The sequence below is a fragment of the Arachis hypogaea genome, chromosome 18 (genome assembly GCF_003086295.3).
Source record: "Arachis hypogaea cultivar Tifrunner chromosome 18, arahy.Tifrunner.gnm2.J5K5, whole genome shotgun sequence".
In the NCBI taxonomy this organism is placed as follows: Eukaryota; Viridiplantae; Streptophyta; class Magnoliopsida; order Fabales; family Fabaceae; genus Arachis; species Arachis hypogaea.
The window spans coordinates 111,035,717-111,107,805 of NC_092053.1; the positions used below are offsets into that span (position 1 = coordinate 111,035,717).

At 34.8% G+C, this 72,089-nt stretch overlaps 2 protein-coding genes, 2 long non-coding RNA genes and 2 other non-coding genes across 6 annotated transcripts; 3 read left to right on the plus strand and 3 right to left on the minus strand.

Annotated features, from left to right (window-relative positions):
* Positions 1–1,032: 1,032 nt before the first annotated feature.
* Positions 1,033–3,790, minus strand: LOC112771714 (probable UDP-arabinose 4-epimerase 2). The gene is made up of 6 exons (XM_025816527.3): positions 3,665–3,790; positions 3,089–3,202; positions 2,881–2,988; positions 2,674–2,765; positions 1,202–1,291; positions 1,033–1,084 (listed from the first exon to the last, which is right to left on the minus strand). The coding sequence occupies exons 1-6, from the start codon at positions 3,701–3,703 to the stop codon at positions 1,033–1,035; spliced, it is 495 nt and encodes a 164-aa protein (XP_025672312.2). The 5' UTR covers positions 3,704–3,790.
* A 6,872-nt stretch (positions 3,791–10,662) lies between these two features.
* On the minus strand, positions 10,663–10,770 carry LOC112774747 (small nucleolar RNA R71). The gene has a single exon (XR_003189210.1). It is a non-coding gene; the product is annotated as a small nucleolar RNA R71 (small nucleolar RNA).
* Positions 10,771–31,032: 20,262 nt separating this feature from the next.
* Positions 31,033–31,140, minus strand: LOC112774643 (small nucleolar RNA R71). Its single transcript, XR_003189118.1, has one exon. It is a non-coding gene; the product is annotated as a small nucleolar RNA R71 (small nucleolar RNA).
* A 15,936-nt stretch (positions 31,141–47,076) lies between these two features.
* On the plus strand, positions 47,077–56,085 carry LOC112769095 (1-aminocyclopropane-1-carboxylate oxidase homolog 12). The gene is made up of 3 exons (XM_025813511.3): positions 47,077–47,655; positions 49,045–49,366; positions 55,834–56,085. The coding sequence occupies exons 1-3, from the start codon at positions 47,117–47,119 to the stop codon at positions 56,083–56,085; spliced, it is 1,113 nt and encodes a 370-aa protein (XP_025669296.1). The 5' UTR covers positions 47,077–47,116.
* Positions 56,086–57,050: 965 nt separating this feature from the next.
* On the plus strand, positions 57,051–60,270 carry LOC112771525 (uncharacterized). Its single transcript, XR_003187103.3, has 3 exons — positions 57,051–58,119; positions 58,202–58,339; positions 60,066–60,270. It is a non-coding gene; the product is annotated as an uncharacterized lncRNA (long non-coding RNA).
* Positions 60,271–62,311: 2,041 nt separating this feature from the next.
* Positions 62,312–63,300, plus strand: LOC140181732 (uncharacterized). The gene is made up of 2 exons (XR_011876853.1): positions 62,312–62,672; positions 63,022–63,300. It is a non-coding gene; the product is annotated as an uncharacterized lncRNA (long non-coding RNA).
* Positions 63,301–72,089: the final 8,789 nt, after the last annotated feature.

Here is a 72,089-nt window from a genome sequence, read left to right on the forward strand (position 1 = left end):
GATTATGTATATAATCCTATTTTTTAATTAAATTAGTTAAAAATTATAAAATAAAAATAAATACATAATAATACCATACAATATTCTTTAAATAATAAAAATTATCCTTTAACAAAATATATTTATAATGAACTAAAAATATTGGGATGATCATAAATGAGTATTCATACATCTCACACTAAATTAAACATACCTATATCAAAATATACATTAGACCACTTAGAATTTACTACTAATAAACTATAAAAAACTAAAATATTGTATCCTACATAAGTATCTTCTAATAAAAGTTATTGACCTTCTGATAGAAGAGAAAAAAATCTTGTTCTTTAAATATCTTGTTCGACGGAAGATCGTATTTGGGAGATTTCTGGTTCTTCATCTGCCTCAAATCTTGTTCTGTAGGTTCTGGCAACTACAAAAGAAAAAAATCAAAATTATATAACACTTACTAAACCCCTTAAAGCTTAAATTTGAAAGCATACATAGCACAAAAATGGAAAAAAATGAAATTCACAAACAAAATCAGAAACAAGGTAAAGAAGTGTATATCATACCAATTCAATGTGACCATGAGGGAAATAGAAAACTCTGTCTTGAACACAAGGAACATCCATTAATGGCCCTGCACAGCCTCCATAGCTCTTTAAACAAATCATCACCAGCCCCACCTGCCACAAAACAAAACACAAACATGTTGGAAACTTTGCATGGTTTTTTTCAGACCAAAAGTTGGAAACTTTTTTCTCTCATTTTTGCATTAAGCTCTTCCTTAGTAACCTCCATGTTCACAAGGCAAAAAGGGTCATTCACTTCATATTGAAAAATTAAAGGAAAACATTAAAAATGAAGGGTCCCAACAACATTAGTCAATTGCTGAAAGAACACAGACATTACTCTTTTTCAGCTCAACACTCACATTAACCAAACATGGTAATAACAAAACCACATGAAAATAAATAAATAAGTGGGAGATATTGAGCAGAGGAAGAGATATTATTAGATCCATTAAGACTTAAAAGAGTCAACTATCTAACGTAAAGAGTCAACCATAGTCTCTTGAAACTCAGCTCCAAGATAGCCACTAGAAACATGGAACCAGTTATCCAATAACAAGTAGTTTGCCACAGTACCAGAAATATATAGATAATAATAAGAGACAATCAAGAAGACATGAAAGGAGAGAATGAAGGGCACAGACCTCATTTTGGATCCTGTTGCATAAAGATTCAACCAATTGATTTCTGTCAAATCCCATATTAACCACTTCCTGAAGAAGCTCTTCGTCAATCTGCAAAACCATGATATTGGTGGATTTTGTAAATGAATAAGTGTGAGTATCAAAATTGTTTAAGGTGGAGTTAATGTCAAAAATAAAAACCAGGCAAATTGATAAACATAAGGACACTATTCTATTCTTTATCAGAAGGTAAGATAAAGAACAAATATGTTCCTTTTGCTTCACTCAAATTTTAACTCCAGTTGGCACAGTCTCAGAGAAAGAACAAACTTTGAAATGCTGAATTCAATGATAGGAATATTTAGGAACATGAAGCTTAATAGTTGACAATAGTTGATAAATTGCCATGAGCCACGAAAATACTGCAGCACATATAATCCACATGCAACAAAAATAATTAACATGAAATCAGTAAACTACTCTAGACAAATGAATAATAGGCCCCATTAGTACTTGATTTTTTTTTATTAGAACATTACCATTTACCAATACAAAGTAAACTGCTGATTAAGAAAGCAACAATCATTCACATACAGATCCAAGAATCAAGCAGCTGACTGGTCAATAAATATATTATGTAGCCTAACTTATTTGAGAATAAGCATACTCAATGAAAAGGTTTCTGCCATTTAATCACTAAATACAGCTAAAATCAATATCTAACTATTCTAACCCTTACCTCTTTGTTGATCAAATACACAAGACTTGTCCCTGTTTTTCTCTTGAGCCCAAAACCTTAACCGTTCCAAGAACTAGAATTTTGGTTACATTTCACAAGGCCATTCGACCAAATTAAACACAGAGGAGAGAAAATCACTCACCTCTCTTTGCTTGTGGTGGTAGTTGTGTTAAAAGAAATTGAATAAACTGGAAAAAATGGAGCAAGAGAATTATCAGAATTTTGAATTAGAGGAGAAAAGAAAGAAGATGAAGTCGCTGTTCTCACCTAGCAAAGAAAGTCGAAGAACAGTTGGGTGAGTGGAACGCAGCTCCCTCTTAAGCTTCAGTCAGCTCCCTCCTTGGCCATCATTCTCTTTCTCTTGGTGCTATGATTGATGAAGAGCCAAAAACTTGAAGAACGCTCCTGTTTTTGCTCCCTGGTGCTTTGGCTATTCCTCTGTTCCTTGCCCTCTCTCTACTGTCTGTGAATTCATGAGGGAGACAGACAGAGACACAATGTTATATTATGATTATGGGTATTTTTCTTGTAGTGAGTTCTCCTATGTTATGTTAGATAGATTGAAGAGGAGGTACCTGTCACAAATTTGAACCTATTCCATCAAGGGTGATTTGTTTAATATGCCACTAAACAAGTCAATCGGTATCTAAATAGACATGTTACTTGTGCAACTTGGAAGGAGAAGCAAATTACAAGCAGAATGCAAACATTCAACTGAGATTGAAGTGCTTGAATAAACTCCAGAAGTACTTACTTGAGAGGATCCTCAGTGCTTTCCCCAACATATGCAATAGCAGCAAAGTGCATCACAGCATCAAACTTATTCTCCAAAAATATTTTATTAACCTGGTAACCAGTTAAGTAGAAAATCTTTCTTGGGTATTCTCCACATACGTTTCAATCAAAGTTAAAAATATGACAACAAAATATTTCTAGTGATGAGGAAAGTGGGTAAGGATACAGATGTCTGATCTCCCAAGTCAACATATATAAATTGAAGCCTTCCTGGTTCTGGAAATAAATTTTGAAGAACTCTGACGGCACCCATATTTCCTCGTGACAGATTGTCCTGCCAAAAAGGAAAAAACAATGTTATGCTTGTCGCAACCACACTGATAAGTGCATTTGATTTTGTCAGAGAAATATTTCATTTTTATTAATAGACATACTACTATAGTGACACGATAATTTTCCTTCAGAAGCCGAAGCGTAGCATGTGAACCAATGTAGCCTGCACCACCTGTTACTAAAACATGAGTTACCCCAGGTTCGCGAATGGCAAACTGGAAAAGGGGGAAAACAGAAACGAAAATGATAAATTAGCTTAAATAAATAAAGAAAATTAGCTTTAGAGAAGGCAAACTCTTATATCAGGATAGTTCAAAGAAAGAAGAAATCTATAACTGAAAAATATATATATCTTGTCTTTATAATTTTTCCCTTACAAACTATCCCCTTTTCTCCTTCTTTCAACTATCTGGCTGACAAAAGTTGTGAACGGTAATTAAACATAACCAAGCTTCACTCTTTATGGACAAAAAATTAAAATAGTTCATATCATTCATCAATTCATCTCTATCAACAATCTACCACTTTTATGATATTTTTCAAAGGGTAATAATCAAACAGCTATGAAACTATAATGAATATGCACATCTCTGGTGTGGAGGGGACAAAAAAAGGGAAAAGAAGCAAAGACATAAAAAGCTCTCAAAGAAAACATGTGTAAGATGACTAGCGATTACCGGACTAGTGGAACTCAAAGATGGAGATTGCTTGATCATGATAATGCATAATGCTGTTAATCCAGCAGCAAGAAAAACTTTTCCAAGAAAATTGCCTTTCCTTTTTGGGTCAGCATAATCCAAGCCTAAAAGACAGAAAAACAGGAGAAATTAAATTGAAGAGGCCACATCTATGATAAGCTTAACAAATCCAATGGCATGAAATAAATTACAGAACTAGACAATGATTCGTCGTAAGCAAAAAGTGAAATTTAAACAAGAAAAAATCAACAAGAATAATAACAAAAATAAGAATAATAATTCAGTTGACACATGGTGAAATTTAATACATGTACTATTTTAATACACAGGAGAAGTCATGACTTGTTAATACATGTACTATTTTAATTTCATGATGGACTCATGCATGTGAATGAATTCAATTTAATTGATGGCTCAAAATCATGATGGATTCATGTGTGAAGGCATTCAATTCAATTAATGACTTGTTAATATGTGTACAAATTCAATTTCATGATGAGTTAGATAAGCATGCAAATATTAGGAATTTTTAAATCTACCCACACCTTTCTCAAATTATGATCAATGTATATTTAGTGGTATAATACAATTGAAGTCATTGTTTTTATGCCCCAAATTAATGTCTTTATAATTTTTTGATTTTGGAAATTAACTATTTCGGTATTTTCCTTTAAAGATACATTAATTTAATTTATTGTCCTTAAACATACCTTATTAAATTATTAATATGTTACTACTTTATACTTGATTGGTAATTAAGAATAAATGTTAAATAATGATTATTAATAATTATGATGACAATTAGTAATTAATATGATACTAATCAAGTTCAATTCAAATTTTAAAACATAAATTATTAATTCGTTTCTAGAATACTTTTTCAAAAGAATGATTTCAAAAAAGTAATACTGGTGAGATTATGTGATAATTTCTTTTATTAAATATAAATACATAAAAATTATTTGTTAGTAATTACACGTATGTTAAAAATATTTGTTGATTATTAGTATCATTATTCAAGTAAATAATATACAATTTAACTTTCCAACCTTGCTTGAAAAAATTCTTAAATGAGACAATATTTTGCTTTATCATTGTGCTTAATAATAATGATGATAATAAATGAATAATACGTTACTAATTAGTTTTAAAAGTGAATAACTTCAAATACTTGCTCATTTAAATACGTTACAAAAAAAATAATTGATCTCCAACCTCTTCTCTTTTCCCAAATCTAAGTCGTAGCCCACAATACTCCGTCTGTCTTACATATATGCTAATTCACAAAAATGAAGCAATTTTGGTCAAGTGAAAGTGAATACAATACCAAAAAAAAAGTCAATTTTATTGACTCTCTCTCCTTTTTATTTGGGTGTGATTTGTAGATTGGCAATGGTGATGTGATGGATTGAAACCAATAACATCTCTGCACAACTCATGATAATCAGAGAAGAGATACCATGATTTGTCAAGTTCCGAAACTCCAAACAAAAATGAAAAAAAAAGCTTAACCGAGCTTCATGATAGGTCAAACTCCAAAACTTCAAACATAACTCAGCTGCATTCAAGAGAAAATTAAATATTAAATTCTCTCTTTAAACTTTTCTTTTCTTCCTTTCCTTCATTCTTTTCTTCCTAAAACTTTAATCTACTAAAGTAGTCAGCAACATGTTTGACTAATGCAAATACTTTTCATGGAATTGGTATACACACAACTAATCATTTATTGTTTCTTCTGTAATTTGGAGTGATAATTAAAGAAGAATCCAAATAGCAATTTTAGGATTAAACAGCGAATTTATACTGGCTTAACAACTAAAAAGATAATTCCAATTAGGCGAGTGATTACTTTAGATTCCAGAGTCAATCATAATATATAGTGCAATTATTCTAAAAGATCAATCTATATAGTAGATATACAGCTCAATAAATTGTATTCATGGCAGCAAGTTTGATCCATAAAGAAATCAACAAAATAAAACTCACGGTTTGAACATGCAAGCATCGAAAAAAGCCCAGATAACAAAAAAAATGAAATTCATTGTTTGAACATAGGGTAAACACCTAACCTAATGTCAGGGGTGTGGACGTCAGAGACGATGATGGAGAACGCGGCTATGTTGTTGGATTGGAGGCGGCGAACACAGGGGTCACGGAGGCTCATGACTTGAGAGACGGCGGCGACACTACTGTTGGAGGCGGAAATAGGGGCGTTGTAATCAAGGTCACGAAGGCTAACGACGGCATAGACGGAGATAGAGAATACGGCTACGCTGGCGGATCGGAGGCGGTGAACACAGGGGTCACGGAGGCTCAGGACGTGAGAGACGGCAGCGACACTGCTGTTGGAGGCAGAAACAGGGGCGCTATAATCGGGGTCACGGAGGCTAACGACAGCATAGACAGTGATGGAGATGGAGATAGACGAAAGCATGAGAGATAGAAGGGATCTGGCAGTGTCGGTGAGCAGTGATGAACAGCGGCAGTGAACGGCGATGGTAGGAGAGGTTCAGATTTGAGGGGTTGGATATTCAGGAGTCTGACTTAGAACAAAAGACAATCACTAGTGTTTTGGGAAGAGAACACTGATGGAAAAGGGAAGAGGTTTTTTATTTTAATTTTGTATTAATTTTAATAAACAAAAATACTTAACCATAGTTAATCATATATGATTAAAGTATATGCGTATTCGTATTTGTATACAAATAATATTTAATATACTTTTGAAATATATTAAATTTTAAGTTTTTTAAATTATTTAATTATTAATTGCTAGAATTAATGATGCCACATGTCTATATTGTATTGGTCCACATATACAAGGTATGAGTTTTATCACAAATGTTGGAGTATGAGAGCTGATGAGCGGATAATTTATACGCTTTTTGACATTGTTTTTAGTATATTTTTAGTAGGATCTAGTTACTTTTAGGGATGTTTTCATTAGTTTTTATGTTAAATTCATATTTCTGGACTTTACTATGAGTTTGTGTGTTTTTCTGTGATTTTAGGTATTTTCTGGCTGAAATTGAGGGACTTGAGCAAAAATCAGATTCAGAGGTTGAAGAAGGACTGCTGATGCTGTTGGATTCTGACCTCCCTGCACTCAAAGTGGATTTTCTGGAGCTACAGAACTCGAAATGGTGCGCTTCCAATTGCGTTGGAAAGTAGACATTCAGGGATTTCCAACAATATATAATAGTTCATACTTTGGCCAAGGATAGATGACGTAAAGTGGCATTCAACGCCAGCTCTCTACCCAATTCAGGAGTTCAGCGCCAGAAATGGATCAAAAACCAGAGTTGAACGCCAGAAATGGATCAAAACCTGGCGTTCAACTCCACAAATGGCCTCTGCACGTGGAAAGTTAAAAGCTCAGCCCAAGCACACACCAAGTGGGCCCCGGAAGTGGATTTATGCATCAATTACTTAATTCTGTAAACCCTAGTAGCTAGTTTATTATAAATAGGACATTTTACTATTGTATTAGACATCTTTGGATTATATTTTGATCTATTGATCACGTTTTGGGGGCTGGCCTCTCGGCCATGCCTGGACCTTTCACTTATGTAATTTTAACGGTAGAGTTTCTACACTCCATAGCTTAAGGTGTAGAGCTCTGCTGTTCCTCAAAGATTAATGCAAAGTACTACTGTTTTCTATTCAATTCATCTTGTTTCGCTTCTAAGATATTCATTCGTACTTCAATCTGAATGTGATGAACGTGACAATCATCATCATTCCCTATGAACGCGTGCCTGACAACCACTTCCGTTCTACCTTCGACTGAATGAGTATCTCTTAGATCTCTTAATCAGAATCTTCGTGGTGTAAGCTAGAATGATGGCAGCATTCAAGAGAATCCGGAAGGTCTAAACCTTGTCTGTGGTATTCCGAGTAGGATTCAATGAATGAATGACTGTGACGAGCTCCAAACTCGCGATTGCTGGGCGTAGTGACAGACGCAAAAGGATAGTAAATCCTATTCCAGCATGATCGAGAACCGACAGATGAATAGCCGTGCCGTGACAGGGTGCGTTGACCATTTTCACTGAGAGGATAAGATGAAACCATTGACAAGGGTGATGCCTCCAGACGATTAGCCGTGCCGTGACAGGGCATTTGGATCATTTTCCCGAGAGAAGACCGAAAGTAGCCATTGACAATAGTGATGTATCACATAAAGCCAGCCATGGAAAGGAGTAAGACTGATTGGATGAAGATAGCAGGAAAGCAGAGGTTCAGAGGAACGAAAGCATCTCTATTCGCTTATCTGAAATTCTCACCAATGATTTACATAAGTATTTCTATCCCTCTTTTATTATATTAATTTCGAAAACTCCATTACTATGTTATATCCACCTGACTGAGATTTACAAGGTGACCATAGCTTGCTTCATACCAACAATCTCCGTGGGATTCGACCCTTACTCATGTAAGGTATTACTTGGACGACCCAGTGCACTTGCTGGTTAGTTGTGCGAAGTTGTGAACCATGGTATTGGCATCATGTTTTTGGCGCCATTACCAGGGAAAGAAAGAGCGATGAATTTTACATAATCAAAGTGTAATCACAATTTCTGCGCACCAAGTTTTTGGCGCCGTTGCCGGGGATTGTTCGAGTTTGGACAACTGACAGTTCATCCTGTTGCTCAGATTAGGTAATTTTCTTTTTGTTTTCTTTTCAAAAACTTTTTAAAAAAATATTTCAAAATTTTCTAACCTGTTTTCGAAAAAAAAAATTTTTAGATTCAAAATTTTTAAGAATGAATTCTAGTGTTTCATGAAGCATGTGAAGCCTAGCTGGCTGCAAAGCCATATCTAAATTCTTTTGGACTGAGGCTTCCAAACCATCAGCACAGAGGCAAGTTACATATTTGATAAGTAATGAGCAGTATATTCTGATATCTTGCTGAAGCTTGGCTGGCCATTGGCCATGTCTAGTGTTTTGGACCGGAGCTTTCATTGAAAGCTTGGCTGGCTAGTGAGCCATGTCTAATTCCTGGACTGAAGCTTTAGACTAACATGGCAAGATTCCTGGAATTCATATTAAAAATTTTGGAATCCTTATTTTTTCTTTTACGAATAATTTTTGAAAAAAAAATCCAAAAAAATTTAGAAAATCATAAAAATCAAAAATATTTTTCTGTTTCCTGTTTGAGTCTTGAGTCATGTTATAAGTTTGGTGTCAATTGCATGTGCATCTTGCATTTTTCGAAAATTCATGCATTCATAGTGTTCTTCATGATCTTCAAGTTGTTCTTGGTAAGTCTCCTTGTTTGATCTTTGCATTTGCATGTTTTGTGTCTTTTCTTGTTTTTCATATGCATTCTTGAATTCTTAGTGTCTAAGCATTAAAGAATTCTAAGTTTGGTGTCTTGCATGTTTTCCTTGCATTAAAAATTTTTTCAAAAATATGTTCTTGATGTTCATCATGATCTTCATAGTGTTCTTGGTGTTCATCTTGACATTCATAGCATTCTTGCATGCATTCATTGTTTTGATTCACAACTTTCATGCATTGCATCATTTTTCTTGTTTTTCTCTCTCATCATAAAAATTCAAAAATCAAATATATATCTTTCCCTTTTTCTCTCATCAAATTCGAAAATTTGGATTGACTTTTTCAAAATTTTTTAAAATCAAGTTGTTTCTTATGAGTCAAATCAAATTTTCAATTTGAAAATCTTATCTTTTTCAAAATCTTTTTCAAAAAATCAAATCTTTTTCAAATTTCTTAGTTATTTTCGAAAATTCCAAAAATATTTTTCAAAAATCTTTTTCTTATTTTTATTCCAAATTTTCGAAAATAACAATAGCAATTAATGTTTTGATTCAAAAATTTCAAGTTTGTTACTTCCTTGTTAAGAAAGATTCAAACTTTGAGTTCTAGAATCATATCTTGTGATTTCTTGTGAATCAAGTCATTAATTGTGATTTTAAAAATCAAATCTTTTTCAAAAACTAATTTCAATCATATCTTTTCAAAATATCTTCTTATCTTATCTTTTTTTCAAAAATTTGATTTCAAAATATCTTTTCTAACTTCCTAACTTCTTATCTTTTCAAAATTTGTTTCAACTAACTAACTAACTTTTTGTTTGTTTCTATCTTTTTCAAAACTACCTAACTAACTCTCTCTCTCTCTAATTTTCGAAAATATCTCCCCCTTTTTCAAAATTTCTTTTTAATTAAATTAATCATTTTAATTTTTTTATTTGATTTTTCGAAAAACTACTAACCCTTTTCAAAATTAATTTTCAAAAATCACTAACTCTTTTTCAAAAAATTATTTTCGAAAATTCCTTCTCTCTCATCTCCTTCTATTTATTTATTCATCTACTAACATCTCTTCCTCACATCACCAAAAATCCGAACCCTCTTTCTCTCTCTCTGAGTTCAGATTTTCTTCTTCTTTTCTTTTTCTCTTCTCTTTCTTATGAGTAGGGACAGAAAAAAAAGGCATTCTTGTTGAAGCTGATCCAGAACCTGAAAGGACTCTGAAGAGGAAATTAAGAGAAGCTAAATTACAACAATCCAGAGACAACTTGATTGAAAATTTCGAACAAGTAAAGGAGATGGCAGCCGAACCCAACAACAATAATGCAAGGAGAATGCTTGGTGACTTTACTGCACCTAATTCCAATTTACATGGAAGAAGCATCTCCATTCCTGCCATTGGAGCAAACAACTTTGAGCTGAAACCTCAATTAGTTTCTCTGATGCAGTAGAACTGCAAGTTTCATGGACTTCCATCTGAAGATCCTTTTCAGTTCTTAACTGAATTCTTGCAGATATGTGATACTGTTAAGACTAATGGAGTAGATCCTGAAGTCTACAGGCTCATGCTTTTCCCTTTTGCTGTAAGAGACAGAGCTAGAGTATGGTTGGACTCTCAACCTAAGGATAACCTGAACTCTTGGGATAAGCTGGTTAAGGCTTTCCTAGCCAAGTTCTTTCCTCCTCAAAAGCTGAGCAAGCTTAGAGTGGATGTTCAAACCTTCAGACAGAAAGAAGGTGAATCCCTCTATGAAGCTTGGGAGAGATACAAAGGACTGACCAAAAAGTGTCCTTCTGACATGCTTTCAGAATGGACCATCCTGGATATATTCTATGATGGTCTGTCTGAGTTATCTAAGATGTCATTGGATACCTCTGCAGGTGGATCTATTCACCTAAAGAAAACGCCTGTAGAAGCTCAAGAACTCATTGATATGGTTGCTAATAACCAGTTCATGTACACTTCTGAGAGGAATCCTGTGAGTAATGGGACGCCTATGAAGAAGGGAGTTCTTGAAATCGATACTCTGAATGCCATATTGGCTCAGAATAAAATATTGACTCAGCAAGTCAATATAATTTCTCAGAGTTTGAATGGAATGCAAGCTGCATCCAACAGTACTCAAGAGGCATCTTCTGAAGAAGAAGCTTATGATCCTGAGAACCCTGCAATAGCATAGATGAATTACTTAGGTGAACCTTATGGAAACACCTATAATCCATCATGGAGAAATCATCCAAATCTCTCATGGAAGGATCAAAGGCCTCAACAAGGCTTTAATAATGGTGGAAGAAACAGGTTTAGCAATAGCAAGCTTTTTCCATCATCCACTCAGCAACAGACAGAGAATTCTGAGCAGAATCCATCTAGCTTAGCAAACTTAGTCTCTGATCTATCCAAGGCCACTGTAAGTTTCATGAATGAAACAAGGTCTTCCATTAGAAATTTGGAAGCACAAGTGGGCCAGCTGAGTAAAAGGATCACTGAAATCCCTCCTAGTACTCTCCCAAGCAATATAGAAGAGAATCCAAAAGGAAAGTGCAAGGCCATTGACATAACCAAAATGGCTGAACCCAATGAGGGAGAGGAGGACGTGAATCCCAAGGAGGAAGACCTCCTGGGACGTCCAGTGATCAATAAGGAGCTTCCCTCTGAGGAACCAAAGGACTCTGAGGCTCATCTAGAGACCATAGAGATTCCAATGAACCTCCTTATGCCCTTCATGAGCTCTGATGAGTATTCCTCTTCTGAAGAGAATGAGGATGTTACTGAAAAGCAAACTGCCAAGTTTCTTGGTGCAATCATGAAGCTAAATGCCAAATTATTTGGCATTGATACTTGGGAAGATGAACCTCCCTTGTTCACCAATGAACTAAGTGATCTGGATCAACTGACATTGCCTCAGAAGAAACAGGATCCTGGAAAGTTCATAATACCTTGTACCATAGGCACCATGATCTTTAAGGCTCTGTGTGACCTTGGTTCAGGAATAAACCTCATGCCACTCTCTGTAATAGAGAAACTGGGAATCTATGGGGTGCAAGCTGCTAAAATCTCATTAGAGATGGCAGACAATTCAAGAAAACAGGCTTATGGACAAGTAGAGGACGTGTTAGTAAAGGTTGAAGGCCTTACATCCCTGCTGATTTCATAGTCCTGGATACTGGAAAGGAAGAGGATGAATCCATCATCCTAGGAAGACCTTTCCTAGCCACAGCAAGAGCTGTGATTGATGTGGACAGAGGAGAATTGATCCTTCAATTAAATAAGGACAACCTTGTGTTTACAACTCAAGGATCTCTCTCTGCATCCATGGAGAGGAAGCATAAAGAGCTTTTCTCAAAGCAGAATCAAACAACGCCCCCACAGTCAAACTCTAAGTTTGGTATTGGGAGGCCACAACCAAACTCTAAGTTTGGTGTTGGGAGGTCTCAACAAAGCTCTGCACATCTGTGAGGCTCCATGAGAGCCCACTGTCAAGCTATTGACATTAAAGAAGCGCTTGTTGGGAGGCAACCCAATGTTTATTTATCTAATTCTATTATTGTTTTTCATGTTTTCTTAGGTTAATGATCATGTGGAGTCACAAAATAAACAAAAAATTTGAAAACGGAATCAAAAACAGCAGAAGAAAAATCACACCCTGGAGGAGCATCTGCCTGGCGTTCAACGCCAGAACAGAACATGGTTCTGGCACTGAACGCCCAAAATGGGCAACATCCTGGCGTTGAACGCCCAGAACAAGCATGGTTCTGGCGTTCAACGCCAGAAATGGCAGCAAATGGGTGTTGAACGCCCAAAATGGGCACCAACCTGGCGCTGAACGCCCAGAGTTGCGTGCAAGGGCATTTTGCATGCCTAATTTGGTGCAAGGGTGTAAATCCTTGAACACCTCAGGATCTGTGGACCCCACAGGATCATCTCAGGATCTGTGGACCCCACAGGATCATCTCAGGATCTGTGGACCCCACAAGATCCCTACCTACCTCATCATCTCTCGTCCCATTCATGATCATCCCTTCTGTTTTCCATTTACCACTCACATCCATACACCCACTACCTTCAAAATTCAACATATGGCCGAAATACACACCTCCCTCCATATCTTCTTCTTCTTCTTCTATTCCTTCTTCTTTTGCTCGAGGGCGAGCAACATTCTAAGTTTGGTGTGGTAAAAGCATAGCTTTTTTTTTTTGTTTTTTGCATAACCATTGATGGCACCTAAGTCCAGAGAAACCTCTAGAAAGAGGAAAGGGAAGACAAAAGCTTCCATCAAGGGTCTATAGCTCAGTGGTAGAACATTTGACTGCAAATCAAGAGATCCCTGAGATATCTCAGGGGATACATTTTCTTCCACACAATTATTGGAAGCAACTAAGGGTGGAACATCAAGAGCACTCCATCATCCTTCATGAAATAAGAGAAGATCAAAAAGCAATGAGGAAGGAGCAACAAAGACAAGGAAGAGACATAGAAGAGCTCAAGGACATCATTGGTTCCTCAAGAAGGAAACGCTACCATCACTAAGGTGGATTCATTCCTTGCTCTTATTTCTTCTGTTTTTCGTTTTCTATGTGAAGTGCTTATCTATGTTTGTGTCTTCATTACATGATCATTAGTAGTTAGTAACTCTGTCTTAAAGTTATGAATGTCCTATGAATCCATCACCTCTCTTAAATGAAAAATGTTTTAAGTCAAAAGAACAAGAAGTACATGAGTTTCGAATTTATCCTTGAACTTAGTTTAATTATATTGATGTGGTGACAATGCTTCTTATTTTCTGAATGTATGCTTAAACAGTGCATATGTCTTTTGAAGTTGTTGTTTAAGAATGTTAAATATGTTGGCTCTTGAAAGAATGATGACTAGGAGACATGTTATTTGATAATCTGAAAAATCATAAAAATGATTCTTGAAGCAAGAAAAAGCAGCAAAGAACAAAGCTTGCAGAAAAAAATAGGCGAAAAAAAAATAGAAAGAAAAAGAAAAAGCAAGCAAAAAAAGCCAATAACCCTTAAAACCAAAAGGCAAGGGTAAATAAAAAGGATCCCAAGGCTTTGAGCATTAGTGGATAGGAGGGCCTAAAGGAATAAAATCCTGGCCTAAGCGGCTAAACCAAGCTGTCCCTAACCATGTGCTTGTGGCGTGAAGGTGTCAAGTGAAAACTTGAGACTGAGCGGTTAAAGTCAAGGTCCAAAGCAAAAGAAGAGTGTGCTTAAGAACCCTGGACACCTCTAATTGGGGACTTTAGCAAAGCTGAGTCACAATCTGAAAAGGTTCACCCAATTATGTGTCTGTGGCATTTATGTATCCGGTGGTAATACTGGAAAACAAAGTGCTTAGGGCCACGGCCAAGACTCATAAAATAGCTGTGTTCGAGAATCATCATAATGAACTAGGAGAATCAATAACACTATCTGAACTCTGAGTTCCTATAGATGCCAATCATTCTGAACCTCAATGGATAAAGTGAGATGCCAAAACTATTCAAGAGGAAAAAAGCTATAAGTCCCGCTCATATGATTGAAGCTATGTTTCATTGATAGTTTGGAATTTATAGTATATTCTCTTCTTTTTATCCTATTTGATTTTCAGTTGCTTGGGGACAAGGAACAATTTAAGTTTGGTGTTGTGATGAGCAGATAATTTATACGCTTTTTGACATTGTTTTTAGTATGTTTTTAGTAGGATCTAGTTACTTTTAGGGATGTTTTCATTAGTTTTTATGTTAAATTCACATTTCTAGACTTTACTATGAGTTTGTATGTTTTTCTGTGATTTCAGGTATTTTCTGGCTGAAATTGAGGGACTTGAGCAAAAATCAGATTCAGAGGTTGAAGAAGGACTGCTGATGCTGTTGGATTTTGACCTCCCTGCACTCAAAGTGGATTTTCTGGAGCTACAGAACTTGAAATGGCGCGCTTACAATTGCGTTGGAAAGTAGACATCCAGGGCTTTCCAGCAATATATAATAGTCCATACTTTGGCCAAGGATAGACGACGTAAAGTGGCGTTCAACACCAGCTCTCTACCCAATTCTGGAGTTCAGCGCCAGAAATGGATCAAAACCAGAGTTGAACGCCAGAAATGGATCAAAACCTGGCGTTCAACTCCACAAATGGCCTCTGCACGTGGAAAGTTAAAAGCTCAGCCCAAGCACACACCAAGTGGGCCCCGGAAGTGGATTTATGCATCAATTACTTACTTCTGTAAACCCTAGTAGCTAGTTTATTATAAATAGGAAAATTTACTATTGTATTAGACATCTTTGGATTATATTTTGATCTATTGATCACGTTTTGGGGGCTGGCCTCTCGGCCATGCCTGGACCTTTCACTTATGTAATTTTAACGGTAGAGTTTCTACACTCCATAGATTAAGGTGTAGAGCTCTGCTGTTCCTCAAAGATTAATGCAAAGTACTACTGTTTTCTATTCAATTCATCTTGTTTCGCTTCTAAGATATTCATTCGTACTTCAATCTGAATGTGATGAACGTGACAATCATCATCATTCCCTATGAACACGTGCCTGACAACCACTTCCGTTCTACCTTCGACTGAATGAGTATCTCTTAGATCTCTTAATCAGAATCTTCGTGGTGTAAGCTAGAATGATGGCGGCATTCAAGAGAATCCGGAAGGTCTAAACCTTGTCTGTGGTATTCCGAGTAGGATTCAATGAATGAATGACTGTGACGAGCTCCAAACTCGCGATTGCTGGGCGTAGTGACAGACGCAAAAGGATAGTAAATCCTATTCCAGCATGATCGAGAACCGACAGATGAATAGCCGTGCCGTGACAGGGTGCGTTGACCATTTTCACTGAGAGGATAAGATGAAACCATTGACAAGGGTGATGCCTCCAGACGATTAGCCGTGCCGTGACAGGGCATTTGGATCATTTTCCCGAGAGAAGACCGAAAGTAGCCATTGACAATGGTGATGTATCACATAAAGCCAGCCATGGAAAGGAGTAAGACTGATTGGATGAAGATAGCAGGAAAGCAGAGGTTCAGAGGAACGAAAGCATCTCTATTCGCTTATCTAAAATTCTCACCAATGATTTACATAAGTATTTCTATCCCTCTTTTATTATATTAATTTCGAAAACTCCATTACTATGTTATATCCGCCTGACTGAGATTTACAAGGTGACCATAGCTTGCTTCATACCAACAATCTCCGTGGGATTCGACCCTTACTCACGTAAGGTATTACTTGGACGACCCAGTGCACTTGTTGGTTAGTTGTGCGAAGTTGTGAACCATGGTATTGGCATCATGTTTTTGGCGCCATTACCAGGGAAAGAAAGAGCGATGAATTTTACATAATCAAAGTGTAATCACAATTTCTGCGCACCAAGAGCAATCACCTATTTTAATTATTATGATGATTCTTTCTTATATTTCAGTAAGTCAATCATCAATAATCAATAATTATTATCATTATATTATTCTACAATAGATTGTATTATGGCATCAAATTATATTCTAATAATATTCTATGTTATATTTTTTTTAGTAACTATTATTATGATTTTTTCTTATATTTTAGAGAGTCAATCACAAAAAATTAATAACTCAATAATCATTATCATTATATTATTCTACAATTGGTAGCATTTTGGTGCCAAGAATGTTGACATGGCGCGTTCTGGTGCCAATATGCATACTTCTCTCTTCTCAATTTATTTTAAAAAATATCTTCATTATAATTATACTAATTGCCAACTATTAATATTTTTAATCATTCTAATTATATTAATTGTCAATCATTCAAACTGTAAATCATTATAATATAATTTTTAATTAAAATAATTAGTTATAAATATGATATTAATATTAATAACTTTATTAATATTTTCTATTATGTATGTGCATATCCTATTAGTATCAAATTGATATTGATATGAATAATTAATTCTTAAAAATAATTTTGTGCTACTAAAAGTTATATATAGTATTTTTTTGTGGTTCATGAGTCAAGATTTAAAATTCAAAGCATTTTGTTTAATTTTTTAATTTGTTATTCTTTCTTAACTACTTCACATAATAAAAATATATTTTTCGTTTTTCATTGAAGTTTATCCTTTTAAGATACAAGTTATAATTCTTTATGATATTTTTTTATGTAATCATTATATTATTCTTTTGATAATTTGATAATTTGATAATTGTTTTTACTTAAATTTATTCTTTTCATCTAACGTTCCAATACGATTTTCCTTTGTCGCAATCGTTTACAATGCACCACACTTATCAAATACCACATCGAGTTGTATTCACTGATTCAGGTTCTAGTTACATAGATGTAAGAGTTTATCAAAGGGGCAATACACTCTATTTTACTGAAGAATGGTTGGATCTACTCATATATTATGACTAACCTAATGGAATGTTGGTAAAGTTAGTTTTCTTAGGAGGAACTTAATTTTTGATTGAGCAATTGCTTGCTTCCAAGGAGTTTTACAAGCCAAGTTCAAATTCCATTCTCTCCATACTTTTTTCATCTGCTAGAAAATCTTTGAAGTAGAGCATATAATGAGATTGTATTTTCTCAATTTAGGTTGAATTTTCAAAGAATCATGTTAGATTTTGAGATGTAATTTCAAAGAATAGTAATGTGTTTAAACTTTATTTTAAATTTTTTTTGTAATAAAAAATAATTTGATAACATTATGATTCAGAAACAACCAGCCTTCTGGTGCGTCAAGGCAATGTCATTGATGAGAATAAAGGTCAAACTTTAGTTTCTTGCCGTATTATATGGATAATGAATGTTGAATCTTATTTAACAAGAGGATGGTTTGTGTAACACCCTACCCCACGTAGCTTTACACCTAGGTCATAAATCAAAGGTGGTGAGGTGCTATGACCTCTAAAAGCAAAATACATACAAATATATAGCAAGGATAATATATCTAAGAGCCTTGAAAGAAAGGTACAAGCAAGAAAAATAAAACTGAAATCGCACCGCTCTCGAAAAGCGTTAAGATAGAATGCTTATACAAAAAACAAAAAAGACATACATATAGATATGGAATTCCAAACAGAGTTGTATAACAAGCTCTAGTCTCAACCTGCGAAGCAAAGGCCGACTAGAAATATATATGTATGTATATATATATATATATATATATATATATATATATATATATATATATATATATATATATATATATATATATATATATATATATACAACCCAAAAGAAAATATAACAAAAGTAAAATCTTATTTTCTCCAAATCAACCTCTCAAAGGGATATACAAGATAACAATACAAAAGTGGAGAATGTAAATATACATATGCTAAATACAAAATGAAGTCCCCAAAATGAATCTTCGCTTCCAAGAAATCAATCCAGTACGCTCAGTGAGGTGCATCACGTCCTGTATCTGAAAAGCAAAAATTCCCAAAATGGGTGAGAACATTTCCAGTTCCCAACAAGATAAAAGTTCCAAACAGAGATGATATAAAGACTACACGAACCCTTTTGGAAATACTAAAACTTCAACAGACAAAAATCCAAGTCTAGAGTTATACTAATCCAAAATAGGATAAAGTATTGTAGGCCTAACTAACCATTGCTTATACATCTCTGGTTTTCACTCAACTTTTCTCTTTTCATCAAATCTCAAGTCTCTCTCAGGTTGTCTCTTTTCAGTTTCTCAATTCTCAATACCACAGAATTTTGGAATTGAGTTCAGTAAGAGCAAACACAAGTAATAATAGGCAAACACAACAAAAGCAATTACAACATATATAATCAGATAGCAGTTAGACAGAAATTATACAATAGGCAATCCACGTACAAGATACACACTCAAACAATTTCATATATATGCATATTATGCATACTTGTATTATTGGCCATGAGCTCACGTGTCGGTTACTTTGCCAGAATCTGACACATCTAGTAGCTAACCCAGACATTGTCCCTCTACTATTTTCTCGCATATATGTATACTATATGTGTCTTGCAGAGTGAGTGCCATGTACACCTCGTAGGCAGAATTTTCTATATTGTCTCGCAGGGTTTGTGCCCTGTATACCTCGCAGACAGAGAGAACCATGAAACAAGTGGGATATCACCACTGTCCTTGTTTTGGCATAGCTCGACTTAGAGCAAGTGGGATATTACCACTGTCCTTGCCAAGAGTAAATAGCAAATCAGAATGCAAGCGAGACTTACCCCACGACCTTGTCTCGCAAGCAGGATGAACCTCCGTCCTTGCCTATCTAGCCATTTAGGCCACAGTTAATCTCATTATCTCATGAGCGGGATAACACCACCATCCTCACCGTAGGCAGGACAAAATCAGCATCCCCGCAAAGCAGTTTACGCACTGATCAAGCGGGATGACACCACCGTCTTTGCCAGGCAAGAAGTCACAACCACATTCTAAATTAATTCACGATTCTATCTAGTTTAGAAAGATTCAACCTAACATAACCCCAGTCATTTCTCAAGTTCTCACTCTCATTAAAATGTCAGTGGGATTACACCACCATTCCCACAACAATATCATCCGGCTAACCAGGCATCAAACCAGGAACAATTCAATTCAAACTATGCCATAAGCTCATACTCAGTTCAGGCCCTAAAAATTGGTAATCGGACTTAAAATAGGTGTTACGAGGGCTTACAAGCTTGCCAGGAAGGCCAAACACTGAAAACAAAGTTTATTTAAGAAAACAGGACTTCAGCGTATGCATGCCTCGTGCATACATGCAACCCCCGCGCACTTCCCTGCTCGTGCATGTGCATTCCTTGTGCGTACGCACGCTTGATGCTCGAAGGTAAACATGCGTACGCGACTTCCTCTAGCGCGCGTGACCTCCAATCTTTCTGCATAACTTAAAAATTTAGTTTTTTATTCCAATTTCAAACCCTCATAACTTTCTCTATAAAATTGTTTTTCCTCATCTTTGGATGGTTTTAAATATCTTTTAACAAAATTTAATTTAAGATATATTTCATCTAATTCCAAACTCCGAGTGCCGAGTTACGGTCCATCAAAGCTGGCTAAAAAACCATTTTTTACCAAAATTCTGCATAACCCAAACTTTTATCATTTCTCAAATTCATTCCTTTTAGAACCAACCCAAACCACATTTTAAGCATTCTCAATGTTCCATCATCATTCTCAAATTATATCATAATCATTCAAGATCTATAATATCAATTTTCTAGTAATTAGTCATTTTTCAATTCACATCAATTTCTCTATTTTACACTTCATCAGCTTACCTGGTCACGGACTCTGGCCCAAATTTCTCATCATTCATCAACATAATCAATAAATATTATTCATTTCATAATATCATAATTAATTTCAATCATACATACTCATATCCATACTCAACAACATTAAATTCACAATTCTTAACAATTACTAACAATTAACATTCACCCAACTAATCACAAACATATGCAAATTCCATTCAATCCTATCCTAGGGTAATTAACCTAGGCATTCACCTAACTTTACATAATGCCTACCCAAAACATAAACTCGAACTTCAATATCGGTGGTTTCCAAGCCCTTGAATCCCTTCCTCACCAATTTGAATCAAACTTCAATCCAAGCCTCCAAGCTTGATAAATTTTCCTCCAATTCAAAAGCTTCGCACCAATCCAAGCCAAAATCAATTCCAAACAAGCAACTAAACCATTTCACCCAAAAAACATAATCAACTTATCATTTATCATGTGGTTCTTATTCAAAATTAGGGACAATAAAAGGATTGGATTTTCTTACCTTTTACCGCTCAGCATCGGGTCAAAATCTCTCTTTAGATTGTACTTGAGCTTTCCTTAAAGTATCAAAATCACAATATCTCAATACCCACATAACCAAAAATGCAAAATAGTAGAGGATAGGAAACTGGGAAAGAATCTTAGAGTTTCTTACCGAAATGTTTAGATAGAATTGAAGAGAATTTCGAGATGAATGCGTGACCACAAATGACTCGTCAGTCGAAGCTCTGCATCGAAAGTTATGAGTAATTGAAGTTGAAGGTGAATAGTGTCAAGGGTTTCATCCTTTCTTCTCTTCTGTCTTCTCCGCAGCTGATCCTTCTTACTAAATGGGGGAAAATGAAGCTAAGTTGGCTGAATTGTGGGTTTATATATGGGGCTTGGGCTTGGTAAAGATCCAAATCTATTTTTGGTGCGTTTGGCCCAACTTTGGGGAAAAATCTTTAAGATAAGTGTTTTAATTTGTATCATAATTATTTTTACTTTCCCAAATTATAAATTTTAAATTCTCAACTTTATTCACTCATAAATTAATTTTCTCACTCACAGTACTGAACAAATTTAAGCCGGTACGCGCCTTTTCACGATTAGTTATATTTTTGCGCTAAATTTTATTTTCTCATTTAAATTTTCACCGGCTAATCTCCAAATTATAATTTATTAATTTCTCAACCTTATTTGCTTAAAAATTAGTTTATTTACTTATAATTTAATCGGGTTTTAAAGTTTGAATTTGTACGAATTCTAAATCTTCGAACTGATCACATTATTTCAGTTGGTTGTCGTTATGAGAATAACTCTAATCTATATGTGTATAAGATCTAGAATAGAATAAATATTATTTAAATAGTTTAGTTCTAATATTAGTATTTGATTAGATTAGTTTTAGAGAAATTTGAATTGTTACCTCAATTTATATATTATGATTATTATTTTTGATTATGTTATTTTAAAATTTTTTAATATGAAATTTATCTTTTTTTAATGTATTTTATTTTTATTGATATTAAGTTAAAAAATCTGCTAATAATAAATAATAGTTTTAGATTATTACTCAAACAAAAACCAAATTATGCATACTATTTGTAAACCGCGGGTAATTAGTAACTAAATAATCAATAAATTAATTTTTATTTAAAAAATTAAAAAATCAAATTTTATAGTTTAATGAGGTAGAAATATTAAAAATACGAATTTCGACATTAATATTAAAAAAATTGGCCCAAAATTGGGCCGACAGGCCAAACCGATTGAACTGAAAAAAAAGGTCCAAAGCCCAACCCAAATTCCACTAATATTAAGCTTTAGCACAATCTCTCTGCTATATGATATGCAACACGCTGAAAGCTCGGCCAAAAGGAGAGAATAGCATGTCCAAAATCACAAACCCTTGGTTTGATTTGAAATCAAGATAACTTTTAATTCGGAGCTCTGATCGCTGCACCGTCTGCGGTCATGCGATCACCGCGTCGAGCTATATAAAACCCACCGAACAGTTTAGTTGGTAAGTCACATTTTCTTACCCAACTTCTCCTCCTATAATTTCGAAATCCTTGAGCCTTAGTGTTGAGATTTTGTTGAATTTTAATGTTTAGGAACATATTAATCTTGAGAAAATGTTGGGTCTTGCCTCAATTTCGCATTAGTAAGGTGAGAGAACTCTAACCCTTGTGAAAAACCTGTGGTATAGTAAAACCCTATTGATTGAGTAGTGTTTATTGGTATTAGATATGAATTATGGATTTTTGAGGCATGTTGATAGAATTGTAGGCTAATTGGTGGTGTTGGTAAGCTGAATTTGGGCTACAGTAACTGAATTTTCTTTTTGGTGCACTATTTGAGGCGGTGAGCATTTGCAGAACGATGATAACTTGTGGTGTTCTGAGCTAGGGAGGAATCAACCAAGGTATGCTTTTGATTTATTGTAGATAATATGTAATGTCATGCAAAAACATATGCTAGACAACCATAGGATAGGTTGGATTATACTAGTATCTGATGGTTAGTAATTGATGCAAATGTTGAACTTCTTATGATGTTGTGTTGAGTAATGTGGTTGATGTTTGATCAAATGGTGATTTTGGAGAATGACAATGATACATTGATGATTGAGCATAAAGTGGTATTGGACATGAATTGTGGGGTTGAACTTAATGAAATTGTATATTAGTGTGCCATGGAGTGATTGAGAAGGGTTGAGATATGGTTTAGCTTGTTTCGTGTTGTTTAGAAGCTTGAGATATTGGTTTTGAATTGAAAACTTGGTAAACATAGAGGTTTGTGATTTTTGAGAAAAATTGATTTTTGACTAAATTTCGGAGGGCCATAACTTGGCTTCCGAACTCCCGAAATTATTTCGTATGAAAACTGGGTCCGTGAAATTTGCGCCGTTTGAAAGACAGGCTAAAAATGATTTCTAAAAAAAATGTTATGTGCGTCAAAAATTTGTTGTGTAAAAGAAAATTCTGCAGCACTTAACAGCTTTTTAGCATTCTTAAGGGGCATGCGTACCCGAGTGCACACACGACGCGACCGTTTGGTTCTGTTCAAACGTTCTCGCGTACGTGGGAGTATGCCTGCGTATGCGAGAGGGAAAATTATATGCTCGTGTATGTGGGCAAGTGCCACGCAACGCGAGTTATCTGTTCTGTCCAAGGGGGCTCGCGTACACGGACAGTGGTCGTATACGCAAGTGGGGTAAATGACACCCCCGCATACGCGCAACATGGCTTGCGTATGCGGGATCCTGTTTTTAACAACATTGTGTTTTTGTGATGAATATTGGCCATGATGAATAAGAATAATTGAACTTGAATGAAAAATGATAAATGGGGATGAGTAGTGATGAGTATGTTTGAGTTTTTTCTCTGTTGTAAAGTATGTCGGACACTATATCCCAAGAGCGTGGCGGGAGCTATATTCTAAGAATGTGAGAGCACTTTACCCTGGTAAGTGTGTTGGGCACTGTAAGACCCAGAACTTTTGAAAAGTTATTATGAACTAATTTTTAATTATATATGTTTATTTACAGTTTAAGTTCATAAATTATTTGATTAAAGATAATTAAAGACAGTTCTGATTAATTGGATTTGAAATAAATTAAGGTTTTTATCCAAACTCTATAATTATGGATTATTTTTCTATTCACAATTTAAAGTTTTAGAAATTCAAAGAATAATGATATTTGGCTATTTGAATTAGAATTTTATCTCATTTTATAAGTACGGAATTATTTTCTATATTTAAATTATAAAATTAGTAGTTGTAAAATAATAAGATTTTTATTTGATAATATTTTTATAAATAAATACTTTAGGTTTTGTTAATAAAAAAAATTAATTATATTGTATTATATTTTCAATTAGAGCATTTGATTGAGATTAATTAGTATTTTGATACAACAAATAATATTTTTAACTAGTCTTATGGATTAAATTAGATTTCAAATTAATTTTCTATAACCCCTAATTTTTATTAAAATTACCAAGAACACCCTTATACCTAATTTTACCAAAACAAACCCTACTCTAACCGAATTGAACCCTAACTCCCCTAATTCAAGCAACAGCCACAGCCCCCACTATCCTAGACACACACACGCATAAACAAAAGAAAAAGAAAGAAAGAAAGAAACGAAGAAAGGCAGAGGGAAATGGGGAAGAGAGATCCGAGGGAGGAGAGCGCCGGTGGGGGAGGGAGGAGCTTGCGCCATCATCGCGGACCGCCGCTGCCACTGCGTCCTACTGCTTGCGCCACCATCGTCGTCCAGGAGGCTGCCGCTTCTGTTCATCGTCGCCGTTTATCCTCACCTTGCTGTCATCCTTGAAGTTCACAAAGAGAGACACTAACGGAAGAGGGTGGCACGCACGGGAGAGGAAGAAGCTGCCTCTACGCCGCCGTCGTTGACGAGCTCAGCCGCCTCGCCTTTGACGCCGCCGAGGGTTAGCTGCTGGTGAGAAGGCACTGTCGCGTTGGTGATTGCCGTCGAGAGGGAAGTCGTTGGGTCGCACACATACATACACACACACACACACACACACACAGAGAGAGAGAGAGAGAGCACAGGGAGCAGAGGAGAGAGAGGGGAGACCCGCGCCCAGCCACCGCGGCTTCTGCCGCTCGAGACCTGCTGCTGTCGCCAGAAAAACACTACCAGTAAGGTTTTAAGTATTGGGTTTCATTTCTTTCGAGTTTCCGTAAGCGTTACAATCATTGGGTGTTAGTTTCAGTTGCCGTCGCCGGAGTCCAGTCGCCGTTGCCGCTTGGGGTGGCTGTCGAGGTTGCCGGCAAACCGGTTCAGATACCGCCGCTGCTTTGTTTTGTCATTACAGTAAGTATTTTATTTCGGAGACCCCTGGATTAACCTTCTATTACGTGTATTAAAGTATTTGCGATGTTAATGGTCTTAGGATTTAGAAACTGAGTTTGCATGTGGCGTTTGAGGCTGTTCTGCTATTGAGAAAGCAAGCGGAGCTGAGGTTTTTATTGCCATCGATTCGGGTCGAGATGAAAGTATTTCTGTGAGGCATTTGGGTTATGGTTTTGAATTATCGAGGTAGGAGCCTTTTCAGAAAATTACACTTTATGAATTGGAATTATTATATATGGATATTGATGTGAGAAAATGTATCTTTGGTGATTGTATAAGTCTTATGTATTGTTGGTTGTCTTGGATGAATATAAATGCTTGTTTGGCTGGGTTATTGTTCGGTTTTGTGAAACTGACTGTTCTTGAAATGCTTCTTTAAAGTTATTTTGTAAAAGTTTTGAAATCGAGTTTAATCTGTTGGAAATTGATTTAAGATTGAATTGGTGTTCTTAAACTCTAAAAACGAAACCAACTTGATTTTGAACTGATTTGGTTTTGAGCCCGTTAAAGAGGGTTGTAGAATGGTTTGGTTGGGACCCAGAAAGGGTGGAAGAGTCCAAGTTTTAGGGGAGGTGCTACCGAAATTCCTGTGAAAATCTGAGATTCTATTAGAAATGTTATTTGGAAAGTCATGAGTTTTAGACTTGTACTATTTTACTTGAACTATTTAAGGAAGTGATGAATTGTGTTTTGAAATGACTTATTGAAAAGAGAATTATGATTTAGCTTTATTTCCTAAGAAATGTATTTTTATTTTTGGGTGCAAGACATTTAGAAGAAACTTATGTTTTAAGCCGTTTTAAATGTGAAAAGGGTTTATGTTTCTGAATTTAACTTGATGATTTCAATTGGAGGAGTTTAAGTGATTTTGAAGGATGGTGAATTTTGATTGATAATACTTTCTTTTTTGACGTTTTAGAAGGAAGATTAAAGTATTCTTTAAATTCTGAATTTTGCTCTGAGCCGTTGGAAACGCTTCAGATTTTATCAGGAAATTAAAAGTGGTTTTTGGTTTAAGTAAAAGAAATGGTTTTGAAAATTTGTTCGGAGTAATAGATTACACGATTGGGTTTGGCTTAAACTCTATTTTTATCTATTCAAATCCAAAAGTTAAGGTTTTAAGGATTTTAAATGAATTTGAAGGAATGAGTTAGGTTATCCCCCCTTAAAGACTTGAGACTCTGCCGAGAAACTTTTGTTACCAAATCCTGTTTTAGGATGAATGATTTTGAATCTCTCAGAAAATACTTTTGATTTGGTGTGGTTTTTTGAAACGTTATGAAGAAATGTTGAGGAGGGTGGCCTTGTTTTGAAAAAGAGAATTTACATTTGAGGGAAAATGGCTTATGCGCCTGAAAAGATTTTAGAAATGGGATTTTAAAGTTAAGGCTGGAAGGAATTGATTTTTAATTTCAAAGTAAAGTGATTTGAGAAAAAATGATTTATGGCTTGAGTGATGATTATATGAGTTTGATGATGTTGGATGGTGGAAGTGCTGTTATGCTATAAGCTGGATGGCTGTATTGATGTTAAATTATGGCCGAGTATGAATATGGATGGTCATTGATTTGATAAGGTGATTGTTGCACTTCCAATTATCTGAGATACGAGTTTCCCTGGGTGAAAGCAGTGGCTAGCAACCACGTGCTCCAGGTTGAGACTCGATACTCTGCTGACCCTATGTCGTAAGTGTGGCCGGACATTGTGAAAGTTCCGGATGAGCTCGCCCCCGTGGATAAACACCATTGTGGGTGTTGTGTGATTATGATTATGATTGTGAATAACTTGAGTTGGGGATGCACGACAGAGGGATAGTCCAATGGTTAGTGATGAGCGGATAATTTATACGCTTTTTGGCATTGTTTTTAGTAGGATCTAGTTACTTTTAGGGATGTTTTTATTAGTTTTTATGTTAAATTTACATTTCTAGACTTTACTATGAGTTTGTGTATTTTTCTATGATTTCAGGTATTTTCTGGCTGAAATTGAGGGACTTGAGCAAAAATCAGATTCAGAGGTTGAAGAAGGACTGCTGATGCTGTTGGATTCTGACCTCCCTGCACTCAAAGTGGATTTTCTGGAGCTACAGAACTCAAAATGGTGCGCTTCCAATTGCGTTGGAAAGTAGACATCCAAGGCTTTCCCGAAATATATAATATTTTATACTTTGGCCGAGTTTAGACGACGCAAAAGGGCGTTGAACGCCAGTTCTACGCTGCAGTCTGGAGTTAAACGCCAGAAACACATCACAAACCAGAGTTGAATGCCAGAAACACGTTACAACCTGGCGTTCAACTCCAGAAAGAGCCTCTGCACGTGTAACATTCAAGCTCAGCCCAAGCACACACCAAGTGGGCTCCGAAAGTGGATTTATGCATCAATTACTTACTTCTATAAACCCTAGTAACTAGTTTAGTATAAATAGGACTTTTTACTATTGTATTAGGCATCTTCAGATCATCCTGGATTGTATTTTTGATCCTGTGATCACGTTTTCAGGGCTGGCCTCTCGGCCATGCCTGAACCTTTCACTTATGTATTTTCAACGGTAGAGTTTCTACACTCCATAGATTAAGGTGTGGAGCTCTGCTGTTCCTCATGAATTAATGCAAAGTACTACTGTTTTCTATTCAATTCAACTTATTCCGCTTCTAAGATATCCATTCGCACCCAAGAACATGATGAATGTGATGATTATGTGACGCTCATCATCATTCTCACTTATGAACGCGTGCCTGACAAACACTTCCGTTCTACATGCAAACAAGCTAGAATGAATATCTCTTGGATATCTAATACAGGGGACCGAGTCCGAGTCATCAGTGTCTTCGTGGTATAAGTTAGAACCCATGGATGGCCATTCCTGAGATCCGGAAAGTCTAAACCTTGTCTGTGGTATTCCGAGTAGGATCTGGGAAGGGATGGCTGTGACAAACTTCAAACTCGCAAGTGCTGGGCGTAGTGACAGACGCAAAAGGATAGTAAATCCTATTCTAGTATGATCGAGAACCTCCAGATGATTAGCCATGCCGTGACAGAGCATTTGGACCATTTTAACAGAGAGAATGGGATGTAGCCATTGACAATGGTGATGCCCTTACAGAAAGCTTGCCATGGAAAGGAGTAGGACTGATTGGATGAAGACAGCAGGAAAGCAGAGATTCAGAGGAACGAAAGTATCTCTATACGCTTATCTGAAATTCTCACCAATGAATTACATAAGTATTTCTATCTTTATTTTCTATTTATTTATTATAATTTGAAAACTCCATAACCATTTGATATCCGCCTGACTGAGATTTACAAGGTGACCATAGCTTGCTTCATACCAACAATCTCCGTGGGATCGACCCTTACTCACGTAAAGTTTTATTACTTGGACGACCCAGTGCACTTGCTGGTTAGTTGTGCGAAGTTGTGAAGTTATGCTTGGACCATGGTATTGTGCACCAGTTATTGGCGCCATTGCCAGGGAGAGAACGAACAACAAATTTTACAACCTCAGAGTAACAATTTCGCATACCAAGTTTTTGGCGCCGTTGCCGGGGATTGTTTGAGTTTGGACAACTGATGGTTCATCGTGTTGCTCAGATTAGGTAATTTTCATTTTGTTTTATTTTCAAAAAATTTTCAAAAAAAAAATCTTTCAAAAATTTCTCATCTGTTTTCGAAAATTATTCTAAAATTTTTAAGAATGAATTCTAGTGTTTCATGAAGTATGTTGAAGCCTGACTGGCTGTAAAGCCATGTCTAAATTCATTCAGACTGGGGCTTCTAACCCAACATTATCAAGAGCAAGCCAGTTGTTGCTAATCCACCTGCTGCTGTTCCTGATCCACCTGATTTACATGCTAAAGCTTGACTGGCTATTAAGCCATGTCTAACCCTCAAATTGGAGCTTTAGACTAAGAGTACAAGATTCCTGGAATTCATATTAAAAATTTTGGAATCCTTATTTTTCTTTTTCACACTAATTTTTGAAAAATCCAAAAAAAAAATTTAGAAAATCATAAAAATCAAAAAAATATTTCATGTTTCTTGTTTGAGTCTTGAGTCAATTTTTAAGTTTGGTGTCAATTGCATTTTTCTAAAAATTCTTGCATTTTTTCGAAAAATCATGCATTCATGGTGTTCTTCATGATCTTCAAGTTATTCTTGGTAAGTCTTCTTGTTTGATCTTGATGTTTTCTTGTTTTGTGTCTTTTCTTGTTTTTCATGTACATTTTTGCATTCATAGTGTCTGAACATGAAAAATTTCTAAGTTTGGTGTCTTGCATTTTTTTTTGCATATAAAAATTTTCAAAAATATGTTCTTGATGTTCATCATGATCTTCAAAGTGTTCTTGGTGTTCATCTTGACATTCATAGCATTCTTGCATGCATTCATTGTTTTGATCTAAAATTTTCATGCATTGCATCATTTTTCATATTTTTCTCTTTCATCATTAAAAATTCAAAATTCAAAAAAAATATCTTTCCCTTTTTCACTTATAAATTTCGAAAATTTGGATTGACTTTTTTAAAAATTTTTAAAATCTAGTTGTTTCTTATGAGTCAAATCAAATTTTCAATTTGAAAATCTTATCTTTTTCAAAATCTTTTTCAAAAATCATATCTTTTTCACTTTTCTTATTTATTTTCGAAAATTTTTAAAAATATTTTTCAAAAATCTTTTTCTTAATTTTATCTCACAATTTTCGAAAATATCATCAACAATTAATGTTTTGATTCAAAAATTTCAAGTTTGTTACTTGCTCGTTAAGAAAGATTCAAACTTTAAGTTCTAGAATCATATCTTGTGATTTCTTGTGAATCAAGTCATTAATTGTGATTTTAAAAATCAAATCTTTTTCAAAACTAATTCTAATCATATCTTTTTAATCATATCTTTTTAAAACATATCTTTTTCCAAAAAATTTTGATTTTAAAATATCTTTTCTAACTTCTTATCTTCTTTTCTTTTCAAAAATTTGATTTTCAAAATTTGTTTCAACTAACTAACTAATTTTTTGTTTGTTTCTTATCTCTTTCAAAACTACCTAACTAACTATCTCTCTCTAATTTTCAAAAATACCTCCCTCTTTTTCAAAAAAAAAATTCTTTTTAATTAATTAATTGTTTCAACTTTTAATTTTAATTCTAATTTTCAAAAATCACTAACTCCTTTTCAAAAATTATTTTCGAAAATTCTCTTCTCTCTCTCATCTCCTTCTATTTATTTATTCATCTACTAACATTTCATCTCACCCAAATTCGAACCCCCTCTTCCATCTGTGTTCGAATTTTCTCTTCTTCCCTTCTTTACATTACATTCTTTTCTTCTTCTACTCACACAGGGGAACCTCTATACCTGGGTAAAAAGGATCCCTATTATTATTTTTCTGTTCCCTCTTTTTCATATGAGCAGGAGCAAGGACAAGAACATTCTTGTTGAAGCAGACCCTGAACCTGAAAGGACTCTGAAGAGGAAACTAAGAGAAGCTAAAATACAACAATCCAGAGATAACCTTACAGAAATTTTCGAACAAGAAGAGGAGATGGCAGCCGAAAATAATAATAATGCAAGGAGGATGCTTGGTGACTTCACTGCACCTAATTCCAATTTACATGGAAGAAGCATCTCCATCCCTGCCATTGGAGCAAACAATTTTGAGCTGAAATCTCAATTAGTTTCTCTAATGCAGCAAAACTGCAAGTTTCATGGACTTCCATCTGAAGATCCTTTTCAGTTCTTAACTGAATTCTTGCAGATCTGTGATACTGTTAAGACTAATGGAGTAGATCCTGAAGTCTACAGGCTCATGCTTTTCCCTTTTGCTGTGAGAGACAGAGCTAGAATATGGTTGGACTCTCAACCTAAGGATAGCCTGAACTCTTGGGATAAGCTGGTCAAGGCTTTCTTAGCCAAGTTCTTTCCTCCTCAAAAGCTTAGTAAGCTTAGAGTGGATGTTCAAACCTTCAGACAGAAAGAAGGTGAATCCCTCTATGAAGCTTGGGAGAGATACAAGGAACTGACCAAAAAGTGTCCTTCTGACATGCTTTCAGAATGGACCATCCTGGATATATTCTATGATGGTCTGTCTGAATTAGCTAAAATGTCATTGGATACTTCTGCAGGTGGATCCATTCACCTAAAGAAAACGCCTGCAGAAGCTCAAGAATTCATTGACATGGTTGCTAATAACCAGTTCATGTACACTTCTGAGAGGAATCCTGTGAGTAATGGGACGCCTCAGAAGAAGGGAGTTCTTGAAATTGATATTCTGAATGCCATATTGGCTCAGAACAAAATATTGACTCAGCAAGTCAATATGATTTCTCAAAGTCTGAATGGAATGCAAGCTGCATCCAACAGTACTCAAGAGGCATCTTCTGAAGAAGAAGCTTATGATCCTGAGAACCCTGCAATAGCAGAGGTAAATTATATGGGTGAACCTTATGGAAACACCTATAATCCCTCATGGAGAAATCATCCAAATTTCTCATGGAAGGATCAACAAAAGCCTCAACAAGGCTTTAATAATGGTGGAAGAAACAGATTTAGCAATAGCAAGCCTTTTCCATCATCCACTCAGCAACAGACAGAGAACTCTGAACAAAATACCTCTAATTTAGCAAACTTAGTCTCTGATCTATCTAAGGCCACTGTGAGTTTCATGAATGAAACAAGGTCCTCCATTAGAAATTTAGAAGCACAAGTGGGCCAGTTGAGTAAAAGGATCACTGAAATCCCTCCTAGTACTCTCCCAAGCAATACAGAAGAGAATCCAAAAGGAGAGTGCAAGGCCATTGACATAACCAAAATGGCCGAACCCAATGAGGGAGAGGAGGACGTGAATCCCAAGGAGGAAGACCTCCTGGGACGTCCAGTGATCAATAAGGAGTTTCCCTCTGAGGAACCAAAGGAATCTTAGGCTCATCTAGAAACCATAGAGATTCCATTTAACCTCCTTATGCCATTCATGAGCTCTGAAGAGTACTCCTCTTCTGAAGAGAATGAAGATGTTACTGAAGAGCAAGTTGCCAAGTTCCTTGGTGTAATCATGAAGCTGAATGCCAATTTATTTGGTAATGAGACTTGGGGAGATGAACCTCCCCTGTTCACCAATGAACTGAATGCATTGGATCAACTAAGATTGCCTCAGAAGAAACAGGATCCTGGAAAGTTCCTGATACCTTGTACCATAGGCACCATGACCTTTGAAAAGGCTCTATGTGACCTGGGGTCAGGAATAAACCTCATGCCACTCTCTGTAATGGAGAAACTGGAATCTTTGAGGTACAAGCTGCTAAAATCTCATTAGAGATGGCAGACAATTCCAGAAAACAGGCTTATGGACAAGTAGAGGACATATTAGTAAAGGTTGAAGCACTTTACATCCCTGCTGATTTCATAATCCTAGATACTGGAAAGGATGAGGATGAATCCATCATCCTTGGAAGACCCTTCCTAGCCACAGCAAGAGCTGTGATTGATGTTAACAGAGGTGAACTAGTCCTTCAATTAAATGAGGACTCCCTTGAGTTTAAAACTCAAGGACATCCTTCTGTAAACATAGAAAAGAGGCACAGTAAGCTTCTCTCAAAATAGAGTCAACCAGAGCCCCCACAGTCAAACTCTAAGTTTGGTGTTGAACTCCCATATCCAAACTCTAAGTTTGGTGTTGGGGAGTCTCAACAATGCTCTGAACATCTGTAAGGCTCCATGAGAGCCCACTGTCAAGCTATTGACATTAAAGAAGCGCTTGTTGGGAGGCAACCCAATTTTTATTTATCTAATTTTATTTTTATTTTATTGTTATTTCATGTTTTATTAGGTTCATGATCATGTGGAGTCACAAAATAAATATAAAAATTGAAAACAGAATCAAAAACAGCAGAAGAAAAATCACACCCTGGAGGAGGATCTTACTGGCATTTAAACGCCAGTAAGGAGCATCTGGCGTTGAACGCCAGAAACAAGCAGCATCCTGGCGTTCAGACGCCAGAAATGCACAGTGAAGAAGAGCTGGCGCTGAACGCCAGAAACAAGCATCTGGCTGGCGTTCAACGCCAGAAATATGTTGCATCTGGGCGCTGAACGCCCAGAACAAGCATCAATTCGGCGTTTAAACGCCAGAATTGCATGCAAAGGCATTTTACATGCCTAATGGGTGCAGGGATGTAAATCCTTGACACCTCAGGATCTGTGGACCCCACAGGATCAACTCAGCATCTGTAGACCCCACAGGATCCCCACCTACCACCACTCACTCTCTTCCCTCTTCTCAATGTTCATCCTCTCTTCCCAATAAACACTCTTCCCCAAAACTCTTTACCAATCACCTCAATCTCTCTTCCCTATCACCACTTTACCACTCACATCCATCCACTCTTCCCCATACACCTACCTCATAAACTCCACCTACCTTCAAAATTCAAAATCAATTTCCCACCCAAACCCACCCTATATGGCCGAAATTAACCCCCCCTCCCCTCCCTATATAAAGCCCTCCATTCTTCCTCATTTTCACACAACACAACCCTCTCTTCCCATTCTTGGCCGAATACACCTCTCCTCCATATTTTCTTCTTCTTCTTCATCTATTCTTTCTTCTCTTGCTCGAGGGCGAGCAATATTCTAAGTTTGGTGTGATAAAAGCATAAGCTTTTTATTTTTCCATTACCATTGATGGCACCTAAGACCGGAGAATCCTCTAGAAAAGGGAAAGAGAAGACAAAAGCTTCCACCTCCGAGTCATGGGAGATGGAAAGATTCATCTCCAAAGCTCATCAAGACCACTTCTATGATGTTGTGGCCAAGAAGAAGGTGATCCCTGAGGTCCCTTTCAAGCTCAAGAGAAATGAGTATCCGGAGATCCGACATGAAATCCAAAGAAGAGGTTGGGAAGTTCTAACAAACCCCATCCAACAAGTCGGCATCCTAATGGTTCAAGAGTTCTATGCCAATGCATGGATCACTAGGAACCATGATCAAAGTAAGAACCCGAACCCAAAGAATTATCTCACCATGGTTCGGGGGAAATACTTAGATTTTAGTCCGGAAAATGTGAGGTTGGCATTTGACTTGCCTATGATGCAAGGAGATGCACGTCCCTACACTAGAAGGGTCAACTTTGATCAAAGGTTGAACCAAGTCCTCATGGATATATGTGTGGAAGGAGCTCAATGGAAGATTGACTCAAAAGGCAAACCGGTTCAACTTAGAAGACTGGACCTTAAGCCTGTGGCTAGAGGATGGTTGGAGTTCATCCAACGCTCCATCATCCCCACTAGCAACCGATCTGAAGTTACTGTGGATCGGGCCATCATGATTCATAGCATCATGACTGGTGAGGAAGTAGAAGTTCATGAAGTCATCTCCCTTGAACTCTACAAAATAGCCGAAAAGTCCTCCCCCTTGGCAAGGCTAGCTTTCCCTCATCTTATTTGCCATCTATGTTACTCAGCTGAAGCTTTCATAGAAGGAGACATTCCCAATGAGGAAGAGAAGCCCATCACTAAGAAAAGGATGGTGCAAACAAGAGAGCCCACTCATGGAGCTCAAGAAACACATGAGGAAGCTCATCATCAAGAAATCCCTGAGATACCTCAAGGGATGCACTTTCCTCCACAGAATTTTTGGGAGCAAATCAACATCTCCCTAGGAGAATTAAGTTCCAACATGGGACAATTAAGGGTAGAACATCAAGAGCACTCCATTATCCTTCATGAAATTAGAGAAGATCAAAGAGCAATGAGGGAGGAGCAACAAAGACAAGGAAGAGACATAGAAGAGCTCAAGGACATCATTGGTTCCTCAAGAAGGAAACGCCACCATCACTAAGGTGGATTCATTCCTTGTTCTTAAATTCTTTGTTTTTCGTTTTCTTTATGTTAAGTGCTTATCCATGTTTGTGTCTTATTACATGATCATTAGTATTTAGTAACTATGTCTTAAAGTTATGAATGTCCTATGAATCCATCACCTCTCTTAAATGAAAAATGTTTTTAATTCAAAAGAACAAGAAGTACATGAGTTTCGAATTTATCCTTGAACTTAGTTTAATTATATTGATGTGGTGACAATACTTCTTGTTTTCTGAATGAATGCTTGAACAGTGCATATGTCTTTTGAAGTTGTTGTTTATGAATGTTAAATATGTTGGCTTTGAAAGAATGATGACAAGGAGACATGTTATTTGATAATCTGAAAAATCATAAAAATGATTCTTGAAGCAAGAAAAAGCAGTGAATACAAAAGCTTGCAGAAAAAAATTAGAAAAAAAAAAGAGAAAAAGCAAGCAGAAAAAGCCAAAAGCTCTTAAAACCAAGAGGCAAGAGCAAAAAGCCAATAACCCTTAAAACCAAAAGGCAAGGGTAAATAAAAAGGATCCCAAGGCTTTGAGCATCAGTGGATAGGAGGGCCTAAAGGAATAAAATCCTGGCCTAAGCGGCTAAACCAAGATGTCCCTAACCATGTGCTTGTGGCGTGAAGGTGTCAAGTGAAAACTTGAGACTGAGCGGTTAAAGTCAAAGTCCAAAGCAAAAACAGAGTGTGCTTAAGAACCCTGGACACCTCTAATTGGAGACTTTAGCAAAGCTGAGTCACAATCTGAAAAGGTTCACCCAGTTATGTGTCTGTGGCATTTATGTATCTGGTGGTAATACTGGAAAATAAATTGCTTAGGGCCACGGCCAAGACTCATAAAGTAGCTGTGTTCAAGAATCAACATACTGAACTAGGAGAATCAATAACACTATCTGAACTCTGAGTTCCTATAGATGCCAATCATTCTGAACTTCAATGGATAAAGTGAGATGCCAAAACTATTCAAGAGGCAAAAAGCTACAAGTCCCGCTCATCTGATTGAAGCTATGTTTCATTGATAGTTTGGAATTTATAGTATATTCTCTTCTTTTTATCCTATTTGATTTTCAGTTGCTTGGGGACAAGCAAAAATTTAAGTTTGGTGTTGTGATGAGCAGATAATTTATACGCTTTTTGGCATTATTTTTAGTATGTTTTTAGTAGGATCTAGTTACTTTTAGGGATGTTTTTATTAGTTTTTATGTTAAATTCATATTTCTCGACTTTACTATGAGTTTTTGTATTTTTCTGTGATTTCAGGTATTTTCTGGCTGAAATTGAGGGACTTGAGCAAAAATCAGATTCAGAGGTTGAAGAAGGACTGCTGATGCTGTTGGATTCTGACCTCCCTGCACTCAAAGTGGATTTTCTGGAGCTACAGAATTCAAAATGGCGCGCTTCCAATTGCGTTGGAAAGTAGACATCCAGGGCTTTCTAGAAATATATAATAGTTCATACTTTGGCCGAGTTTAGACAAAGCAAAAGGGTGTTGAACGCTAGTTCTACGCTACAGTATGGAGTTAAACGCCAGAAACACGTCACGAACCAGAGTTGAACGCCAGAAACACGTTACAACCTGGCGTTCAACTCCAAAAAGAGCCTCTGTACGTGTAACATTCAAGCTCAGCCCAAGCACACACCAAGTGGGCCCCGGAAGTGGATTTATGCATCAATTACTTACTTCTGTAAACCCTAGTAACTAGTTTAGTATAAATAGGACTTTTTACTATTGTATTAGACATCTTCGGATCATCCTGGATTGTATTTTTGATCCTGTGATCACGTTTTGGGGGCTGGCCTCTCGGCCATGCCTGAACCTTTCACTTATGTATTTTCAACGGTAGAGTTTCTACACTCCATAGATTAAGGTGTGGAGCTCTGCTGTTCCTCATGAATTAATGCAAAGTACTACTGTTTTCTATTCAATTTAACTTATTCCGCTTCTAAGATATCCATTCGCACCCAAGAACATGATGAATGTGATGATTATGTGACGCTCATCATCATTCTCACTTATGAACGCGTGCCTGACAAACACTTTTGTTCTACATACAAACAAGCTAGAATGAATATCTCTTGGATATCTAATACAGGGGACCGAGTCCGAGTTATCAGTGTCTTCGTGGTATAAGTTAGAACCCATGGATGGCCATTCCTGAGATCCGGAAATTCTAAACCTTGTCTATGGTATTCTGAGTAGGATCTGGGAAGGGATGGCTGTGACAAACTTCAAACTCGCGAGTGCTGGGCGTAGTGACAGACGCAAAAGGATAGTAAATCCTATTTCAGTATGATCGAGAACCTCCAGATGATTAGCCATACCGTGACAGAGCATTTGGACCATTTTCACAGAGAGGATGGGATGTAGCCATTGATAACGGTGATGCCCTTACAGAAAGCTTGCCATGGAAAGGAGTAGGACTGATTGGATGAAGACAGCAGGAAAGCAGAGATTCAGAGGAACGAAAGTATCTCTATACGCTTATATGAAATTCTCACCAATGAATTACATAAGTATTTCTATCTTTATTTTCTATTTATTTATTATAATTCGAAAACTCCATAACCATTTGATATCCGCCTGACTGAGATTTACAAGGTGACCATAGCTTGCTTCATACCAACAATCTCCGTGGGATCGGCCCTTACTCACGTAAGGTTTTATTACTTGGACGACCCAGTGCACTTGCTGGTTAGTTGTGCGAAGTTGTGAAGTTATGCTTGGACCATGGTATTGTGCACCAGTTATTGGCACCATTGCCAGGGAGAGAACGAACAACAAATTTTACAACCTTAGAGTAACAATTTCGCATACCAGTTAGCTACCAGGACTTGTCAGGTTAGCTTTGTAACTGACAGATGAGACTCATCAGCCACTAGGACAGGCATTCATCATATGCATATTGTACTTGGTTTGCCTATGTGATTAATTATGTTTAATTGCTATTTGCTCTACTTGAAGTAACTGTTTGTTTGTGCTTGAACTTTCTTACTTGTGTTTGCGACTGAAACTTTGTTGGATTATAGTGGATTGGTTGTTGTTTGGATTGTTTGGGCCTAGGGTCGTGGTTGATCATGAGGTAGGCCGAAGGCCATGTTTGGTTTGTGTTTTTTGGTTTAGAAAAGTATGAAAAACTAAACTGGTTCAGCATAGACTTAATGAACTTATGCTTGGAACAGGTTGGTCATTCATGCTGTTAGGAAAAACCTTTTGAACGACTTTTGAATTTTAAAGAAATAAACAGTTTCCTCTTTCAGAAAAGATTTTAGATTTTTAACGGTAAATCTTTGGGTTTTAAAAGGATGCACGAGACAGTTATTAATCACTATGCTTTAAAAAGAGTTTTATTTTCATGTATCCTATTATAGTAATTTCCAAAAATCCTCTACTGAGAACCCTTTCGAGGATGATGTTCTCACCCCCTACAGATTTCCCTTTTCAGGATATGGACGCAGAAGTCATGAAGAGTTTACCTAGTTGTTATCGTGATGTTTTGTATTGCTTTAGTTATTATTTATTATTTCCCTCGCCTTTATCTTTCACAATCTGTAAGAGGGATACGATTTGTTTTATGTAAATCTTGTAAGTTAATACTATGTATATGGTTGAAAGTATGGATTTATGTTTTGTTTTAAACAGTCTTTTGAAAAATAAGGTTTAAGTTTTAAACATGCTCATATTTTAGTATTAAATATTTTAAGAGTCGTTGTAATACCCGAGCTATCAAAGTGGCGCAGTCGGAAGCGTGACATTTTGATAGTTAGGGTGTTACAGGCACTATATCCCATGAGTGTGTCGTGCACTATATCCCAAGAGCGTGGCGGACGCTACATCCCAAGAATGTGGGAACACTTTATCCTAGAAAATACGGCGGGTACTATATCCCATGAGTGTGGCGGGTACTATATCCCAAGAGTGTGGAGCATGTTAGAGAGATGATATCCAGGTTAGCTACCAGGTGTGTCAGGTTTTGGCAAAGTAACCGACACGTGAGCTCACGGCCAGTAGTAAAGGCATACATTATATGTATTTATTTGTCTTGTTTGAGTTTGCATTATTTGGGTTTGCTTATTTGAATATCTATGCCTATTTGCTATATGTACTACTTGTTGTAACTACATTTTTATCTGTATTTTCTTTGTCTATATTGTATATCTGTGCAACTGAGAGATCTCTCGTCTGACGGAGGAGTGATGAGGGTAGTTCCATTGGTGTTTTGAAGGACTGGAGGAAGCAGGATTTGAAGGGTTAAGTTAGAAATGAGTTAGAATTAAGAGCCTTAGATAACTCACCCTGCTTATGGTTTTCAATTATAGTTTTAAGTATTAAATTTTGAGTGTCGGAGTTTTAGGATCGCCTCTGTAAATTCCGAGTAATTAGTGAATAATTAGTTAATAAATTAGTTATTAATCAATAAATTAGAAAATGGAATTTTTCTTTTAGTTTAATGGTATAGAGAAAATTAAAATAGAAATTTTGACACTATTTTTAAAAAGTTTGGCCCAAGATTGGGCTGAACGGGCAAAACCGATTGGACTGGGCCTAAACCGGGCCCAATAGCCCAATATATATAAACCTCAAGATAAGCAATTCAGCCACAAACCCTTCCCATATGTGATTCACGCTGAAATGGAAGAGAGGTGAAGAGTGAGGTTACAATTTCAATTTTAATCTTCAATCCCACATAACTTTTGATTTGGAGCTCCGATTGATGAGCCGTCAGAGGCCACGCGTTTGTCTCGAAATACTCTACGATACCCACCCAACAATTTGGTAAGAAATTAGCTATTTCTCTCCCAGTATCTCTCTCCTTAAATTAAAAAATATTAGATTCTTGGGCTTTGAGATTTTGTGATTTAATGATGTTAGGTGTGCTCAAGTAGTGCGGAATCACTTGGCCTTATCCCAATTTCCCGTTGGAAAAGTGAGGAATCTTTAAACCTTATGAAATTGTATATATAGCAAACCCTATATTGATTTAGTGGTGTCTATATGATATTAGATGAAATTATATGTATTGGTGGCAAATTTGTGGAGTTAGAAGCTGAATTTTCTGTTTGGAGAGATTTGGAGCTTTGGGTTTTATGGAACGGTGGTCATTTGTGGTGTTTCTAGCTTAGGGAGGAAATCGGCCAATATATGGTTTTGGTTTCTCGTATATAATATATAATATAACATAAAAACTTAGGCTAGTTGATAGTAGGATAAGTTGAATTGGTGTATAGTGCATGTTAATGGATATATGACGTAAATATTGAAGTTAATGTGGTTGTTAATGAATTAAAATGAATTGGTTGGCTGGGATGAGAAGTTGTGATATGTGTATGTATATGTATTTAAAGGAAAAAGATTGATGATTTGTGGTTGAAATTGAACTGAAATTCAAAAGGAACGTGTTGAATGGTTTATATAGTTTTGAATGTTAATGATGAGATTAGGGATGACTGTGTGTGGCCAGAATAGTCGAGATGTGTGTGTGGCTGGAACGGTCGAGATGTGTGTGGCCGGAATGGTCGAGAGGGCAAGGTTTGGGTGCAATTGCTTGTTAACTTGAAAATATATTCGGATGGCAAGTTGAGGATGGAAGTTCCCTCTCTTGTCGTGATGAGGGTGTGGGGAAAGTGGAAAGGCACTCTCCTTCGTATTATTTTCCTCACATTCTTCTCTGGTTGCAAGGTGGAAAGGCACACTCCTTCGATGTGGAAAGGCACTCTCCTTCATTTATGATCCTCCTGGAGATGCGCAACCTAGAGATGAATGTCCGGGTTAGCTACCGGATGTGTTGGATTCTGGAAGTTAAACCGACATGTGAGCTCACGGCCAGTAGGATAGACATTCATCATATGCATTTGTATGAATTATTTGGGTTCGTATTTCGTGGGTTTGCTTATTTGAATATCTATGCTTACTTGCTATATGATTTTCTTGCTGTAACTGTTCTTTAAATGTGTTTGTCTTGAATTTATTTGTGTTTGTGAGTGATTCTATTTTGGGTTGAGCTTTGATGATGAATTGTTGTGATTTGGGGCAGAGGCTGAGGTAATTTAATTTGGGTCAGAGGCCGGGTTGAGTTTTATTTGGGCCGGAGGCCGAGCTGGTTTGATTTGGGCCAGAGGCTGTGATTAGTTGGATCAGTGTTAAGAGTTGGTTAACAATGATTTATGAGTAAGTGGTGAAATGTATAGAATGTTATGAGGCATAAAAGTGAATGTAAGGGTTAGAGTTTGATGAGATAGAAAGTAAACAGTAGAGTTAGAGTTATATTGTGACTTAGGTACCTTAGAAAGTTTTACCAAATTTATGGTTTAGTTTATTCCTTTAGGTTTTATAATCTGAGTGTCGGCGTTCTAGGATTGCCTCTGGTTTTCCCGGGACCTTATTTACTATTTATGTGGGTACCTTAACCATAATGAGAACCCTCATCCCATACAATATTATTGTTTTTCAAATACAGGTTGAGAAGCACCACTCTGTATTCTAGAGACTGATGAGGTGAAGAACTCTTGGGACTCAGGGTTGTATTTTTACTTATATTTATATATGTATTTAGATTCTCCACCTTGTATTTTATGTTTGTCTCTCTTAGAGGTTGGCTCGGAGAAATAGGTTGTCAATTTTCTGTTTTGGCTTACTTTTGGGTTTATTTGTATATATGTATATATATGCTCTGGCCAGTTTAAACTTCGCGAGCCGAGTCAAGAGCTTTGCTATCTGTATCCTTGAAAATTTTCTAGTATATATATATATATATATATATATATATATATATATATATACTTTTAGAAGTCGTAATACCTCACCACCTTTGTTTTATGACTTAAGCATAAGACTTTGTGTGGTAGGGTGTTACAACCTCTGGCTTTTTTGAGACCTTATAAATTATGTATGTTGGCACCATTACCATGCTGAGAACCCACAGTTCTCATTCCATACAAATGTTGTTGTTTTCAGATGCAGGTCGAAAGGCACCTCCCTAGGCGTCTGGAGTCTTTGGAGCAAGCGGAATTGGTTCTTATGGGGATTCTGTGTGTGTGTGTGTGTGTGTGGAGTTGGTTCTTATGGGATTCTCTGTGTGTGTGTGTGTGTTATAGACTCTCCTTTTATGTATTTTTGTGTGTGTGTATGTGTTAGACTCTCCTTTTATGTATTTTTGTTGGATATCGTACCTTTTAAAGGATACTTTGGAGAAAACAGGTGTCAGTTGTGTTTTGGGTATATGTATATGTACTTATACTCTGGCCGACCTTGGCTCTGCAGGTCGAATCTGAAGCTTGATATTCTGTATTTTGGTACTCTATTATTTATATATATTTCATGTCTTATCCTTATCTGTTTACTGGTTTACATGATTCGAGTGTGATGCCACTACTAGAAAATGGCTTAATAAAGACAGATTTACAGACAGATTTGGTCTATATTACAGACGGATTTTTGGTTACCGACGGAATTACCGATGGATTTTGTCCCTCTGTAAAAGCCTCGTCGGAAATTATTTACTGACAGATTTTTTTCCGTCGGAAATTTACCGACAGATTTTTACCAGTTACCGACGGATTTTCCCTCTGTAAATTCTCCACTCATTTCCTGAAGACGATGAACTTTCTGACGAATTTTCAGACAGATTTTCCGTCTGTAATTACAGATAGATTTTCTGACAGATTTTCCGTCGATAATTACAGATGAATTTTCCGACGAATTTTTCCTCGGTAATTACAGACGGATTTTTCGACAGATTTTCCGTCGATAATTTGAGCCTTGGAATACCATTCCAAACTCTGAATACAGACAGAAAATCCGTCTGTAAATCTGTCGGTAAGATAAAATAGAATTTTTTTTAGATTTTTTCATTGTAAAATAAACTTGTTTTATACAAAATAATATAAATTTAATAATTACAATTTTTTATCTAATTAGTATTCAAATATTTATAATATTACAAAAAATAAACAAATTCCATCATATTATAAAGCTAAAAGAAAAGTATTATAAACAAGCAAGTCAATATAATTCAAGACATAAACAAAGTGTTTTATCAACTATAATCCTCAGTATATTGTTCAACCATGCTAAATTTATCAACTATAGTCCTCAGTGTCATCTTCATCCCCATCATCATCATAGTCTTCATCCGAAGAGATTGAAGGTGGCGGCGGTGGCGGTGGCGGTGGCAGTGGAGCAGTAGTGGAACTACTTGACGCTCTAACCTTCTTGTAATAGCTAACATAAGCCTCATTCCATCTCTTGTGTTTCAGCTTTTCCTTCTTGGCCTTTCCAATTGCCCGTTCTAACTTTTCTAACTTCTTTTGAGTCTTTTCCAAAGGAGCCAAGCGTGTATCTAACAACTTACTAATACGCTCATCTGTCTGTTGAGTAACACGTTGAAAAAGCTCTTCATTGAGATTATGAATCTGTTTTCGCAAATCAAAAACATAATTTTGATTTGTAGATGCTCTTCCAGATACAGAGTTAGCAGAAGTGGTTCTAGACTTAATAAATCTAGAAAAGAATGCTCCTTTTCCATAAACTCGATTCTTCTTTTGCCCACCATACACTTCCTCACAAATCAAGTCTTCATCAATTGGTGGTAGCTACATTCCTTGTACTTGAGCCTCGACATGTTGGGCCTGAACTTCTGCTAACTTTTTTATAAACTTCTCCTATTGCACAATGATTACAAAATACCAACAAATTTTCATCCTTTCCCAATAATTCAAATAGAATAAGCTCTAAAATATTCATGATTCTCATTACAAAATATAAAATAATATTCTCACAAGAAGCAACAGGAACAATTGGCGAAAGGAACAATTAGCTAAAGTAAAAGAATAAATGACATAAATCAAGACATCAAACAGCTGAGAATATCCCAATTAGGTGGCATGCATTATTAACAGCATTTGTTTGCCACACAAAAACTCGATTCATTAACATATTAAATGCGTTTTTCTTTTGCGGTTATTGTTTAAACTTTTCTTCAAGACTCTTAGATACAACTTTTTTCGACTATATTTATATATATTTTATTTTTTAGAAGTTGTAATACTCTATCACCTCTGTTTTACGAACTTAAACGTAAAATTCTATGTGGTAGGATGTTACATTATTAGTTGTATTAAAAAAGTTTATTGACGTTGTATAAAATAGTTAATAATTGAGTTAAAATTTATCAATAACTATAAGGTTAAAAATTTTAGTTATCCGATGTGATATATTTAGTTGGATTAAAATTTCATTTACGTATAATTAATAGGATTATTGGGTTAAAATTTAGTTGTGGAATAATATATATTTAGATATATAAAAAAATATTCATCGGTATAAAAAATTATTTATACAAACAGAAAATTAATTAATCTAATTTTTTATTAGATACAATCTATTAGCATACAAATTATGTCTTTAATTGTGATTTATAAAGATTACCGTTATTAATGAAGATTACCATAATTTATAAAGATTACAAATTTACGTGTACAATAATATTAATAATAAAGAATAAAAAATATCATTTAATGATGGTAAATTAAAAAATAATCATAATCAGAAAATATATAATGATATTGGCTTAAATATTTTTACGTATAATTAATATATATGTACATAAATAAAAATATTAAGAATGATTTAAACAAAATAAATATATTTAGAGAATCTACTTTACATACACTAAAAAATTTAACCTATAATGAATAGGATTATTTAGATATATAAAAAATAATTATAGGTATAAAAAAATTAATAACTATAATTAATGATTATAATTAATATATATCAGATTAATTTAGCATTAATTAATTTTTTATTTTAAAACAAATCAATCCTATTATTATTATTAGATTAATGCACAAATATAATTAATATTATTTTTCACAATTATAATACTATCCATAATTATATTATTCCTATTATACCACTATTTATATGAATGTATTATTAAAAGAAAATTATTATATTAATTAAATTATTCATTAATATGCATAATCATAATTATTTGTTTTATTATACACTTTTAAAATGATAATTAATTAACCTATGTTTTATTAGACATAATTAATTAGCATATATGTTCATATCTTTAGTAGTGATTCATGAAGATTACGGTAATTAACAATGATTACCGTGATTTATGAAGATTACATGTACAATAATATTAATAATAAAAAATAAAAAAATCAATGAATAACTGTAGGCTCAAAAATAATCATATATATAATAAATAATTAATATATATGACTTAAAATTAATATATACGCATATATAAATAAAAAAATTAAATTATTTTAAAAAATAAATATATCTTGAGAGCATTAAAACTATTAATTAAATAATTAATATATACGTATACATAAATAAAAAATTATTAATTAAAAAAATATCATAAATTTTTAATTTTACAAATCAATCACATATAAGTAAAATGATTTGTTTTGAAAATAGATAGATAATCAAATTAATTTTGTATTAATTGAATATTTTTATTTTATTAATTTAAAGTAGATCAATCTTACATTATATATATGACTCTTAATATATTACATGATTGTAAACTTTCATATTTGAAACTTATATTTTTCTTAACTATTGTTGTGACTATTAGGTTATATACTAATTTTGAGTTTAATATATTGTTAAATGTAATTTTTAAAGTTTTTTTACTTAAATTCTTTTGTCTTTTTATTTTATTTTAATTTTTTTAATTTATAGGTATGATCTTATTAAGAATCTCAAGTCAATATCTGGATATAAAGTTTGAAAACTTAATGTTAAGATACTTTGATATAGAAATAGAGATATAAACTAAAGTTTTATTTGTTTACAATAAAAATGTGTGGGCACATTTTTTCATAGAAATTAAGACGTTGATTTATTGTATATTATATCTTTTTTTTTAATTAATCTTTTATTTGTGAGTTTTTTTATTATGTACTTTTTCTTAGTATTTGTATGAATTAAAAATTAATAAATTGAGTTTAATTTAAAGTTAAATATATTAAAAAATATTTTTTATTAAAAATATTTTAGATATAAATAAAAAATTAAACATTGGGTTCATACACTAGTTAATGAATAAGAGAATGAGAGAAAATATATTATGTGTAGTTAATAACCGTAATTAATGAGAGTTAATGATTATAATTAATAAAAAAATAAATACAATTATAATCATTTTTAGAAATATTATAAATTTAAAACAAACTTGGATGGTAATGTAAGAAAAGATAGACCCATATATAATAGTACTTATATTATATGACAAAATTATAGAATAATAAAATATTAAGTCGTTAATTTTTTATTATGTGACAATATTAATATTAACTTTTATGTAATATAAATAGATAGATGTTAGTCTTGACCTTTTTCATAATGATATTAATTATAAAGTGGAGCAACAAATCTTACCCCGCCGAGGGACGGCCGTGTAGTTGGGCGGGTTTTCTTCTTAAATTTAGGTTGGTTTAATATGGAACTTTTGTCACTTCTGTTAATGTCAATGCTTTGGTACAATGTATTTGTGAAAATAGATTTTCTTAATTTTTTTTAATAATTGAAAAAATAAAATGCAATTTTTTTATTATTAATTTTATAAATAAGATTAAAAATAAATATAAAAAAAATTAAAAATTAAAAATTACACTTTATATTCTCAATTTTTTTAACAATAGAGAGAATTTATTCCCTATATTTATCTGTAAAAAAAATTTAGTAATTAAAATAAATTAAATAAAAATATTTAAAATTTATTTTATTTAATATTTATTAATTATTATAATAATTAATAATTATTAAATAAGATAAATTTTATCTATTTTTTGCTTTTCTAATATTACCGTTCTCTGTATAATACATACTATTCATGTGACAATAATGTTAAAAAAAATTAAATTTATCTTATTTAATATTTATTAATTATTATAATAATTAATAAATATTAAATAAGATAAATTTTAATTATTTTATCTAATATTTTTATTATCAAATATTTCCCTTCATATGACTACCAACTAATTGCCATGAAATGATTTTTTAAAATTGAAAGCCTCTAAGCGCGAGGCCCATCATCCAACATATATTGCTCATTCCTCTGTTAATTTCTTTTGTAAGATATTATAGTTTATAGTTTATACTCTATAAGGAGAGTAAGGAAACACTAATAAGAGTATCTATGGAGGTTTCTTGCACTGATCAAGAAGTTGCAGTAGAAACAGTGAAGGTCAGTTCTAACAGACTCAACGACCTCAAAGCATTCGATGAAACAAAAACCGGCGTCAAGGGTCTTGTTGACAAAGGCCTTACAAAGATTCCATTGCTGTTCCATCACCAACCTGATAATAATAAGAAATCTCACTCAGAACACACAATTCCAGTTATAGATCTTGAAGATGTTGTTAGCAAGGATCCAATCAAACGACAAGGAGTTGTTTCAAGAATAAGGGAAGCATGTGAGACATGGGGTTTCTTCCAAGTGGTGAATCATGGGATCCATGAGTGTGTTCTTGAGGAGATGAAAGATGGAGTAAGAAGGTTCTTCGAGCAAGATGATGAGGTGAAGAAAGAGTTTTATACATGTGACCAAAATAGGACGTTCATTTATAACAGTAATTTTGATATGTATAGTTCACCAGCACTTAATTGGAGAGATACATTTGTGTGCTATCTTGCTCCTAATCCTCCTAAGCCAGAAGAATTACCAGTCGTATGCAGGTATCTTCTTATTACACTAACTTTCAATTAAATTATTAAATTAATCACGACTTCCTTAATTTGTTCTGTTTGGCTTAGTTTCAAGAAGTATGTTCTAATTACACTAACTCTGTCTTACATCATATCTTCTTTTTTTTTTTTTCCCTTTATCTTTATTTCAGTGTTATCAAACATTTTTTTTTCATATTTTTGTATTTTTATATTGAAAAACAAAAATATAATGTGTATATTAAAATTAATTATTATGTATTTATGTATAAATAAATATATTTTTTAACTTATCTTTAATGTGTATTTTGTATTTTAACATATATTTTATATTAATAGATAATTTTATTATATACCTAATATAGTTGATTAAAAAATTATGTATGTAAATAAAAAAATCAGTTATTAAATCAATTATAATGTACTATGTATAAATATATATAGCATTTAATTCATTCTTAATGTATATTTTATATTTTAACATATATTTTAAATAAATAATTAATTTTTAACTAATTTTTTATTTACACATAATATGTTTATTATGTATTTATGCTTTTGAAACACTCTTAACGAGACCGTCTTTATTTTGGTGGTGAGTCTTCTTTTGAAGAAGTTAGAATCCGTTTGGTTCATTTATTTATATATATTTTTTATTTTTAATGTTTTAAATTTTATTTTAAAAATTTTGCGAATAAAAAATAATTGAAATAATAAATTTTTTTTTTTCAAAATTTTGAAATAAAGATTTCTAAAAATAAAAATATAAATATAAATCAAACATAATCTTAATGTTTTAATTTTGTTTATTGGGAGTGTTTGACTATTTATTAGCCTTATATTTTACAAAAGAGAAAAGAGATTTTATATCAACTAATTACAAGTGGTCATAATTTCGGTCAAAATATTTAATTTGACAGCTTCACTTTTATTTGGTCATTTTACTTGTGATTGAGCCAATTAACACTAATAACAAGGATATCTAGTGCCAATCAAACCTCTCTCCCAAATTAAGAAGAATAGGGTATAAATTTTGACTCCAATTATTTTACATGAATTATGGATCGAGTTTAAGAGAATAAAGTATTTAAAAATATATATATATACGGAATCAATTTTTAGATTAGTTAACATTAACCTATTTTAGGGTTTAGGTTTATAAGTTAGTATTTAGAGTTAAGAATTTATGATTTAGAAATTAGTATAAACAAAATAATTTTATAAAGTTGACTGATGTTGGCTGAAAAAAAATTAGTTTCCTAACACTATTCTAAAAAAATGCAATAAAAACCAATGCAAATAAACATAGTTACGATGCACAATGAACAAAGACACAAACTTAAACCCTGGATTTTTTATTAGATGAGATACTTGCTTATACTAATTTGCAACTTCTTGTAGGGATATCCTTCTCAAATATGGGAACCATGTTATGAAACTAGGGATTGCACTCTTTGAATTACTATCAGAAGGTCTTGGTTTGCATCCAAACTATTTAAGAGACATAGGTTGCACTGATGGACTTATTTCACTTTGCCATTACTATCCTGCATGTCCTGAACCAGAACTAACTTTGGGAATCACTAAGCATTCCGATAACAACTTTATCACAGTGCTTCTCCAAGACCATATCGGCGGCCTTCAAGTACTTCATCAAGATAAGTGGATCGATATACCGCCGCTATCAGGGGCTCTAGTTGTCAATATTGGTGATCTTCTGCAGGTAACTTTTTCTTATTCTTTTTTAAAACCTAATGTGAATGCTTTCTATATCTATAGTTTCATTGATAACTGAGGTATTTTTGAGGGAAAAAAAGAATTAATTGGTTAACTAATACATACTAATAATACTTTATCTAATGTAGAATGGCTAGCACTAATATTCCAATTTATAATTGCTCCTACTAAATTTTCATACTAAGTTTAAAAGTATCGTATATTATGTTACAATGCAACATACACCATGCGATTAATGAAAAAAAAAAACAAAAACAAAAAAACAAAAAAGAGGGGCTCTTAATCGTATATGTTAAATTGATCTGAGGGGCTCTAAGTTTGATAAAAAAAAAGTATAATTTACTTAGTGGTATTGAAAAAAACCATTAAAATCTACTATGCCCAAATATTACAAGTTGCCCATTAAGCCCATTTGCCAAAAATAAATTAAACTAACAATTGTATTAGCTAGATCTCATTAACATTGTAATCATCCTTAAATGAGACAAACCTATAACGAAGCCATTGTTGCTATCAGGCTACTTGTTCCATCACCTGAATCTGTCTAAATGTATTTTCTATAACATGCCAACAATGGAGTTGCACACACAAGATTTATTAGTGTGGATGCTTTATGCCATCCTCCATACCATAAACATGCTGTTTTACTCAAATTTTTGTTCTATTGTTAACAACAAATAAATCAACAATTTTCGAGTTTTGTTTCACAATCTTAATTCAAGGAGCGGAAACGACTCCTTTTGTGGGTGTCTCAAAGTCTCAATTGTAGTTTCAAAAGTAAAATTAAAGATAAAAAGGAAAACATACAAGGTGCCGGAGGCAAAGTAAAATGTAGAAATTAAAACAAACAGAAAATTAAAAAGAAGATGAAAGAAGAAACATGAACGTAAAAGAGAAAAAGACGTAAAAGTAAAGAAATTTTATTAATAAAAACTGAAAGAAAGCAAAGTACAAGTGTTTGAGTTCAGAGGAATTACTTAAGATTCCCAATTTTACTCTGTGATGCCAAGGGGCTGAGAGCGTTTTGGGTCTCTAAGTGTTTTCCAAGAAGAACTGAACTGATTACAACGTGTTCCTAAAACTCTATTTATAGACTAACCTAATCTCAATGGGCAGTTACTCTTTGTACACCACTTGCAGGAAATTAGAATTTCTTGTAGCTGTTCCCGCACTTCTTACTTGCTGTTAATTTTAAATTTTAAATAAATAACCAACTATCAAATGATCTAATTTAATTTAAAATAGATATAAATATTATATATAGGAACATTACCAAATAACTAATTATTTCTTTTTATAATTTTTTTATAAAAATTATATTTTGTCTAACAAGATGCCCCCAAGATTTCTCACTTGAAGATATGCAATGATTGAAAGTGAGAAAACTTAGTTGTTTATTGACATTTTTTTTATTTTTGATATTGTGAGTCAATTGACATTTTAGACACATCCGCTTGACAGATTAAATGCCTACTAGTAATAGACTTAACAGAATTTCTAAGTCTATAAAATTTTTTACATTAATAGTTGAACTGTCAATGGGGTCTATTCTTTTGTATGAAATTTTTAAGTGTGTCAAATGATATCTGTTCTAATTTCGGCACATTAAATGTGTATCAATTGACCTTTGTTTTGACCTTTAATATTTCAATTAAGAGTTTTTTTTTTTTGACACACACTTTCATTGTTTTAATTGACACAATTTTCCTAACTTCAGAAGTAACAAAATCTTAACTTCGTGAAGTCGTTTCTTTCATATGTTAAACTCCAGGTGTCAATTAAATTTGATAAAATTTCTAATCCTATAAAATCTCCACACTAACATTCTAATAGTTTTGACTCCAAGCGCTAAGAGACTCAACAGAATTTCTAAGTCAATTAGGCTTTTGTATTTATGAAGTACATACCCAAATGTCAATGAGAGATTATTTTTGTCCAAGATCTTAAACTTGATGCATTTTTTTTTTAAATAAAACCATTCATATGTATTTTACACATCTCAATACTTTTAGGATTAAATGCCTTGGTGTCAACTGTCAGTGGCTTGACTCCAAGATTATACATCCTGAACTCCATATGCATCTCATCATAGTAACATGTACTATTATTAGCAAGAACTTCTTCCACTCCTCCATCTTCATTCCAGAAAATCAATTTTTGATGTAAAGTTGATGGAATAGCACTCATTCCATGAATCCAATCTCGTCCCAAAAGCAAGTTAAAACCAGCCTTTGAAGGAACCACCACAAATAGAGTTGGCCTATTGACAGAACCAATCTCAATTGACAGCAGAACCACACCTCTAACAGAAGAAGTCTTTCCATTAAAATCTGTCACCCCAATGCTACTTTTAATAAGATCTTTTTCAGTCTTTCCAAGCCTTCCCATCATTCTTTCAGGCATGAGATTAACAGCAGCTCCCCCGTCAACCAAAATCTTATTGACTATCCTTCCGTCAACACGAGCCTTGATATGCAGTGGACGCAAGTGTTCCTTATCATTTTCAGTAGGCTTCTCAAATAATCCTCCACCACACATATTGTCGTCTAGCAATAAACATTCGCTTCCAGGAAAGACATCATAACAATCATCTTTTAATGACTCTACTTCCTGGACTTGACTATACTCCTCAGGCAGTATTGACACCACAGCTATAGGTTGCTTAACACCAAATATTGCTTCTAAGCTGTCATCAAAATCAGTGTCAAAATTATCAGTAATTAAATCTTCATCCTTTTCTCCCTTGTTTTCAACCATCACCCTCCTCCCAACAAGATTCTTCTTGACATTTTTATTGCACTTAGGGTGATTAGAAGAATTGCCTGTTTCTACAGACTTGGCCATGGTTGGCAAAAGAGGAAAATCTACTCCATGTCCCTGGTATGGATCCAAAGGAACATACTCAGGCATATTCTCTTTCTGCTCAAAAGTTGTAAAAGGAGAATATTTGGGAATGTTTTGACAATTTGGCCAAGGAGAATAATTAGGAACCTGCTGCATGTTAGGACTATAACAAGAATAAATTGGCTTAGAGGGAATAGGCGCATTTTTTGGAATATATATACTACCTCCGTCTCGTGCATGGTTCATGTTCCATAACTGAGACTCATAGTACCTAGGCTTGAAAGGTCTAGGCTTCACCCATTTGTTTTTTCCTCTTGCAAAAGCAGTAGGTTGATTCTGCACATTTCTCACATTCTGGACCCATTTATTATTTGAGATTTTGGTGGGAGGAACTCTTGTCTTTTGAGAAAATCCATCAGGTCTTCCATCAATCATGACCACAGTCTTCATCTTCTGGTTGACAGGTTGTACTCCAGTGTTGTTGACGCACTTGTTCAAAGGAGTTTGACCACCCAACTTTTGTTTTCCCTCGGCTATCTTCCGCTTTAGCTCGTTAGTTTCATTCTCTTTTTCAGCAATCTTCTTTCTCAACTCAGCCTTTTCTTTCTCTTCAACTTTGTACTTTTCAAACTCTTTTGCAGCTTCCTTGTCAAAAACAGCGTTGCACTTTGGGCACATGGCAATGGTGCTGTCAGATTCTTTAATTCTTAACAAAAAATCTAACAAATCCTCACCAGGACGCGGATAAACTGGCTTCTTATCTTGTTCAAAGACTCTCAGGTCTTTATTTTCATTTTTAGCACTAACCATCGTGGCATCAACTTCTACCATGTTGATTGACAAATCGAATGGCTCAACATAATTTGAGTCAGCAGCAAATGGTTCAGTGTCCACCTTCATAGTAGTTTTATCTTCAAACTTCACTCTTCCCTCCTCAATTGCTTTTTGTATCAAATCCCTGAAACGGACGCAATTGTTAGTGGTATGCGAAAATACTTGATGAAACTTACAAAATTTCTTATTCTTTATTTCATCAGTTGTAGGCATCTTTTTTCCTTCAAGTAAAATAAGCTGCTTATCTTTTAATAAAACTTCAAATATTTGATCTGCCTTAGAAATATCAAAAGAATAAGTCTTATTTTCAACTTTAGAATAAGAAGAAACTTTTTCCTTTCCTTTAACCGGCTTCAAAGATTTGCATACATAAGGAGGACCCCCACGTAATTCGGCAATATAAATCTCTTTTTCATCTGAATCACTACTATCGAAAAAACAATCAACATATGCAACCTTTTTTGAATCCCTTTTAAAAATTTCTTTTTCTTTCTTAATTTGTTCTATCTGTCTTATTCTCTCAGCTAATTGGGAAAGATCTAAAGTATGTTGATTAACAAGTTTCTTCCTAACTCCGAATTCTAGCCCATTAGTAGCTATTTTGACAACTTCAGATTCTGAAATCGGAGTAAAACATTTATTCCTCATGTTTTTAAACCGCGCCAAATACGTATCAATGGATTCTCCTTCTGCACGTTTGACAGAGAATAAATCCGTAAGACTAACTTTCAATTCACCTCGAAAAAACTGATCATGAAAATTTCTCTCTAATTGCGCCCAAGAATGAATAGAATTTGGTCTCAAGTTAGAGAACCATGTAAATGCATTTTTTGTTAAAGAAGAAGGAAAGTATCTCATCTTGAGATATTCATTAGAAGCTGCTTCCCCAATTTCAACCGTATATCGAGCAATATGCTCTACTGTAGATTCATTTTCTTCTCCAGAAAATTTTGTAAGGGATTTTGGAATTTTCCAACCCCTTGGGAGCTCTGCTTGTTGGACACACTCAGGAAAAGCAGACACAAAATATGGCCTATTCAAGCAACCAACATTAAATCCCAAACGGTTTAAAACTTGTTCAACATTTCTTGCTAGATTATAATGCCCCCTAAGTTATTTTGTCTAAGTCTTTCTAACATATCATCAGCATTTTGACCCTGTCTAGGCATATGAACATCATAATTAGGAATTACTCCACCGTTCTGATTGACATTATCAAATCTTAAACCCAAGTTATCATTTTCATCTAAATTCACCACAGTAGCAATCCTATTGACTTGCCTATTTAATTGTTCAATTCTAGTGTTTGTGTTTTCTAGAAGAGGATTTAAAACTGTCACCATTTGATGAGTTAACATGTTTACTAGATCATGGTGGCTTTCATCCATCTGCTGCCTAATATTTGCTAAAGATCCCACAGTTTGACTAGGTTGATTAACAGGCATTGCTCTTGACATGTCAAGAAATACAGGTCTGGAATTTTCTACCCTAGTGACAGTGGACGTAGTAGAATTAGATGCACCGTTATTTCCTGTATTAATAGCATGTGAAAAATTTTGTTGTGATACGTGTGAACCTGACACCCCAGAAACAGGTACATTTGACATGCCATATGGATTTTGATAAAGAGGATTTTAAAAAGTTGAGTAGAGAGGCACAGGCAATCCTTGTGTCACCATGGAGGGGACATACCCCGGTGGCAAGCCATATGGCGGCCACCCCATGGTATTTATGTGAGTTGCATTTAACCCTGTATGGGCATGGCCAACGCCATCATACCTCACTGACATCAAGGTAGGCTCTGCATTTGAAATCACAGGAGAATTCCCGAATTCATTTCCTCTAATCTCATCACTAGAAGTAGAAGAAGATGCTGCAGAAGTATTTGACATGTCAACTGACGCTGATTTCCTTGGCTCTGGACGCACGAATTTACCACTACGCAACCACATGCAAATTCAAAACTCTTGATTTTTCTTTTGACAAACTACAATCTATTGACAATGTCCCACCGGGCGTGCCAATTTGTTTTACTCAAAATTTTGTTCCATTGTTAACAACAAATAAATCAACAATTTTCGAGTTTTGTTTCACAATCTTAATTCAAGGAGCGGAAACGACTCCTTTTGTGGGTGTCTCAAAGTCTCAATTGTAGTTTCGAAAGTAAAATTAAAGATAAAAAGGAAAACATACAAGGTGCCGGAGGCAAAGTAAAATGCAGAAATTAAAACAAACAGGAAATTAAAAAGAAGATGAAAGAAGAAACATGAACGTAAAAGAGAAAAAGACGTAAAAGTAAAGAAATTTTATTAATAAAAACTGAAAGAAAGCAAAGTACAAGTGTTTGAGTTCAGAGGAATTACTTAAGATTCCCAATTTTACTCTGTGATGCCAAGGGGCTGAGAGCGTTTTGGGTCTCTAAGTGTTTTCCAAGAAGAACTGAACTGATTACAACGTGTTCCTAAAACTCTATTTATAGACTAGCCTAATCTCAATGGGCAGTTACTCTTTGTACACCACTTGCAGAAAATTTGAATTTCTTGTAGCTGTTCCCGCACTTCTTACTTGCTGTTAATTTCAAATTTTAAATAAATAACCAACTATCAAATGATCTAATTTAATTTAAAATAGATATAAATATTATATATAGGAACATTACCAAATAACTAATTATTTTTTTTTATAATTTTCTTATAAAAATTATATTTTGTCTAACACATGCCCATTTGAAAATCCATAATTCTACAATGTTTTTTTCTTTTTCTTGAAATGCAGCTTATAACAAATGATAAATTCAATAGTGTTCAACACAGAGTGCTGGCAAATTTTATTGGTCCAAGAATATCTGTTGCAAGTTTTTTCTGCTCAGGTGTCAAATCATCGTCAAAACTTTATGGCCCTATAAAAGAATTGTTATCAGAAGACACTCCTGCAAAATATAGAGAAATCACGATTGAGGAATATGTAAAATACTATAATGCCAAAGGCCTTGATGGAACCACTTCTCTTGAACATTTTAGGGTTTGACTTCAGAAATTTGGAATTAGGGTTGGTTTAATAATCACATGATGGTAGTGACATTATTTATCAAATAAAACTTAAGGTATATCTCATATTCACAAAGTTTGTAATTGTAATTGAGGTGTCCTATAAAAAATGAATACTTTGTTGAGTTATTATGTCTGTGTGTTGAATACATTTTAGACATAATATTTATCGAGACTCGTTTGATACGTGTGCCTGTCGTATTTAAGTATGTCATAAAAAATAAATTTTTTTTCTAAACATGTTTGGACATATCTAAATAGTATTACGTGTCAACATGTCCAATCTTATTCTTAACATATATTTTTAAAATAAATTTAAAAATAGTATATATTATTATTTATTAAAACAAAAAAATATTTTAAATACTGTATATAATTAAAATAAGACATTAAAATTAATTAAAAAATAATATATATATTTTAATATCAATAAAATATTAAAACATCATTATGATTTATCTATAAAAACTTTATATTTTATGTATATATATATATATCTGTATTTTATAAAATTTTAAAATTCGTATTTCAATGATCTTATATCGTGTAGTATTTTATATCCATGTCACTCTCTATACATCATAGGAGGTACTATATATAAGTTGAACACTTAGATTATTCCTTTAAAAGAATAAAAAATAATAATAATAAATAGATTTGATTTGTTATATAGAAAGTAATGATGGTACATAATAAGAAAATCTTGATTAGAAGATTTTTACAAATTACTATATATCACGTGATATGAATGACAGATTCATCAATAGAACTCTCTACAATCTTTTTTTTCTCTCTCTATTGCTCTTCTAGGGTACAATATCGAATATAATTGTGAAGAGTAGTGTATTAAGTCGGTTTCCTTGAGATCGTGATCAACTTTTGTTACAACACTTATCGTGCTTTGGAGCTAATAAGTGCGTGACCACAAATCCCCATGAGGCCTTTGCAACAGCTAGTTCTGAAATGAAAAGATCAACATCTGCGAGAACCATAAGCTCAATAAACTTACCAATTAAATATAGAAGAGGAGTAACTAGTTATCTACAATAAAAGTGATATGTATTCCAAGGCCTTAGGTTTTTTAAAATTAAATAATAAATTATTTATGATTTATTATATTTATTTTTATATTTTTAAAAAATTTTATATTATATTAAATTTTTTTTTATTATAATTTAAAATTTTAGTAAATAAAAAATACTAAAAATTTTATACGTTTTAATTTAAATAGTTAAACTTTATTTTATAAATAAAAAAAATTAATTTGATTATCTCTAATTTTAAAATATTTATTTAAAAATAATTTATAAATTAATAAATAAATAATATTTTTATAAATAATTATTATTGAATTAAAATTAATTTTCAAGTACTATATTATTCTTATTTTTATTTGAAATTACCGACCTATCCTTACCTCTTTTTTCCCAAATTAAAACCTAACCCTAATAGACCCACACACTCACCCACTCCATCTAACCTAGCACCGCACCGCACCCTCTTCTTCCCCAAAACACACATACACAAATGCAGCTCACCACACACGCACACACAAGCTTACACACGCAGAGGAAGAAACCTTGAGGGAGAAGACGCTACCCTACTGACAGCTCCGTCGCGTCCAGCTGTCGCCTTGCTTGTCGCCACCGTCGATTGCCGAGAGAGAGGGATTCCAACGTGATCTAGGGATGGAGGCAGAGTGAGAACAAAACGCGAGCTGAGGAGTTGTCTTCGCACACCGTCGCTGTTTGTGGAGCTTGCTACCGTCACCGTTCAAGCTGCTGCTGCCCGCCGTCACACGCGATGCCGCCAAAGCTACCCGCACCTCCGTCGACGCCGATCTAAGCAGAGGAGAAGAGGAAGGACGATGAAGAGGAGAGATTGATGGAAGGAGGGAAAGCAGCGCCGCTGTGGTTGTTGCTACGTCGCCGCCAGAGCTCCTCACTACTGCTCTAGTCGCTGGAGTCAACCGTTGGAGCTGTGGCTACTTGGTTCTTGGTTCTTTCTTGGTATAGTAAGTCGTTTTGCTCCGAAAACCCCTCTTTGTCGCTATTCTATTATATATTACTAAGGTTTTTGCGGCGTTATTGTCATAGGGTTGAGTTTCAGTTCTTGCATGTCACGTTTGGAGTTGCCGTTGTTGTTGTGGAAGCGATACGGAGCTGTGGTTGCAGCTGCCGCTATTGCGGGCCGAGAAAAAATGGAGTTTGTCGCGTAGTTAAGTCGTGATCAAGGTAGGGGCTTTTTATTAGACTTATTTTACTTCTAAGGATTGTTATAAGTTTATATTAGTGTGAAAAATATATTTTTATGATTTTGTAAGTCTTACGGACTGAACTAAGTTGTTTTGAATAAATATAATTGCTTTTCTGGTTGGTTGTTGTTGAAGTGGTCGCTTGATGGTTATATTTAGTTTCTTGATTGTGTTGGAGTCACAGAGAATTCTGATTTATTGATTTATTTTGTTAAATTGGTAGTTGCTGGAATGATTTGAGATATGGAAATAATTTGATTTTTGAATTGGTTTGATTTTGAAATGGTTTAACATTGAAAATGATTTGGTTTTGAACCCATTGGAAAAGGTTGAGAAATGGTTTAGATTGGACCCTTAAAGGGTGGCAATAGTCCGAGTTTTAGAGGAGTTGTTGCCAAAATTTTTTATAAGTATTTAAGTGAATTTAAATCGTTTAAATTTGATTGAAGGGAAATGGACTTTTGTGTGATTAACTTGGGTTTAAGGACTATGTTTTAAAGAGTTTTAGAGGAAACAAAACTAATAGAACTGAATTGAATTTTTGAACTTAATTTGGTGAAAATGAAATGAATCTCGAGACTTTTGAGAAATTTCGTAAGTTGGTTAAAGAAAATGTTGAGTCTTGGGAATGCTTGAATGTTGTTTTGAACTGTGGAACTTTTTTGTCGAGGCTTAAGTAGTAAGATTATTGAAAGTTCAAATTAATAAGTTTTGGGTAATAAAGAATAATAATATTATTCTGGTATTGTAATTATTATCTATGTATTTATAAAATATTATATATTAGTAATTTGTATTATAACAGAATAAGAGAGTTAAAAAATAATTTACTTAAAAGTTGTAGAAAGACGAACCTAAGTTGAGAATCTTATGATTCATTCTTCATAAAACATCTAGGGAGAGACGAAGGAAGAATGCGAAGATAATTTATATTGTTGAATAACAAGAAAAAAAGAAGAAGAAAGAAAAGAAAAGAAAAAGATTAAAGGGATCTCTATCATAGTAGAGTAGAGAGCAGAGACTAAAAGAATCTAAAAGAATATTTGCCACAGAGAGTAGGAAAAGGGATACCGAAAATAATGTCTCACCGGATTGATATGAAATGAATGAATGTTGATTTAGCTTTAGTGCCAAAAGGGACGATGATACATAACGTACACTGGAGACGGAGACTGTGAGTACGGTTCAGTAAGGACAGCGATACGTAATGTTCACTTGAGATTGGGGGGAAGGTTCCACGTGAAGACGCCGATACGTAATGCTCATGTAAGGGACATTGGTTGAGATAGAGATGGCGATATGTAACACCTACTTGTGACCGGGAAGAGGGTTTTTCCATGAGGATGGCAGTATGTAACGTTCATGGAGGGAATGCTGGATGGGATAGGAACGGTGATACGTAACACTTATCTCAGGACTACTATCGGGAAGCAAGCAACAAACCGACACATGAGTTCGTGGCCTGCATAGGGCTAAACATGCATTATCCTTGTTTGCACATATCTCTCTGTGATGTGTTTTTGTGTATATGTGTGGATGCTTTGTGTGTACTATATAATTGTTTGACTTCTGTGTTCTTTATTTATTAAGTTTAAATGTATTCTATTGCTCGTTATTGTTGGCTATGGTAATAAAATGAACTTAACTTCTAACTCTGACCCTACTAAGGACTCCCCAATTTTTACCCCTCTTTCCAACCCTTTCAGCTACAGGTACGAAAGCTTATTGTGAAGTTGTGGAAGCATAGAAGAATTTGTACGAGTTGAGTTGTTGCTAGAATTTATTTTCCACTCACCTTGTTAGTTGAAATTTTATTTAAAAGGATAGTTTTTGCAATTGGTTTTGTTTGTAATACTATAATGTATTATTAATATTAAGAATATGAATATGTGTTATTTTGTTCTTGTTAAAGTTTTAACTTTTTAATAAAATTGTCAACATATTAACACGTAAAGGCTCAATATTAATTAGATAATAAAGGAATTAGGTTAGTAACACCTTACTTTTGGTACGATCATGACGTACTAAAAATTGGGTCATTACAGCTTAGACTCATTTCTTTCAATTCATCAAACCTATATCAAGTCGGCTTCATTTATTTTCTATCGGGTCATTAAGGCTCATATTGAGTTGGCTCAGACCCATTTCTTTCAATTTATCACTCCCCATATTCAGTCTGTTTCATTTATTTTTTGTTGGGTCTTACATTCCCATATCCAGTTGACTTGGACCATTTCTTTCAATTATTCAATCCCATATCCAGTCAGCTTCATGAATATTATGTCGGGTCGTTAATACTAAGGTTGCGAGAATTGAACCAGTCAATAAACCGATTTAGTGACCGGTTCAATGGTTTAAATAAAAATAAACTGATTTAGTGATTGGTTCAATCGAAGTCAAACCGATAATAAAAGAATTAGGTTAGTAAAACCTTAATTAGATAATAAACCGTTAGTAACTGGTCCAATTAAAATTGAACCGTAGTTGAACCAGTTTAAATAAATTACTAAAAATTTAATATATATCAAAAATTCAAAATACATCTAATGTTCCATCTTTAAAATAAAAATTTCTAATCAACAAGCTAATGACTAAGAAATTAACTTAGACATTTCAATAGTTACATATAGTGATACAAATACATGTATTTTGAAAAATTCTTTTCATTGTTCCAGTAACAGAAAAGCTTAAGAAAAATGGAGTCTAGAACTAAATAACTATATCTGAGGTCTGAGATGTTGAACAATCCAATCAAAAGAGTGAGATTTCAAAAATGAAAATACTTCTATTCTATCACTAGCATAAATATATTCATCAAAGCACACTCCTTCAATTAAATGAAACACATCTTCGGCTACAAGTCCCATAGATTTAATAAACAAAAGATTTATCATGTATGCATTGTAGAAATTCAGAAATGGAATAAACAAAAAATATATTAATAGAAAACTTACAAAAATAAACTCAAAATCAGAAATTCAAAAAAAACAGTACAAAATTAACTCCGAAATTTGATCAAAATCAATAATAATTAACTCAACAAAAACAACAATCAACAATCTTTCAATTTGGTTGACCTGGTCGAATCGACTGGTCTGGTCCGATTTAGTTTTCAAAACACTGAGTAACGCATGTATCAAGTTGGCACAGACCTATTTCTTCCAATTCATCAAGCCCATAACCACACGGCTCATTTATTTTCTATCGAGTCATTGACGCTCAAATCCAACTATTTCAGACATATTTCTTTCAATTCATCACACCCATATCTAGTCGGATCATTATTTTTATTGGGTTGTTGGTGCCCAAATCTAGTTTACTTAGACCTATTTCTTTCAATTCATCGAGCCCATATCAAATCAGCTTCATTTGTTTTCTATCATGTCATTTATTCCTATATACATTAAGACTATATCCAGTTGGCTTCATTTATTTTTTATCGGGTTGTTGGCACATATATCTAGTTGGCTCAAATCCATTTCTTTCAATTCATCGAACCCACATCTAGTCGGCTTGTATATTTTTGGTCCAATAGTTAACGACCAAATCCAACTAGCTCAAACTCATTTCTTTCAATTCATCAAACCCATAATTAGTCGACCTTATTTATTTTTTGTTGGGTCGTAGACACACATATCCACTTATCTCATACCCATTTCTTCTAATTCTTTAATCCCATATCTAGCCAGCTTCATTTATTTTCTATCGGGTTTTTGACACCCGTATTAAGTTAGCTCAGACCCATTTCTTCCAATTCATCAAGCCCATAACCACAAGGCTCATTTATTTTCTGTTGAGTCATTGATCCTTGGCTCAGACCCATTCTTTCAATTCATCATCCCATATCTAGTCGGCTTTATTTATTTTTTTTTCATGTCATTGACACCCATATCCAGTTGGCTGAGATCCATTTCTTTCAATTCATTAAGTCCCATATCTGATGGCTTTATTTATTTTCTGTCGGGTTGCTGACACCCGTATCTAGTTGGCTTAAACTCATTTCTTTTAATTCATCAACCTCATATCCAATTGGCTTCATTTATTTTTTGTGGGGTCATTGACCCCTATATCCAGTTGGCACAAATCTATTTCTTTCAGTTTATCAATCCCATATCAAGTCAGCTTTATTTATTTTTTGTCGAGTCATTGATTCCTGTATGCAGTTGGCTCGGAGCCATTTCTTTCAATTCATCAAGTCCATTAAGAGAGCTTCAGGTTCGGCTAGTTGAAGAAGGAGACCTCTCATTAAAATTCTAAACCGATTAAAGTGTTCTTTTCATTATCCTCTTCATCCTCATACTAATTTCTCTAAGGTAAATTGAGGTATAACTCTCTTTTGAGCTTTTTTAAGATTTGTCCATCATATGTATATAGAGAAAATTTCATATTCTTGATTCTTTTGCTTATGAAATCATCTCTAGAAACTTAAAGGAATAACAAAATACCACAAACAAGTTTGAAAAAGGTGAAACACTCATGTGTTAAATGTATTTTATTATTTTAGAGTTATCTGCATTATTAATTTCTAATGAAGTTGTTGGAGTTGCCTATGTTTACAACAATTTGAGGTAAACACTATATTAGTTATTAGTTTATTGTTACACATTCAGTTTTATATTTTCTTTTAACTAACTACTTTAATCATTTATATTATTTTTAAAGGTCACAACTCCTTTTTTGATGGTGAACTTGTTGGTGATGGATTCATCTTAATGTGGGTTTATGGAAGGAGATGAAGGCTATAATATTTTTATTTTATTGACTTTGATTTGTTAATGTGCTAATTTATGTTTTAAAGACTCATGTATGTTGCTGTTACTATTTTGTGAATACTGATGTTTTTTAAACTTTAAGGATATAAAGTATGTCTACTATGGATATTTGGTTGTCTTTTGAATTTTGATATTTAAAAATTCAATGTGATTTATTTTGTTTTCTTAATTTCATGATATATGTACTGTATAATTTTTTTCCCAATCTTTTTCATTTTTTATTTTTTATTTTTATTTCAAATGAAATATTCAATTGAGTAACCTGATTACCCGAACCAATCCAATCTAAAAGTATTCAGTTTGGATTGGTTAGGATACAACACCAAAAAATGTCTTATCCGATCCAAATTGACCCGACACACATTTTAATTGGTTCGATACTATCTTTCTTTCAAACTCGACCCAACCCGACCCGATTACATCCCTACCCGATTACACCCTTACCTACAGTTGTATTTGGAAGAAAAACTAAAATTGAGAGATAAAGACTGGAGGACAAATATAGAGACTAAAATAAGAGAAATTACTAAAATATTCTTATTTATTAAAAATAATAATAACTCTATTCTTTTACCTTTTTCACCATCTTATTTCTTCTTATTCTTCTTGCCCTCTTCAAGCGCATCAGAAAAAGCATCATCAATATCATTATTCTTGTATACCTTTTTCTCCTCCACGTTAGACCTTTTAATCTCGACGATGTTCTCGGCTTTCCTTTCTTTGCTACCATCTATTTTATTTCTACCCAAACTAACATTCAAAGAGTTTGATTTATTTGTAGGCCTAATCGTATTGTAACTTTAGAATCATTGTTTGATGGTTGTTTGGAAGAAGTGGATTTTTCAGGGAGAAGCCTTGGACTTGGAGTGATTAAAACTTTCTTAGAAGGTCGATGCTCATATCCAGCTGATAAACCACTATTTTACGGTTTATTTTGTATTGAATTGAGTGAATTTTATCAATTATTCATACACTTATTCATATAAATTGCATGGTTTTACAAATCCTTCCTAATTTTGTGCTATGATTGAAAACATGCTTCTTTGGCCTTAAATTTGCTAATTTTTAATCCTCTTTTATTACCATCGATGTCGTGATATGTTTGTTAAGTGTTTTCAGGTTTTCTAGGGCAGGAATGGCTTAGAGGATGGAAAGGAAGCATGCAAAAGTGGTAGGAACACAAAAAATTAAGGATTTCAGAATCTGGAAGTGACGCGCATGCATGGACGACGCGTACGCGTGATGATCGACACGTGCTGCATTAAACAGAATTCACTGGAGGCAATTTCTGGGCTGCTTTTGACCTAGTTTCAGGCCCAAAAATACAGATTAGAGGCTGCAGAGTGGATTTGGAATGGAGACAAACTTTCATTCACACAATTTTAGGTTTTAGATGTAGAATTCTAGAGAGAGAGACTCTCTTCTCTCTTTAGGTTTTAGGGTTTCTACTCCAATTTCTTCTTAGATTTAGATTTAATTTATGTTTTTATTTACAATTCCTTGCAATTTATTGTTCTAGCACCTTTGTTCTTCAATTCGACATGTTTATACACTCTTATGTTTATACACTCTTGATACTTTGGACCTTTGTTAATGCAATTTATATGTTCATATTGTTATTACTTTCTTCAGTTGTCATTGTTAATTTCTTTCAATTGGTAGTTGTTAGATTTTATTGTTGTTGCAATTTTACCATGCTTTTATTTTATACCTACCAAGTGTTTGATAAAATGCTTGGTTGGATTTTAAATTAGATTTTTGTATTCTTAGCTTGGATTGAGTAATTTGGAGACTCTTGAATTGTCAAAGTCTCTTCTGGGTTACTGATTGAATGTTGCTAGTTGGCTTGAGCTTCACTAACTCTAGTCTTTGATTAGGACTTTGAACTCAAGTTGATTTGCTCAGTTAACTTTTCTTCAATTGTTAGAGGTTAAATAAGTGAGAGCAATTTGTAATTACCATCACAATTGACAATGGTAATGAGGATAGGAATTCCAATTCTCAACCATTGCTAGGACTTTTCTTAGTTATTAGTTTATTTTCTCGTTATTTTACTTTCTTGTTCCTTATTTAAAAAATCCAAAAAATATACTTTTCCATAGCCAATAACATACATACTTCCCTGCAATTCCTTGAGAGATGACCCGAGGTTTAAATACTTCGGTTAATTTTATTGTGTTTGCTTAAGTGACAAACAATTTAAACGTTGATTGAGGTTTAATTGTCAGTTTAGGACTATGCTTGCAACGTGATATTTTTGTGAAAATCTTTACCGACATTTTTCCTCCGTCAAATTTTGGGCGCCGTTGCCGGGGAATTGCAAATGTGTGCCTTATTACTAGTTATTGTGAATATTGTGAATATGTTTGCCATTTCGTTTCTTTGTTAGTTGTTTCTAGTTTTAGGAGTTTATTTTCATTATTTCTTATTAGTTTTTGTTTTTATTTTCTCTTATTACTATGAATTCTCACCCCTTTGACTATGAGTTTGGTTCAAATTACATTGTAGGGAATGGAAGCTACAATGATAACATGCATCAAGGTTAGGGCAATCAAAGGTGGGAGGAGTGGTATGCGAAATTGTTACTCTGAGGTTGTAAAATTTGTTGTTCGTTCTCTCCCTGGCAATGGCGCCAATAACTGGTGCACAATACCATGGACCAAGCATAACTTCACAACTTCGCACAACTAACCAGCAAGTGCACTGGGTCGTCCAAGTAATAAAACCTTACGTGAGTAAGGGTCGATCCCACAGAGATTGTTGGTATGAAGCAAGCTATGGTCATCTTGTTAATCTCAGTCAGGCAGATATCAAATGGTTATGGAGTTTTCAAAATTTAATAATAAATAAACAGAAAATAAGGATAGAAATACTTATGTAAGTCATTGGTAAGAATTTCAGATAAGCGTATAGAGATGCCTTCGTTCTTCTGAACTTTTGCTTTCCTGCTGTCTTCATCCAATCAGTCCTACTCCTTTCCATGGCTGGCTTTATGTAAGGACATCACCGTTGTCAATGGCTACTTTTCATCCTCTCTGTGAAAATGGTCCGATGCGCTGTCACTGCATGGCTAATCATCTGGAGGCATCACCGTTGTCAATGGCTGCTTTCCGATCATACTGGAATAGGATTTACTATCCTTTTGCGACTGTTACTACGCCCAACACTCGCGAGTTTGAAGTTTGTCACAGTCATTCAATCCCTGAATCCTACTCGGAATACCACAGATAAGGTTTAGACTTTTCGGACTCTCATGAATGCCGCCATCAATCTAGCTTATACCACGAAGATTCTGATTAAGAGATCTAAGAGATAATCATTCAATCTAAGTTAGAACGAAATTGGTTGTCAGGCACGCGTTCGTGGGGGAATGATGATGATTGTCACGTTCATCACATTCATGTTGAAGTGCGAATGAATATCTTAGAAGCGGAATAAGTTGAATTGAATAGAAAAACAGTAGTACTTTGCATTAATTCATGAGGAACAGCAGAGCTCCACACCTTAATCTATGGAGTGTAGAAACTCTACCGTTGAAAATACATAAGTGAAAGGTTCAGGCATGGCCGAGAGGCCAGCCCCCAAAACGTGATCACAGGATCCAAAATTACAATCCAGGATGTTTAATACAATAGTAAAAAATCCTATTTATATTAAACTAGCTACTAGGGTTTATAGAAATAAGTAATTGGTGTGTGCTTGGGCTGAGCTTTAGCTTTCCACGTGCAGAGGCTTCTTTTGGAGTTGAACGCCAAGTTGTAACGTGTTTTTGGCGTTCAACTCTGGTTCGTGACGTGTTTCTGGCGTTTAACTCCAGACTGCAGCGTAGAACTGGCGTTCAACACCCTTTTGCGTCATCTAAACTCGGCCAAAGTATGAACTATTATATATTACTGGAAAGCGCTGGATGTCTACTTTCCAACGCAATTAAAAGCGCGCCATTTTGAGTTCTGTAGCTCCAGAAAATCTAGTTTGAGTGCAGGAAGGTCAGAATCCAACAGCATCAGCAGTCCTTCTTCAACCTCTGAATCTGATTTTTGCTCAAGTCCCTCAATTTCAGCCAGAAAATACCTGAAATCACAGAAAAACACACAAACTCATAGTAAAGTCCAGAAATGTGAATTTAACATAAAAACTAATGAAAACGTCCCTAAAAGTAACTAGATTCTACTAAAAACATACTAAAAACAATGCCAAAAAGCGTATAAATTATCCGCTCATCACAACACCAAACTTAAATTGTTGCTTGTCCCCAAGCAACTGAAAATCAAATAGGATAAAAAGAAGAGAATATACTATAAATTTCAAAGTATCAATGAAACATAGCTCTAATCAGATGAGCGGGACTTGTAGCTTTTTGCCCCTTGAATAGTTTTGGCATCTCACTTTATCCATTGAGGTTCAGAATGATTGGCATCTATAGGAACTCAGAGTTCAGATAGTGTTATTGATTATCCTAGTTCAATATGATGATTCTTGAACACAGCTACTTTATGAGTCTTGGCCGTGGCCCTAAGAACTTTGTTTTCCAATATTACCACCGGATACATAAATGCCACAGACACATAATTGGGTGAACCTTTTCAGATTGTGACTCAGCTTTGCTAAAGTCCCCAATTAGAGGTGTCCAAGGTTCTTAAGCACACTCTTCTTTTGCTTTGGACCTTGACTTTAACCGCTCAGTCTCAAGTTTTTACTTGACACCTTCACGCCACAAGCACATGGTTAGGGACAGCTTGTTTTAGCCGCTTAGGCCAGTATTTTATTCCTTTAGGCCCTCCTATCCACTGATGCTCAAAGCCTTGGGATCCTTTTTATTTACCATTGCCTTTTGGTTTTAAGGGTTATTAGCTTTTTTCTCTTGCCTCTTGGTTTTAAGAGCTTTGGCTTTTTCTTTTTCTTTCTATTTTTTTCGCTATTATTTTTTTTCTGCAAGCTTTGTTCTTTGCTGCTTTTTCTTGCTTCAAGAATCAATTCTATGATTTTTCAGATTATCAAATAACATGTCTCCTTGTCATCATTCTTTCAAGAGCCAACATATTTAACATTCTTAAACAACAACTTCAAAAGACATATGCACTGTTCAAGCATTCATTCAGAGAACAAAAGGTATTGTCACCACATCAATATAATTAAACTAAGTTCAGGGATAAATTCGAAACTCATGTACTTCTTGTTCTTTTGAATTAAAACATTTTTCATTTAAGAGAGGTGATGGATTCATATCCACTACTTTAAGGCATAGACGCTTAAATACTAATGATCATGTAATGAAGACATAAACATGGATAAACATTTAACATAGAAAACGAAAAACAGAGAATGTAAGAACAAGGAATGAGTCCACCTTAGTGATGGTGGCGTTTCCTTCTTGAGGAACCAATGATGTCCTTGATCTCTTCTATGTCTCTTCCTTGTCTTTGTTGCTCCTCCCTCATTGCTTTTTGATCTTCTCTAATTTCATGAAGGATGATGGAGTGCTCTTGATGTTCCACCCTTAGTTGTCCCATGTTGGAACTTAATTCTCCTAGGGAGGTGTTGATTTGCTCCCAATAGTTTTGTGGAGGAAGATGCATTTGAGGCATCTCCGGAATCTCATGGTGATGAGCTTCATGCGTCTCTTGAGATCCATGAATGGGCTCTCTTGCTTGCTCCATCCTTTTCTTAGTGATGGGCTTCTCTTCCTCAATGGGAATGTCTCCTTCTATGAAAGCTCCAACTGAGTAACATAGATGGCAAATAAGATGAGGAAAAGCTAGTCTTGCCCAAGGAGAGGGCTTTTCGGCTATTTTGTAGAGTTCAAGGGAGATGACTTCATGAACTTCTACTTCCTCTCCAATCATGATGCTATGGATCATGATGGCCCGATCCACAGTAACTTCAGATCGGTTGCTAGTGGGGATGATGGAGCGTTGGATGAACTCCAACCATCCTCTAGCAACAGGCTTGAGGTCCAGTCTTCTTAATTGAACCGGTTTACCTTTGGAGTCAATCTTCCATTGAGCTCCTTCCACACATATGTCCATGAGGACTTGGTCCAACCTTTGATTAAAGTTGACCCTTCTAGTGTAGGGGCGTGCATCTCCTTGCATCATAGGCAAGTTGAACGCCAACCTCACATTTTTCGGACTAAAATCTAAGTATTTCCCCCGAACCATTGTAATATAATTCTTTGGATTCGGGTTCTTACTTTGATCATGGTTCTTGGTGATCCATGCATTGGCATAGAACTCTTGAACCATTAAGATGCCGACTTGTTAGATGGGGTTTGTTAGAACTTCCCAACCTCTTCTTTGGATTTCATGTCGGATCTCCGGATACTCATTTCTCTTGAGTTTGAAAGGGACCTCGGGGATCACCTTCTTCTTGGCCACAACATCATAGAAGTGGTCTTGATGAGCTTTGGAGATGAATCTTTCCATCTCCCATGACTCGGAGGTGGAAGCTTTTGTCTTCCTTTACCCTTTCTTAGAGGATTCTCCGGTCTTGAGTGCCATCAATGGTAATGGAAAAACAAAAAAAAAAGCTTATGCTTTTACCACACCAAACTTAGAATATTGCTCGCCCTCGAGCAGGAGAAGAAAGAATAGATGAAGAAGAAGAAGAAGATATGGAGGAGAGGAGGGACAGGTGTATTCGGCCAAGAAGAGAAGAGAGGGTTGTGTTGTGTGAAAATGAGGAAGAATGGAGGGCTTTATATAGGGAAGGGAGGGGGTAAAGTTCGGCCATAAGGGTGGGTTTTGGGTGGGAAATTGATTTTGAATTTTGAAGGTAGGTGGAGTTTATGAGGTAGGTTTATGGGGAAGAGTGGATGGATGTGAGTGGTGAAGTGGTTTTGGGGAAGAGTGTTTATTGGGAAGAGAGGATGAACATTGAGAAGAGGGAAGAGAGTGAGTGATGGTAGGTGGGGATCCTGTGGGGTCCACAGATGCTGAGTTGATCCTGTGGGGTCCACAGATCCTGAGGTGTCAAGGATTTGCATTCCTGCACCCATTAGGCATGTAAAATGCCTTTGCAGGCAATTCTGGCATTTAAACGCCGAATTGGTGCTTGTTCTGGGCGTTCAGCGCCCTGATGCAGCATATTTCTGGCGTTGAACACCAGTTCCATGCTTGTTTCTGGCGTTCAGTGCCAGCTTTCCTCACTGTGCATTTCTGGCGCCTGAACGCCAGGATGCTGCTTGTTTCTGGCGTTGAACGCCAGACAGATGCTCCTTACTGGCGTTTAAACGCCAGTAAGATCCTCCTCCAGGGTGTGATTTTTCTTCTGCTGTTTTTGATTCCATTTTCAATTTTTATATTTATTTTGTGACTCCACATGATCATGAACCTAATAAAACATGAAAGAACAACAAAAATGAAAATAAATTAGATAAATAAAAATTGGGTTGCCTCCCAACAAGCGCTTCTTTAATGTCAATAGCTTGACAGTGGGCTCTCATGGAGCCTCACAGATGTTCAGAGCATTGTTGAGACTTCCCAACACCAAACTTAGAGTTTGGATATGGGAGTTCAACACCAAACTTAGAGTTTTGGTTGTGGCCTCCCAACACCAAACTTAGAGTTTGACTGTGGGGCTCTGGTTGACTCTATTTTGAGAGAAGCTTACTGTGCCTCTTTTCCATGTTTACAGAAGGATAACCTTGAGTTGTAAACATAAGGGAGTCCTCATTCAATTGAAGGACTAATTTACCTCTGTCAACATCAATCACAGCTCTTGCTGTGGCTAGGAAGGGTCTTCCAAGGATAATGGATTCATCCTCATCCTTCCCAGTATCTAGGATTATGAAATCAGCAGGGATGTAAAGGCCTTCAACCTTTACTAACATGTCCTCTACTTGTCCATAAGCCTGTTTTCTGGAATTGTCTGCCATCTCTAATGAGATTTTAGTAGCTTGTACCTCAAAGATTCCCAATTTCTCCATTACAGAGAGTGGCATGAGGTTTATTCCTGACCCAAGGTCACATAGAGCCTTCTCAAAGGTCATGGTGCCTATGGTGCAAGGTATCAAGAACTTTCCAGGATCCTGTTTCTTCTGAGGCAATCTCAGTTGATCCAATGCATTTAGTTCATTGGTGAACAGGGGAGGTTCATCTCCCCAAGTCTCATTACCAAATAAATTGGCATTCAGCTTCATGATTGCACCAAGGAACTTGGCAACTTGCTCTTCAGTAACATCCTCATTCTCTTCAGAAGAAGAATATTCATCAGAGCTCATGAAGGGCATAAGGAGGTTTAATGGAATCTCTATGCTCTCTAGATGAGCCTCAGACTCCTCTGGTTCCTCAGAGGGGAACTCCTTATTGATCACTGGACGTCCTAGGAGGTCTTCCTCCTTGGAATTCACGTCCTCCCCTTCCTCCTTGGATTCGGCCATGATGGTCAATTCAATGACCTTGCACTCTCCTTTTGGATTTTCTTCTGTATTGTTTGGGAGAGTACTAGGAGGGATTTCAGTGACCCTTTTACTCAGCTGGCCCACTTGTGCCTCCAAATTTCTAATGGAGGACCTTGTTTCATTCATGAAACTCACAGTGGCCTTAGATAGATCAGAGACTAAATTTGCTAAATTAGAGGTATTTTGTTCAGAATTCTCTGTTTGATGCTGAGTGGATGATGGAAAAGACTTGCTATTGCTAAACCTGTTTCTTCCACCATTATTAAAGCCTTGTTGAGGCTTTTGTTGATCCTTCCATGAGAAATTTGGATGATTTCTCCATGATGAATTATAGGTGTTTCCATAAGGTTCACCCATGTAATTTACCTCTGCATTTGCAGGGTTTTCAGGATCATAAGCTTCTTCTTCAGAAGATGCTTCTTGAGTACTATTGGATGTAGCTTGCATTCCATTCAGACTCTGAGAAATCATATTGACTTGCTGAGTCAATATTTTATTCTGAGCTAATATGGCATTCAGAGCATCAATTTCAAGAACTCTCTTCTTTTGAGGCGTCCCAT

Coding starts and splice junctions, on each gene's coding strand:
- LOC112771714 (XM_025816527.3), bottom strand. CDS start 3,703: ATGATCAAGCAATCTCCATCTTTGAGTTCCACTAGTCCG. Junction 3,203..3,664: donor CTTTGAGTTCCACTAGTCCG/GTAATCGCTAGT, acceptor CCCCTTTTCCAG/TTTGCCATTCGCGAACCTGG. Junction 2,989..3,088: donor ATTATCGTGTCACTATAGTA/GTATGTCTATTA, acceptor CCTTTTTGGCAG/GACAATCTGTCACGAGGAAA.
- LOC112769095 (XM_025813511.3), top strand. CDS start 47,117: ATGGAGGTTTCTTGCACTGATCAAGAAGTTGCAGTAGAAACAGTGAAG. Junction 47,656..49,044: donor GAATTACCAGTCGTATGCAG/GTATCTTCTTAT, acceptor AACTTCTTGTAG/GGATATCCTTCTCAAATATG. Junction 49,367..55,833: donor ATATTGGTGATCTTCTGCAG/GTAACTTTTTCT, acceptor CTTGAAATGCAG/CTTATAACAAATGATAAATT.